Consider the following 72,089-nt stretch of genomic DNA (forward strand, 5'->3'; position numbering starts at 1 on the left):
CCTTAGGGTGGCTGACCACAGAATCCATGGACTTGCAGGTCCACTGACTCTGCCTCCAACTTTCCTCCTAACCCCTTCTCCTCTGCCATGGGTAGAGCCCCTCTGGCGCAGAGCTGAGCAGTGAGGCCTGGTCTACACTACACATTTAAATCGAATTTAGCAGCATTAAACAGATTTAACGCTGTACCCGTCCACACAACGAGGTCCTTTATATCGATATAAAGGGCTCTTTAAACCGGTTTCTGTACTCCTCCCCGACGAGAGGAGTAGCACTAAAATTGGTATTACCATATCGGATTAGGGTTAGTGTGTCCACAAATCGACGGTATTGGCCTCCGGGCGGTATCCCACAGTGCACCACTGTGACTGCTCTGGACAGCAATCTGAACTCGGATGCACTGGCCAGATAGACAGGAAAAGCCCCGTGAACTTTTGAATTTCATTTCCTGTTTGCCCAGCATGGAGAGCTCACCAGCACAGGTGACCACGCAGAGCTCATCAGCACAGGTAACAATGCAGTCTCCTGAGAATCGAAAAAGAGCTCCAGCATGGACCGCATAGGAGGTACTGGATCTGATTGCTATATGGGGAGAGGATTCTGTGCTAACAGAACTCCGTTCCAAAAGACGAAATGAAAAAATATTTGAAAAAATTTCCAAGGCTATGATGGAGAAAGGCCACACCAGGGACTCAGTGCAGTGCAGAGTGAAAGTTAAGGAGCTCAGACAAGCCTACCAGAAAACCAAAGAAGCAAACGGAAGGTCCGGGGCAGGGCTGAAAACATGCCACTTCTATGCTGAGCAGCATGCAATTCTAGAGGGGGTCTGCCAACACTACCCCACCCCTGTCCGTGGATTCCGAGGTGGGGTTGGTAATCTCAGCCAAGCCTGAGGATTCTGTGGACGGGGAGGATGAGGTGGAGGACGAGCTTGCAGAGAGCACAGAGCACTCAGTTAGCCCCAACAGCCAGGAGCTTTTTCTCACCCAGATGGAATTGCCCTCCCAAGCCAGTAGCCCAAACAATGAAGCCATGGAAGCGACCACTGGTGAGTGTACCTTTTTAAATATAAAACATGGTTTAAAAGCAAGCGTTTTTTAATGATTGATTTGCCCTGAGGACGCGGCCAATACAGTTATTGGAAAAGTTCGTTAACATGTCTGGGGATGGAACGGAAATCCTCCAGGGACATCTCCATGAAGTGCTCCTGGAGGTACTCCAAAAGCCTTTGCAGAAGGTTTCTGGGCAAGGCAGCCTTATTCCGTCCACCATGGTAGGACACTTTACCACACCATGCATGTAGCAAGTAATCGGGTATCATTGCATGACAAAGCCTAGCTGCGTATGGTCCCGGTGATTGCTGGCATTCAAGCAACATCCGTTCTTTATCTCGCTGTGTTATCCTCAGGAGAGTGATATCATTCATGGTAACCTGGTTGAAATTCAGGAATTCAAATAAGGGGACAGAGATTGCATTCTTACTGGGCTGTTTGCCTGTTGCTTAAAAGAAATCCTTCCTTGCACGTAGCCAAGCGGGGGGAGGGGAATAGCGCTGAGCTTTTTCGTGTTTGGCTAGCAGGGATCTTCCCTGCTACCAGCCATGCGCTGGGGGGGGTGGGAAGGGGGATGATTAGCAGTGATCTTCCATGATACCAGCCATGGAGTGGGGGAAGGGGTAAAGCGATCATCCCACAGAATTGGAGGTGGGGGTGCCTTCTGCTGCTGCATGATAACAGGAAAGAAGCATCACTGAATGGGATTTGCTTGGTATTTGGGAAAGGAGGGCACTGTGTATATGAAGGCTGCAGAAGCCAAAAGACAATGGCTTACCATGGCCACATGCAAGCTGAATTCTGCTGCCCGGGCCTGCATCTGTGAGATCTGTAACACCAGAGCTGCAGGCACTCAATATTAAGATGTAAAATGCGACCATGTAGTGAAATCACATGTGCTATGTAAGGTGAATAGTGTTGTTCACTATGAAAGAGTATAACCATTGTTCTGTAAAATGTATCTTTTTAAATACTTCTCTCCCTTTTTTCCCTCCCTCATGCAGCTGCACATTCTTCAAGTCTCCCTACTCCATCCCGAAGGCTATCTCAGATAATGTGAAGGAAAAAGAAGACACGAGACGAAATGTTCTCGGAAATCATGGATGTGACCCACAATGGAAGCGCTCATCTGAATGGGTGGAAGGACGTGGTATCAAGTTACAGGAAAGATTCCAGTGAACATGAGGACAGGAGGGACCAACGTGAGGATTGGAGGGATGCTCGAGATGAGAGGTGGCGGCAGGAAGATCAGAGGTAAGCAGGAATATCAGCAGCGGCGGAATGCAACACTGGGACTTCTGCGTAATCAGACTGATATCCTCCGACGTCTGGTGGAGCTTCAGGAAGAGCAGTGGGGTCACAGAGTGCCGCTGCAGCCCCTTTGTAATCACCCTCACCACTCACCATGTTCCATGTCTTCCTCACCCAGACGTGTAAGAACATGTGGGGGAAGGCTTCGTGCACCCGCCCGCTCCACCCCCGAGGACAGCCCAACCAAAAGGCTGTCATTACATTGAAATGTTTTTAGTAGCCTTTTCCTTCCCTCCTATCCTCCTCCCACACCACACCCGGGGTACCTTGTCATTTCTCTCCCTCTTTTTATAATGACTTTTTAATAAAGAATACATGACTTTTAAAACGATAGTGACTTTATTTCCTTAAGCAAGCTGTAATCGAAGGAGGAGGGTGGGTTGCTTACAGGGAATGAGTCAATCAAGGGGGGGGAGGTTCATCAAGGGGAAACAAACACAACAGTCACACCGTACCCTAGCCCATGATGAAACTCGTTTTCAAAGCTTCTCTGATGCGTACCACTTCCTGGTGTGCTCTTCTAATCACCCTGGTGTTTGGCTGCACGTAATCAGTGGCCAGGTGATTTGCCTCAGCCTCCCACCCCGCCATAAAGGTTTCCCCCTTACTCTCACAGAGATTGTGGAGCATACAGCAAGCAGCAATAACAATGGGGACATTGGTTTGGCTGAGGTCTGAGCGAGTCAGTAATGTGCACCAGCGTGCCTTTAAATGGGCAAATGCACATTCTACCACCATTCTGCACTTGCTTAGCCTGTAGTTGTACAGCTCCTGACCACTGTCCAGGCTGCCTGTGTATGGCTTCATGAGCCATGGCATCAAGGGGTAGGCTGGGTCACCCAGGATAACTACAGGCATTTCAACATCCTCAACTGTTATTTTCTGGTCGGGGAAGTAATTCCCTTGCTGCAGCCATTTAAACAGAGTAGTGTTCCTGAAGACGCGAGCGTCATGAACCCTTCCTGGCCATCCCACATGGATGTTGGTGAAACGTCCCTTGTGATCCACCAGTGCTTGCAGCACCATTGAAAAGTATCCTTTGTGGTTTACTTACTGGGTGCCCTGGTACTCCGGTGCCAAGATAGGGAGATGGGTTCCATCTATCGCCCCCCCACAGTTAGGGAATCCCATTGCAGCAAAGCCATCCACTATGACCTGCACGTTTCCCAGATTCACAACCTTTCGTAGCAGCAGCTTAATGATTGCTTTGGCTACTTGCATCACAGCAGCCCCCACAGTAGATTTTCCCACTCCAAATTGATTCCCGACTGACCGGTAGCTGTCTGGCGTTGCAAGCTTCCAGAGGGCTATTGCCACTCACTTCTCCCCTGTGAGGGCTGCTCTCATCTTGGTATTATGGCGTTTTACGGCAGGGGAAAGCAAGTCACAAAGTTCCATGAAAGTGTCCTTAAGCATGCGAAAGTTTCGCAGCCACTGCGAATCGTCCCACACCTGCAAAACTATGCGATCCCACCAGTCTGTGCTTGTTTCCCGGGCCCAAAATGTGCGTTCAATGGCTAGAACCTGCCCCATTACCAGCAGGATCTCCAAAGTGCAAGGGCCCGCGGTTTGAGAGAATTCCGTGTCCATGTCCCCATCACTCTCGTCGCTGCGCTGCCGTAGCCGCCGCCTCCTCCTCGCCTGTCTTTGCAGGTCCCTGTTCAGCATAGACTGCATGAGAATGCGCGAGGTGTTTACAACGTCCATGATTGCGGTCTTGATCTGAGCAGGGTCCATGCTTGCCATGCTATGGCGTCTGCATAGTTCACCCAGGAAAAAAGGGCATGAAATGGTTGTCTGCTGCATTCACGGAGGGAGGGGTGAGGCTGTACCCAGAACCACCCGTGACATCTCAGAACAGGCATCATAAAGTCCTAGCACAGCTGTTCTGAGATGTAATCTTCAGCTACAACATGTAAGTAAATCCTATATACAGTGCCTAAACAAAGTGACTGCAGAATCAGTCCCTTTCTTCCTTTCTCTTTGGTGTTTCAATCATTTGTATTTGCTATCCATGGATATGCAGCTTCTGCTGTTAACTGAGTAACCCAGAAAGTTTGCCTATGTTCTACTATTTGTATTCTATTCTATCATTTATGCTATTTACCTTGTCATGTCACCTATTAGTCAACAATATTTATTTATTCTCTTATCAACTCTTGCTCTGCCATGCCAGCTGTCACTAAATGCCCTGTCATATTGCTGGCATTATTGTGCTTTGCTCTGTCATATCAATAGTCACTAAAGCTGTCACTATCTGGTAAATAATAGGTTAAATAAGAATTTGTAGAAAGGCAAAAAAAAGTGCATATACCATGCTTATGATGTTACCATTCTTGCTTGGGCTCAGTTCTTTCCATGTGTGAGAAAGGCCTAAATTACATCCTGCTACAGTTTTGCTTCATTAATCTATACCATCTGTATGCCATGGATCACAGCACTGGGGGCTCCCTTACTAGAGAGGGCTGTATGTGTGTTTTGAGTGTGCAATAACTCTGTTATTCCTCTGCGGATTCAAAAAGAAAGTTTTTCAGGGCATAGTTGTCATCAGTTCCCCTGCTACTACACTGCAGCCTTGGGGAATGTTTCTTTTCCTCTCTCCTCCTGGATATACAAATTACAACCATGTGTAAAGTGTAATCCAGATCCAAATTGCAAATGTAATGTATCATAACAATAGATAACCATGGACTACTCAGACACTTATCATGCAGAAACGTGTTTTGTGAGGTGGCCTCTGTATTCTGACAGTTCATTTTGTTACAGAGCATGAGTTGTTTTTTATATATATAACAACTAGATAGAGAGAGAGAATGACTAGCTAGGTAAGTAGACAGTAATAGTGATGGATTTATGTGTTTATTTTTGTTGAAAATTACTTTTAATCAGCTATTGCCTAGATACACACAAGTCACAGATATACAAATATTTGTGGAACAACTTTAATATACATTATTTGTTACTAGAAACCCCCAGTTTAGTAGTCCTTTTTCCTATTTAATATCTGAGCCCAAATTCTAAGCTGTGTTCTGACGCATAGATAGATACATAGAACAATAGTGTTGCTGAAGCTCTTGTACTAAAAAACTAAACTGTGACCCTGTCACTTCTTACCAAATGGCCAAGCTTGTTTACTTCGCTGTTCTTTCTAAATGAAGAAAAACCAGAGGTTTCAGCTCTGCACCCTTAGCTTTAGCACCAGCCTTCGGAGGGTGGGGTGTGTGGAATCCAATTTTACTACAGAGTATAGAACAGGTTTATTAACCTGGTCAGTTTAATAATTCTTTCATCCTGCATTTTTGAAATGCATTATGGCTTTTGGAAACCAACTGGTAAATGGGAACTGTATCTATATTACCTAAACCCAATCAACAGCCCTTCGGTAAAAGGCAGCCAGTGAACATTGTTTCAGGAGCTCAGGTAATAATTACTTGAATTTCAGAGATCTCAGTCCTGTATTTAAGTACACAATGTCCAGAGACAGATAGTTATTTCCAAGCTCACTACAAAGTTTGACACTACCCAAGGAGATACTTTGAGCTAGATTTTGATCTGTCTATACAGATCATTTCAAATATAGATGTATTACAGTGTTCCTTGTACTTAAAATGGGATATACTGCTAGGACCTCTGATATCTCTGGAAATGGAATGAACTTTTTACATACACTCTTGTATCACGGTGTGTCTTTGAAAACATTACATGAATTAAGGGAGTGGGACTCAGGAGATCTGAGTTCTATGTTGGGTTCTGTCACCAGCCTTCTGGTTGATGTTGGGCAAGTCACTTTGCCTCTCTTTGCCTCAGTTGCCCCTTCTGTAAAATGGGGTTATGATACTGACCCTCTTTGTAATTTACAGTGATTCAAGTCATATAATGACAAGCATTACATAGCTGGAATCTGTCTGGTCAGCTGTGGGTTAATACAAATAGGATAGCTATCAGGATTACTAGAAAGCATTTAGTGTTTGGACTCTATTGAATGCTTGAGTTGCTGCATTGATCTTATTTGTAATGTCTGTATTCCATATTGTAATGTAATATGTGAGAAGCTGTATTGTGAGCCTCTGTGACTGTCTGAATGACCATACAGGAAAGGGAAATTAATTAGTGTGAAGAGCTGCTCGTCTGCAGAAATTATGTCCCTTCTGAAAGAGGAGACAGGCTAGCTTGGATCTTACATCCAGAAACTCTCTACCTCTGGATTAAGAAACTCTCACCAAAAAGAATAAAGACTCTTCTTCTGCTCTCCTCCCATGAATCATAGGACTAGAAGGGACCTCCAGAGGTCATTTAGTCCAGTCCCCTGCACTCAAGGCAGGACTAAGTATTACCTAGACCATCCCTGACAGATGTTTGTCTAACCTGCTCTTAAAAATCTCCAATGACGGAAACAATCTCCCTACGCAATTTATTCCAGTGCTTAATCACCCTGACAGTTAGGAAGTTTTTCCTAACGTCCAGTCTAAATCTCCCTTGCTGCAATTTAAGCCCATTGCTTCTTGTCCTATCCTCAGAGGTTAAGGAGAACAATTTTTCTCCCTTCTCCTTAACAACCTTTTATGTACTTGAAAACTTGTTATCGTGTCCCCTCTGTCTTCTCTTCTCAAGACTAAACAAACAATTTTTTCAGTCTTCCCTCATAGGTCATGTTTTCGAGATCTTTGATTATTTTTGTTGCTCTTCTTTGGGCTTTCTCCAATTTGTCCTAAAATGTGGCACCCAGAACTGGACACAATACTCCAGTGGAGGCCTAATCAGTGCAAATAGAGTGGAAGAATTACTACTCGTGTCTTGCTTACAACACTTCTGCTTACAACACTTCAGGCTTGTTACCTTAAAGAAGGGCATGGCTACACTTGTGAGTTAGAGCGCATTAAAGCAGCCCAGTGCGCTCTAACTCACGACGCGTCCACACTGGCAAGGCACATAGAGCGCTCTGACTCCACAGCTAGAGCACTCCTGGTACTCCACCTCAGCAAGTGGAATAATGTTTGATGAGCCCCCGCTGGAGCACCGAGATGTCAGTGTGGACGCCCTGGTTGTTAATGCGCTCTGATTGGCCTCCAGAAGTGTCCCACAATGGCTGTTCTAGCCACTCTGGTCATCACTTTTAACACCCTCAGGTGACCAACCATCAGACCTGCCCTTTAAATTCTCTGAGAATTTTGAAAATCCCCTTCCTGTTTGCTCAGCCAGGCGTGGAGTGCTCTCAGCAAATCCTTCCAGGTGACCATGCCTCCACATACCAGGTGATCCCTAGTATGGAGCAATGGCGAGGTGCTGGACCTCATCAGTGTTTGGGTGGAGGAAGCTGTCCAGTTTCAGCTGTGCTCCAGCCGTAAGAATACCTTCAGGCAGGTATCAAGGGACATGATGGAAAGGGGCCATGGCTGGGATGCTCTGCAGTGCCGGGTTAAAGTGAAGGAGCTGCAGAGCACCTACCACAAATCCCGTGAGGCAAACAGCTGCTCCTGTGCTGCCCCCGCAACCTGCCATTTCTACAAAGAGCTGGATGCGATACTTGGGGGTAACCCCACCTCCACTCTGAGTACCACCATGGACACTTCAGAGCCAAGTCCAACAAGGCAGGAGGAGGAGGAGGAGGAGGAGATGCACAGCGGGAGCGAGGGTTCTGAGGAGGAGGAAGACACTCCGGCATCTCTAGATGCATGCATCCAGGAGCTTTTCTCAAGCCAGGAAGAAGGTAGCCAGTCGTGGCAGCTGGTGCTTGGGGAAGGACAAACACCAGAGGAGCTTCCCTGTAAGCGGCTTTTATTTTGGGAAGGAAGTTATTCTGTGCAGGCTCTTGGGGCGAGGAGGGTTAGGGCTGTATGCCTAGATGCGGAATAGGGCATTGATGTAGATCTCTCACATGGTAATCGGCCTCAGTGATCTCTTCAAAGGTCTCATCCAGAACTTGGGCAATGCGCTTGCGCAGGTTTCTTGGGAGATCCACTGTGGTCCTTGTCCAGTCAGGGTAACATGTTTGCGCCACTGTGCCATGAGGGGCAGGGGGCCATTGCTTCACACAAGCAAGCTGCGTATGGGCCAAGGCGGAAGCCGCATTGTAGTACAAGACCCTCCCTTGCTTCCCAGGTCACCCTCAGCAGCGAGATATCTTCCAGGACGAACTCCTGTGGAAAATGTGGGGACAGTGTTCAGTATAGGGGCCCCCTGCAGCTGTTGGCTCTCCCCAAGGCACAGAAACCCAGAGGACAGTACAGCCATGAAAGAATCAGTCCCCCTTGACCCTGTGCTTAGTCACCATTTTGGGGCTCCCAGGGGTTATGTGTGCTCACTTTGGGACGGGCAAATTATGCTATTGTGTAGACTGTGCTTGCCCTTAAGTACAGCAGAAACATTGTTCGGTCTGGTGTGTACAATGCTGCCTCTGTTAAGTGTTGCATTTTGCCTTTACAGCTGCAACCTTGAGATCTCAGCCGTCCGTGTTATCACCGGCTGAAAGACTGCAAAGAATTAGGAAGAGGCCACATAGAAGCAAAGAGGACATGCTGCATGAAATCATGCAGCACTTCCTTAATGAAAATCAGAAAGTGTAGGAGTGGCAGAGGAGTGAAAGGAGGGTTCACCAGCAGAATGCAGATCACCAGCACCAAAGCACGGAGCGGCTGATAAGCATCATGGAGCACCAGGTGGACTCGATCCAGGCACTCATACCCATGCAAGCAGAGCACTACCACGCCTGTCCTCCCCTGCAGCCCTTATCCCAAAACTCTTTCCCTTGTGCCCCCATGTCACCTCCAACCCACTTTCCCCAACATCCGGGTTCTTATCACCACCAGCTGCCTCCAACACCTGTAGCTTCACCACCCAGCCCTGAAATCTATGACCCTTACTCACTGCACTCAACCCCCATCACCATGCAGTATAGCCATCCTGAAGTGCAGCACTCATTGCACAGCACTCCAAACAGCAAGGCTGAGTATGATAACAGGACATACGCAAATCTGTGATTGTACCATTCCCCACCCTATCCTTGCCCTGTTTCCCAAGCAGCTGTGTTTCTTTTCAATAAATGCATTTTCTTTTCAATAAATGCATTTTTTTGCTTTGAAAACATTCTCTATTATTGCGTAAAGTAAAAGATACCTTAGGCCAGGAAAGCAACAAGCACTGCAAGTCAGTGTATCATACATAGCAAACACAGATTACTACTCATATCGGAACCACTGCACTTCACTCCCGTGCAAGGCACCAGACATTACTGCTGATTTTCAGCCTCAAATTGCTCCCTCAAGGCATCACTAATCCTTTCAGCCCCAAGCTGGGCCCCTCTAATAGCCCTGTACTATGGCTGTTCAAATTCAGCCTCCAGGTGTTGAACCTCCGAGTTCCATGCCTGACTGAATCTTTCACCCTTCCCTTCACAAATGTTATGGAGGGTACAGCATGCAGATATAACCATGGGGATGCTGTTATTGGCCAGGTCCAGCTTCCCATACAGACAATGCCAGTGGCCCTTTAAATGGCCAAAAAAAACCACTCACAGTCATTCTGCACTGGCTCAGCCTGTTGTTGAACTACTCCTTGCTGCTGTCAAGACTCCCTGTGTAGGATTTCATGCACTATGGCATTAAAGGGTAGGCGGGGTCTCCAAGGATCACAATGGGCATTTCAACTTTCCCTACAGTGATTGTCTGGTCTGGGAAAAAAGTCCCGGCTTGCAGCTTCCTGAACAAGCCAGTGTTCCGATAGATGCATGCGTCATGCACCTTTCCGGGCTAGCCTGCGTTAATGTCAATGAAATGCCCACGGTGATCCACAAGTGCCTGGAGAACCATAGAGAAATAGCCCTTCCCATTAATGTACTCGGAGGCTAGGTGGGCTGGTGCCAGAATTGGAATATGAGTCCCATCTATCGCCCCTCTAAAGTTAGGGAAACCCATTTGTGCAAAGCCAGCCACAATGTCATGCACTTTACCCAGAGTCACAGTTCTTCTGAGCAGGATGCGATTAATGGCCCTGCAAACTTGCATCAACACACTTCCAGTGGTTGACTTCCCCACACCAAACTGGTTAGCGACCAATCAGTAGCTGTCTGGAGTTGCCAGCTTCCAGATTGCAATAGCTACCCACTTCTCCACCGTCAGGGTAGCTCTCAATCTCATGTCCTTGCACCACAGGGTGCAGGCGAGCACACCACACAGTCCCATGAAATTGGCTTTTCTCATGTGAAAGTTCTGCAGCCACTGCTCATCATCTCAGACTTGCATGACGATGTGATCCCACCACTCAGTGCTTGTTTCCCCGAGCCCAAAAGCGCCGTTCCACGGTGGTGAGCATGTCTGTGAATGCCACAAGCAAGCTCGTGTCGTATGCATTACTCAAGTCGATATCATTGTCTGAGTCATCACTGTCACTTTGGATCTTAAGGAATAACCCGACTGCCAAATGTGATGTGGTGGTGGGGCTCATCAGCATATTCCTCAGCAGTGCGGGCTCCATTCCTGCAGACTGAAAGGGAAGACAGAGCGTGCAGTACAAAAAATGTTGAAAGATGGCGCCAATCGTGGACTAAAGCAGAGGGATTGCTGGGATGCAAACCGATGCATCATGGGGTGTTGGGACAGGACCCAGAATACCCCAGACCTCACACCCCCTTCCCACAAGCCACAGCGCCAGAACAGGAAGAGTGCTCTGTGGGATAGCTACCCATAATGCACTGCTCCCAATGCCGCTGCAAGTGCTGCAAATGTGGCCATGCCAGTACTCTTGCAGCTGTCAGTGTGGACAGATTGCAGCGATTTCCCTACTGCGCTCTACGAAAGCTGGTTTAACTCAAAGCGCTCTACATCTGCAAGTGTAGCCATGCCTGAAAGCTATTAGGTTGGTTTGACACAATTTGTTCTTGAGAAATCTATGCTGACCGTTACTTATCACATTATTATCGTCTAGGTGTTTGGAAATTGATTGCTAAATCGTTTTCTCCATTATCTTTCCAGGTACTGAAGTTAAGCTGACTGGTCTGTAATTCTCCAGGTTGTCCTTATTTCCCTTTTTATAGATTGGCACTATATTTGCTCTTTTCCGGTCCTCTGGAATCTTGCCCGTCTTCCATGACTTTTTAAAGATAATTGCTAATGGTTCGGTTATCTCCTCAGTCAACTCCTTAAGTATTCCAGGATGTATTTCATCAGGTCCTGTGACTTGTAGACATCTCACTTGTTTTTAACTTGTTTTGTCCCCTATTTTAGCCTCTGATCCTACCTCATTTTCACAGGCATTCACTGTGTTAGACATACAGTTGTGACTCTAGCTATCTTAATATCATTTGTTCCTTGACCTTTCTATTTTTGTCCCTACAAACTTGTGTTATTTGTTTATAGTCATCCTTTGTAATTTGGCCTAGTTTTGACTTTCTGTAGGACTTTTTTTTTTGTTTCAGATCATTGAAGATCTCCTGGTTAAACCAGGATGAAGATGAGTGATACCAGTGGATTCCTCCCATTAGCTGAGTTTGCAGCTGAGAGCACATGGCAGGAAGGAGGTAAAAGCCCCAGATCCGAGGAACTAAGGATCTCTGTGCTGCTTGGACTTTGGTGGGGGCAAGAGATCCCCAGCTGCTAATATAGGCTTCTATAATCACCAAGCTTTATTACCTTTGAAACCTAAGGCTAACTCATTCGTGTCTGTTTGCTTGCTTTAACCTTGTAAATAACTCTAATTTCCTTTTCCTGTTTAATAAATCTTCAATTCGTTTAGTAAAGGATTGGCTTTGGTGAGAGACCTAAAGCACAATTGACCTGGAGTAAGTGACTGATCCTTTGGTATTAGGAGTAACCTGACTATTGCTGTGATTCTTGATGTAAGTGGCCATCCGTCACAGAGATGTCATCTGGGTGGCAAGACAGATTGGAATGCCCAAGGGGACTGTCTGTGACTCTGTGTTGAAGCTGTTAAAGTGTCTGACGAGTTCGCCCTTAGTGCAGTTCATTGGTGAAGTCTAAGGTTAGAACTCACTACCTCTTAGGGGTTTGTGCCCTGGTTTTTAAACAAAGTTAATGCAAGTAAACCTATATACACATGGGGATCTTTTGCCTATGCTTAGCAATCCTTGTCCCTCAGAGTCCAGACAGCATAAAGATACAGTTTCATCTCATTAGGGCTTTTAATTCCTTTTTTACCCGCTTCTGCTTCAAGTTGTGACTTCAGTTGTTGAGAGGAATTCAATTGCATGTCTGCTTTTCCATGGCGTGGGGAGGGGTCTCTTATCTTCTTTGTTTGATGTTTATGGTCCTTCTTTTGTTGGGCAGGAGATAACCTCCTGAGGCAAACTAGTGGTTTACACTTGCTAATGCTTTTCTCCTGTCTAGTGACTTACAGTTACAGAGCAAACATGTAAATATTACCATTAACATGGACGACAGTTCATTATAAGTGCAGTTAAGGCATGCAGCAACTTACAGGCATTCTATAAAGTCTAAACACTAAGCACATTTTTGTAACTCTAATACCTCTGTTAACAATACTAACACACAGGTAATCTGACTGGTTCCAGCTGAGAAGTAGGGCCCTTGGCATGAGCTGGTACCTGGCCTGCCAGCGTCATAGTATCTTTGGTACATGTTTACCATATTATCCTTTCCATGGCACCTGGAAAACATTCTGCTTACACCAGGGCTGAATTACACCAGGTGTAACTCCATTGAAGTCTGTGTAACTGTACTGGTTTAAATCATACATACTTTGGGCCAGATCTTCACTTCTGCTAAACCTCCTTGTGGTAGCTTCTCCTTTTTTCATGGAGCAGAGTTGATACTTTGGGCCAACTTCACCACTGGCATAAGTGAGAGTAACCCCACCAAAGTCAATGACATTACATCTGCTTATGCAAACTGTAATTTTGAGCCTAATTATGAAGACAAGATGATTTTCTGGTCTCTAAGGAGGAGCATATTTCCTCATGCCTTTTTTCTGGTTGTAAACTTCCCCCAGAACTGAATTTTGTCTCAAGCCAGATTAACTAAGGAAGGAAGATCTGTATTGAAATAAAAAGGGGAATTTCCATGAGGCAATGTATAGTCACCTGAGTTCCAGTTGGGCTAGGATATTGGAACTAATTTACCCACTACTGCAAAAAAAAAAACATAGCTTTTTTAACAATCAATACCTTTATGAATGGCATCTGAATGAGAGAACTGCTCAACCCCCAGCCCCACCCCACCCCCACCCCTACTCCTACTACCATTCTGATCTAAAGCTAAGTCAGAGGAATAAATGTCACAATGAGAAAACAGTTACAGAGGAGGTGCTTGTACTGGAATATTATTCAGAACACTTTGCTGACAGTAATAGCTCTGTTTTTGCCATATGAATATATGACTGCAATTCATTACAATGGGAATTTTGTACGTGTATGGTGAGGACAAGAGACTATGCACATTTTTTTAAAAAATACTCAGATTTGCATAGAAAGAGCTTGTGCACTTGAACTGCAATAAAAGTTCAAGTGTTATGTGCTTTTAGAGTTTATGATGTGTTTCCATTTGCGCATAATAGTAACTTGAATCAAGCTTTAGTCTCTATGAAAGGCATAATAGATTACTAGCTTCCCTTTATAGCTCTTTTTCTTTTGCTAGAAAAATAAGAATGACTCATGAGAACAGTCTGACAATGAGACATGCAGAACTGGAAAAAAAAAAAAGACTGAGTTCATGCTCTTGAATAGAGCTGAGCAAAAAAAATCACAATGAATAATTATTTGATTAACCTTTAATTCCACTAATGGAAAAGCCAAGAGCAGAAATACAGTTTCCTTGAATGTGTACATTATCTGGATGGTTTTGAATTTTTACTCTGTGGACCATAAATACAATATTCGAAATTCCATGCTTTATTGCCTTATTGTGGTTGGTCAGATCAATCATGTGGCTGTTCCCTGATTGGATGAGCTTGCAAGTATTTTCAGCATGAATACTTGTGTGAATGTAAAATTCAGTATCCATTAATATTTGTATGTGCAACTTTGAAATTCACATTGCTTCTGTGCAAAGTTTACTCTAATAAAGCCTGATCATTCAAATGATCATGGAAAACATCAAAAGAGAGCAGGCATGACCAAAACAAATTCATTTAGAAAGTTGAACAAATATTTGCAATAGTGTTGTGCATTATTTCCCAACTATACTTTTGCCCTTTTCCCAACCACTACAGGTTACTTTATTATCCAGAATAATTATGATCAGAGACTTCACTTGTCCCACGTATTTAAATTCAACTGCAAAGCTGCTGATGTTACTGCTTTGTAGAAGATGCAGAATATTGGCCTCAATACAAGAAAATGCTTATTTTCTATACTTGATACCTTTTAAAGCTAAGTTTCAGGCTATCGGTATATTTTTGGGAAGTGAATGATTATAGCAATCTGATTTTTGCAGAATTGTGCTAGATACTAGTAATGCATGAAACAGTTAAACTCTGTGCGCAGGTTAGTGAATGAGCGGAATATATATTGCCTGGAAAGAATCATTGTCATGGGTTTGTACCATTTGTATATGTTAGCTTAACACGCTACTGCAGCTACCCAGAGCTGTGAGCCACTGTGTTACCTCTCTGCTCCAGCAAGAGTGACTTTTGTTTGTGATTAGACTGTGTGACAATTCCCTGCCACCACTGGTCTGTCTTCCTCAAGGCTCACCCAGCCCAAACTGCGCTGAGCAGTTAACAATCTGTGAACTCCAGCATCAAACACACTGCCCCTGTCATTGGGTATTCAAAAGACATCAAGTTCACTGGTCTGTTTAAGAGTCAGTACATCACAGCTTATTTATTTAACTGGGGTACATATACTCTTCCCTTACACATCACTGAATTGGTTTATAGTAAAGTAAGTTTATTAACAAAAGAGCATGAGTTCAGTGATACCAGATATTAGAGAGAAAAGCAGAGAAAACACGTCTAAAAGTCTAAAATTTAGTCTAGCAAAATAGTCTTTGTTCAGGATGGTTTCTGTTCCCCAGTCTCCCTTCCAATTTTTACCAGTCAGCCTGGCCAGGACCCATCATAGACATCAGATCACTTGGTTTCTTTGTCTCCTAGGTGAAGGAAAAAGATGGAGTCTCTCTCTCTCTCTCGGGAGGTTTTTGCCTTACACAGGCTATGGCTACACTATGAAGCAGTTAGCGGCACGGCTGTTTGTTGGCAGGGGTGGACAAACTTTTTGGCCCGAGGGCCACATTGGGGAATAGAAATTGTATGATGGGCCATGACTGCTCACAAAATTGGGGTTGGGATGCGGGAAAGGGTGAGGGCTCTGGTTGGGGGTGCAGGCTCTGGGGTGGGGCTGGTGATGAGGAGTATGGGCTGTAGGAGGGTGCACTGGGCTGGGACCGAGGGGTTCAGAGGGCGGGAGCGGGATCAGGGCTGAGGCAGAGGTGCAGGTTCTGGATGAGGTTGCGGGCTCTGGGGTGGGGCTGGGGATGAGAGGTTTGGGCTGCAGGAGGGTGCTCTGGGCTGGGATTGAGGGGTTTGGAGAGTGGGGGGGATCAAGGCTGGAACATGGGGTTGGGGCATGGGGAGACGCTCAGGGGTGCAGGCTACGAGCGGTGCTTACCTCAAGTGGCTTCCGGAAGCAGTGACATGTCCCTTCTCCGGCTCCTACGCAGAGGCACGGCCAGGGAGCTCTGCATGCTGCCCCATCCACAGGCACTGCCCCTGCAGTTCACATTGGAGGTGCAGCCCCTGACCCTGCGCTCCAGCCAGAGTACCAGAGCAGGGCTGAGCCACGTGGTTGCACCCCTGACCCAGCGCCCCGGCTGAAGCGGTGCTGAGCCCCAGATGCTGCTCCCCGGCAGGAGTTTGTGGCGGGCTTAAAATGGCCTGTGGGCCGTAGTTTGCCAACCTCTGCCCTAACTCGTCACCCATGTCTCCTACCTGGCACAATGAAAGTATGTCTTGATTGGAAATACTGAAAAAAAGGATCTTTCCTAATGCAGAAAGGAAACTACGTTTAATGTTCAAAATAGATTACAACAATAATACTCTACTATCAGTATTAGCAAGGTCCTAAACCATAGTGTAGCCCCACCCACCGTTCCTCTTCACACACCCTAGTTTCTTCTGTTAAACTACTACTGTCCTTAAAATGTTCTGTAAATCTAAGTTAGAGATATCATTGCCAATAATGGATACATATAGACCAGCTGGGTGATATAAATCAAGGCATTATCTCACACCTACACTCATAATTAATTATATTTTCATTGATCTTCCTTCTGTTCCAGTCTATTTCCCTTAAATGCCTCCATATGTTGTATGGCACAAAACAACATCTTGATATATACAAGATTCTGCCTAGTTTGAGTTATGAAGTCTATGAAATTTAGCTCTCCCAAATCATGTCTTTATAGACTTCACATTGTCTAAAGGAGTGTTATCAGTAAGATAGTACCTCATGCCATTTGCACTTCAATGCAGTTTGAAGAGAGCATAGCTCTTTCTAACAGGTTTCTATCCTCACCATTAATGAGTGAATGAGTTTTCTCTGAGGCTGGAGTGCCTGTAAAGAGTAAAGCTTCCAAACAGTGAGGAGAGAAAATGTTCACCCTCTTCTTTTCTCATTGCTATCTACTCAGTATGATGCTGAATAATTTTTAAAGATTTCAGGGAAAGCGAACAGCCCAAATGCTGGAAATGTAAAAGGTACCGACCTGCCAAGTGTCCCGCTGTAGGTGTGATGCTCACTCACGGGATCCTATTCCCACACATTTCCTCTGTTTTATTGAAATCTCATACTCCAAACAAGAACTGAGCAAGATGTTCCCTCTTCTCAGGTGTCTGGGCCTGACGTTGAGTCACAATCACAAGTAATCTGTGTAGAAGAACCAGCTGGAAATGAAATGGTAGTCAGCAGTGGCTAAAGCAGTGTTGTGCAGCAGAATGGTGAGGGAAGGGAAATGCAGTGGGGGAAGGGAAAGGGCTTAGGGAGAAAGGAGACATGGGGGAAGCACAATGGAAGGACAGGGAATTGAAAGAGCACAGTAAAAGGGGAAGTTAGACAAGAGAAGAAGGTGAATTGGGTAAATGGGAGATAATAGAGGAGGCGAACCAATGCACAAAATTTCCTAGGAAGGGATGGATCTTCCCTTTGGCCCCATAATCAAATACTGATTTCACTCACTCCTCTCAAGCAGCTCTTTGTAACTGGGTTGCTCTGGAAGTGCTTTCCTGCACTAAGGGAGCTGAAGAAATCTACATTACAGACAGGTTTTCATTTTCCTGTTGGATGAATTTTTCAGATCTGAAAATGAAAACAATTATGTTTTAGTTCATGCTGCTGTGGAGTGGACACAACTATAAATCATCTTCCAGCCAATTTAAAAGCAGCCTGGTAGACTGATACTTCATCAAAAAGTGAGGGTGCCTCTCTTTGCTATTAATGATCCTGCATCACAACTTCTTGTTGCCTCGTCCAATCAGTCACATGAGACATACAAATCTAGATTCAATAAAGAATATAAATAATAATTTACAGACAGCCTCCATGGTACAAACAGTGAATTAGACAAGATTTACTTGTTGTTTCTTAGACACTACATCCAGACATAGCTGCATATAGTTAAATGGAACATATTTATTGGAAATGGGCCTGCTATCTACTGGCAAGGTTTGAATTTCCAAAAGCAACTGAAACATTCAGGCCCTGGAGTATTGAAATGCTGTTATTTTGTAGTATGTTTGAGGTACCTTATAATTCACAGGTAAAGCTAGAGGCAGTTCTGTTATAGTTTAGGTGGCAGAAATAGGTTTGAAGAGAACCAAATTGTCAGTCATAATTACTACAACAATGTTTTATTGTGTGTGCATGGATTACAAGTCTTGCAAAATTTGATGTTTTTCATAAACCCCTGGCTGCTGCAGATAAACTGATTACATGAGGATCCCTGCTTTCATTTTTCTTTTACAGGTAAATTTCTAGTTCTCATGATTGTAGAGAAAAGATTGAAAATATAACTCAAGTGCACCTTATAGGCTCAAAAACTTGAAGTCAAACTAAAAGAACCCAAAATGTATTATACTTAAAAGTCTTATGATATCTAAGTCAATCTTGTGGCTCATTATTTTGTAATGTTTGCAGTTGGCAATACTGCTACAAATCATTAGAATACTGATTTATGCCATGATCCTGTATAACTGAGTTAAATTGTATTGTTTGAGTGAATAAAGTAACCTGAGTTTGACCCACAGTGGCTAGTTGACTAATATACTGTTTGTCCACACATATCTGAAATATAAAAAAGATAATGAGTGCTTAAGCAAATGAATCGCTATGAATTTCACCATTGTAGCAACTGAAACTAAGAAGATGAATTATAGACATCCTGGTTTGCCTCAGGAAATTCTCCACTTAATGTTGTTATAAAATATTTTTAAGTTGTGATTTAAAATCTTCACTCTTCCATATTGACATACAAAATTATAAAATGAAGGACTCAATGACAGTGCTTTAAATATACAACTGGAATTGTGTTGTTAATTATAAGATTTCCCCAAAGGACTTAGAGAATAAAATGTCAGCGACATTTGGTGGATATCCAAGGGGCGAAGAGGGAAGGGAAGTCAACAGCACATCACATCAATTCTAACACCAATCTAAACGCAGTGCACTTTGTTCCTGTACTCTTATTCTGGTATGTGCCTCTTTCTAAAACAAGCTATGTCAGTGGCTCTGCGTCATAAACATCATTCTCTTTCCCAGAATTTATATTCAAGGACAAAAAGAGCAAACAGATCATGTTTGCCCATCTGTTCATTTTCTAATCAAAGACCTTTGAAGGTCTTTTTTTTCTTGTTGATTCCAGTTGAGAGAGAGAGAGAGCCTGCACTCTTTATGGGGTTTTTTTCATATGGGCTCTTTAAATGTTAAATTACTACTTATTTTCACTGGCTTTTTTCAATAAAATGTTCTACACATCAGCTTCACTAGGAAGCTGTCCCCCTACAACATAAATATGTTGTAAACATCAGAATATTTTCAAATGGTAGCAGAGGAGAAGAGCATATTAAAGATTTCAAATTGCCTGGAAGCAGTCTCTAAATTATTTATTTTAGTTTAGAAATATACATCAAGCCATTAAGTGAAGCACCAAGGCACCCTACACACCAAGAAAAAAAGAAATTACAGAATAGAACAGACCCTCCTGTTCACTACCATCACCACCAAGAACAAAAGCCTTATTCCTTAATATTAGTGAGCATCAGTCAAAGGCTTTTTCCAATTCTTCTCACTCTGAAGCTCATCAGATTTAGATTATGGGAGATCACTGGAAGGAACTGTTTTCCAAAGTTATGTGTCTTTTGCTGAGATACCTGGCTACCAGCTAAGGAGAGTATTTATAGTGAGAGAGATCTCCTTTGATAGAATAAAAGGGAAGAAGTAAGCTCTTACATGGCAGGGTGCTCAACTTCTTAGGGGCCATAGACATTTCATCCAATAACTTGATCTGCACTTAAGAGCAAACAGGTTGCAAAGCAGGTAGTGCTGATGTTATGTGACTGAGTGGGACATGCCAATATGAGACAAGCTATTCTGCACTATCTGAAAATTCTGAATCCTTTTCAAACATAGCCCCAAGCAGAGAGTATTTAGTATGCAACTAAAGTTTCAGAAGTGGCATGCAATTTTGGGTGTTTCAGGTTCTTTGTGCCTATCCTGATATATGTTGGACCTGATTTTCAGAGGTGCTGAGCACCTCTGGCTCCCAGAGACTTCAGCTGGAGTTTGAGGTGTTCTGAAAAATCAAGCTGCAGATGTGTCAAGTTGGGCACCCAAAAAACTTAGAGAATTGACCTTAGATTTCAGTGTTTGGAGAACAAAGACTTCAAACTTTACAAGTTTTGAAAACACCCTTTACTCATCTCAGGAAGCAATGTGCCTGATTTGCTGCCCTGTGTAGTCATGTACCATTGAGAAAATAGGTGTAAAAATGATACCATTCTGATTTAATAGCATTTTGCATCCACTTTGCATTGGCATAAATGACAATATAAGGCCCTATGTCATTTACCCTTTTAAAGCACCATTAAAATCTATGAGAAAATTCTCAGGCCAACTGTCTGCATCACCACCATTCAGACTGAACAAATCAATATTATATCTCCTCCGCAGACCGTCATTGTAATGATTTGAGGGACGGTGGAAAAAGACAATGAATGTTACTGTAAAGGACTAAGCTTGAAGGGAAATGTGTTAATAGCCTAAGAATATACTTTTTTTATGTCTTTATTTAGGTATGCCAAGAAATTGTAAATGGGCTCCCCCTGTTTGTAGAGAAATATAAATCCAGGTTTACAAAATTGCTCAGCACCTATTCAGGCACCTAAAGAAGGACCAATTTTTCTACAGTTCAGCGCATAGATAGGCATGTAAATTAAGGGGCCATGTGGTGGGGCATCTGCCCCACCCTGGCAGAAGAGGGGTTAAAGCAGCTCCAGGGAGGCTGTGCAGGAGGCAGCCAATTAGGAAAGGGCTTGTAGAGATAGCCAATCAGGAGAAGGGTTAGAGAGACAGCCAATCAGGGCCAGGTTCGGCCATATAAGAAGGACTGCTGAACAGAGAAGCTTCAGTCACTCCCTAGAGTTTGAGGAGGGAGGACTTGGTGCCTTGAAGGAGGGAGAAGAGATAGAGCCATGGTCAGAGCAGTGCTGGGTGGGTCGGGGAGCATGAATGAGCCCACCAGCTGGTCGCTGCCAGACTGGGGCCCTGATACCAAGGTGGAGAAGGTGCTAGGGAAAATGTGGGAAAATGGCCCAGGGAAACAGATAGTGGGAATTGGAGATGATGCAGTGTGTGACTGCCACACACACACACACCTTTAACCCCAGTTGCCACTGATATAAGTGGCTAGACCCTGGACTGCAGCCCATAACTGAGGCAAGTGGCTGGACAGAGGACTGCTGCCCCCCTCTTCTGCCCCTGTATGGGGTGGGGGAGAGAACTGAGTGGGGCACAGCCAGAGGGCTGTATCCGGAAGAGCAACATGGGTTTTAACAGAAGTGATGGCCATGAGATGCCACGAGATGAGGGAGCATCAGCAAACCAGAGCTAATTCCCAGGATGGCCAGCAGGAGGCACTGAAGTAGTGAGTCATCCCCTGTTACAAGCCAGATTTTCAAGAAAGATCACCACCCGGCAGACCTCATTGTTTTGGGATCTGCTAGGTGCTGAGAACTTTTGAAAAGCAGCCCTCAAATGTAGAAAAATACTCTTCGTGCTTCTTGTGGCTGAAGAAGCAAACTATCATTTACACAAGAAGTTACACACACACACAAGCTAGGCAAGTCTTTCTTATATTCCCTTTTCCTTCCATGTTAATTTAATTGTGATTCTTAGCATTTTTCTACTAAATTGAACAACATGGACTCTGACAACACCAGTAAAATGCTAGGAATGTGTAAACATTGGATAGAGTCATGAAGGAAGAATTTTATTTATATTTCAGGAGTAGTAGGTTCAAATGCTTCTGACGTGGTAATTTTATTATAATTTTGTAGTATTAACTCAATGTCTAGAATTCTTTATATATCTGTAATGTACTTTTCTACCCAGATTCTGCATGAAGCTAAACCATTTCTACCATAATTTTGTAGACCTAAAGTATTAACCTGTAAAGCAACAGTCACCATTTTCTTCTACTGTAAAATCTCTGGGAATGGATCAGCCTTCAAGTCCTGTCTCTCAGCAGCTATTCCCCACAGCAAATTCCCTTGCAACCATGTCAAGAGAGCTGCCATGGGTTTCAGAGGGAGAAGCTATTTTCATGCCAGTTTTGGCAAGTACTTGCACATTTTCATAGGCACAGCCGTATAGGATCAGTTTTCTCTCCGGTTGTCATTTCCAATTTCCAAACTACTGCCATCACAAAGTAGCAGTTGTCAAACCACTCTGTTAATCTGAGAGTATGTCTACACTATGGAATTATTCCGATTTTACATAAACTGGTTTTGTAAAACAGATTGTATAAAGTCGAGTGCTCGCAGCCACACAAAGCACATTAATTCGGCGATGTGCGTTCATGTACCAAGGCTACCGTCGATTTCTGGAGTGTTGCACTGTGGGTAGCTATCCCGTAGCTATCCCATCGTTCCTGCAGTCTCTCCCACCCCTTGGAATTCTGAGTTGAGGTCCCAGTGCCTGATGGGGCAAAAACCATTATCGCAGGTGGTTCTGGATACAGCCTCACCCCTCCCTCCGTGAACGCAGCAGACAACCGTTTTGCGCCTTTTTTCATGGATGAACTGTGCAAACGTCATAGCACGGCAAACATGGACCCTGCTCAGATCAAGACCGCAATCATGGACGTTGTAAACACCTCGTGCATTCTCATGCAGTCAATACTGAACCAGGACCTGCAAAGCCAGGCGAGGTGGCGGCGGCTATGGAAGAGCGACGACGAGAGTGATGAGGACATGGACACAGAATTCTCTCAAACAACGGGCCCCTGCACTTTAGAGATCCTGCTTGTAATGGGGCAGGTTCTAGCCATTGAACGCTGATTTTGGGCCCAGGAAACAAGAACAGACTGGTGGAACCGCATAGTTTTGCAGGTTTGGTATGATTCGCAGTGGCTGCGAAACTTTCGCATGCGTAAGGGCACTTTCATGGAACTTTGTGACTTGCTTTCCCCTGCCCTGAAACGCCATAATACCAAGATGAGAGCAGCCCTCACAGTTGAGAAGCAAGTGGCAATAGCCCTCTGGAAGCTTGCAACGCCAGACAGCTACCGGTCAGTCGGGAATCAATTTGGAGTGGGAAAATCTACTGTGGGGGCTGCTGTGATGCAAGTAGCCAAAGCAATCATTAAGCTGCTGCTATGAAAAGTTGTGATTCTGGGAAATGTGCAGGTCATAGTGGATGGCTTTGCTGCAATGGGATTCCCTAACTGTGGGGGGGTGATAGATGGAACCTATATCCCTATCTTGGCACCAGAGCACCAGGGCACCCAGTAAGTAAACCGCAAGGGGTACTTTTCAATGGTGCTGCAAGCACTGGTGGATCACAAGGGACGTTTCACCAACATCCATGTGGGATGGCCAGGAAGGGTTCATGACGCTCGCGTCTTCAGGAACACTACTCTGTTTAAATGGCTGCAGCAAGGGAATTACTTCCCCGACCAGAAAATAACAGTTGGGGATGTTGAAATGCCTGTAGTTATCCTGGGTGACCCAGCCTACCCCTTGATGCCATGGCTCATGAAGCCATACACAGGCAGCCTGGACAGTAGTCAGGATCTGTACAACTACAGGCTGAGCAAGTGCAGAATGGTGGTAGAATGTGCATTTGGCCATTTAAAGGCGCGCTGGCGCACATTACTGACTCGCTCAGACCTCAGCCAAACCAATGTCCCCATTGTTATTGCTGCTTGCTGTATGCTCCACAATCTCTGTGAGAGCAAGTGGGAGACCTTCATGGCGGGGTGGGAGGCTGAGGCAAATCACCTGGCCGCTGATTACGTGCAGCCAGACACCAGGGCGATTAGAAGAGCACACCACGAAGCGGTGCACATCAGAGAAGGTTTGAAAATGAATTTCATCACAGGCCAGGGTATGGTGTGACTGTTGTGTTTGTTTCCCCTTGATGAACCCCCCTCCTTGATTGACTCATTCCCTGTAAGCAACCCATCCTCCCCCTTCGATTACTGCTTGCTTAAGGAAATAAAAAGTCACTATCGTTTTAAAAGTCATGTATTCTTTTTTTAAAGTCATTATAAAAAGAGGGAGAGAACTGACAAGGTATCCCGGGTGTGGGTTGAGAGCAGGATAGGAGGGAAGAAAAAGGCCACTAAAAATATTTCAAAGTAATGACAGCCTTTTGGTTCGGCTGTCCAAGGGGGTGGAGTGAGCGGGTGGATGCATTCTTACACGTCTGGGTGAGGAAGATGTGGAACATGGTGAGTGGTGAGGGTGGTTACACAGGGGCTGCAGCGGCACTCTGTGACCCTGCTGCTGTTTCTGAAGCTCCACCAGACGTCAGAGGATGTCAGTTTGATCACACAGCAGCCCCAGCATTGCATCCCGCCACCGCAATCTTCCTACCTACACCTCTGATCTTCCTGCCGCCACCTCTCATCTTGAGCGTCCCTCCACGTCCTTCCACTCATTCAGATGAGCTCTTTCATTGCGGGTGACTTCCATGATTTCCGAGAACATTTCATCTCGCGTCATTTTTTTCCTCTGCCTTATCTGAGATAGCCTTTGGGATGGAGTAGGGAGGCTTGAAAAATTTGCAGCTGCACGAGGGAGGTAAAAAAAGGGAGAGAAGTATTTAAAAAGATACATTTTGCAGAACAATGGTTATACTCTTTCACAGTGAACAACACTATTCACCTTACATAGCACATGTGATTTCACTACAAGGTCACATTTTGCATCTTAATATTGAGTGCCTGCAGCTCTGGTGTTAGAGATCACAGACGCAGGTCCGAGCAGCAGAACTGAGCTTGCATGTGGCCATGGTAAGCCATTGTCTTTTGGCTTCTGCAGCCTTCATATACACAGTGCCCTCCTTTCCCAAATACCAAGCAAATCCCGTTCAGTGATGCTTCTTTCCTGTTAACATGCAGCAGCAGAAACCACCCCCCAATCCAATTCTGTGGGATGATCGCTTTACCCCTCCCCCCACTGCATGGCTGGTATCATGGAAGATCACTGCTAATCACCTTCCTTCCCACCCCCCCACCGCGTGGCTGGTAGCAGGGAAGATCCCTGATAGCCAAACACGAAAAAGCTCAGCACCATTCGCTCCCTCCCTTCCCCCTGCTTGGCTACCTGCAAGGAAGGATTTCTTTTAAGCAACAGGCAAACAGCCCAGTAGGAATGGCCATCTCTGTCCCTTTATTTAAATTTCTGAATTTCAACCAGGTTACCATGATCGATATCACTCTCCTGAGGATAACACAGCAAGATAAAGAACAGATGTTGTTTGAATGCCAGCAATCACAGGGATCATACGCAGCTAGGCTTTGTCATGCAATGATACCAGATTATTTGCTACATGTATGGCGTGGTCAAGTATCCTACCATGGTGGACGGAATAAGGCTGCCTTGCCCAGAAAAATTCTGCAAAGGCTTTTGGAGTACCTCCAGGAGCGCTTCATGGAGATGTCCCTGGAGGATTTCCACTCCATCCCCAGACATGTTAACAAACTTTTCCAATAACTGTACTGGCTGCGAATGCATCCCAAGTCCTCAGGGCAAATCAATCATTAAAAAACGCTTGCTTTTAAATCATGTTTTATATTTACAAAGGTACACTCACCAGAGGTCGCTTCCATGGCTTCATTGTCTGGGCTACTGGCTTGGGAGGGCTGGGAGAGTAATTCCGTGTGAGTGAGAAAAAGCTCCTGGCTGTTGGGGAGAATGGAGTGCTGTGTGCTGTCTGCAAGCTCTTCCTCCTCCTCCTCATCTTCCCCATCCACAGAATCCTCAACCATGGCTGAGATTACCACCCCCATCTCGGAATCCATGGACAGGGGTGTGGTAGTGGTGGCAGACCCCCTCTAGAATTGCATGCAGCTCAGCGTAGAAGTGGCATGTTTTCGGCCCTGCCCTGGACCTTCCATTTGCTTCTTTGGTTTTCTGGTAGGCTTGTCTGAGCTCCTTAACTTTCACTCTGCACTGCACTGAGTCCCTGGTGTGGCCTTTCTCCATCATAGCCTTGGAAATTTTTTCAAATGTTTTTTCATTTCATCTTTTGGAACTGAGTTCTATTAGCACAGAATCCTCTCCCCATATAGCGATCAGATCCAGTACCTCCCATGTGGTCCATGCTGGAGCTCTTTTTCGATTCTCAGGAGACTGCATTGTTACCTGTGCTGATGAGCTCTGCGTGATCCCCTGTGCTGGTGAGCTCTCCATGCTGGGCAAACAGGAATGATATTCAAAAGTTCGCGGGGCTTTTCCTGTCTATCTGGCCAGTGCATCCAAGTTCATATTGCTGTCCAGATCGGTCACAGTGGTGCACTGTGGGATACCCCCCGGAGGCCAATACCGTCGATTTGCGGCCACACTAACCCTAATCTGATATGGTAATACTGATTTCAGAGCTCCTCCTCTCGTCGGGGAGGCGTACAGAAACTGGTTTAAAGAGCCCTTCATATCGATATAAAGGTCCTCCTTGTGTGGAGAGGTGCAGCGTTAAATCGATTTAACTCTGCTAAAATCGGTATAAACGCATAGCATAGACCAGGCCTAACTTTGCTTAAACTTGTCTCTGTAGCAACAAGAGTGTTTCCACCGCATTCAGCTTAGGGAGCTGTTAACATTGAATTAAAATTGGAAATCTAGTAAACACTGTTCACTGTTGTAAAATGAAGTCAGTGTTCAGGACATTTTCTGCAGCTTGATATGTGTTAGCCCATGCATTTTGCTTGAACTCTGTATTATATTCCTTTTTTACCGCTGCTCTGCCTTCTCCCTATACTTCAGTGCCCTCTTTTTAAATAATTACATTTGCAAGTAGGCATTATAAGGGTTAACTGGGCTTAGGTCTTCCTGAGAGCAACAGGTGTAACACTTATGCACATATGTAACCTGTGAAGAGGAGAAACATCCATCAAATGTAGATTAAGGTGCCATCTACCTGTTTTATTGTTGCCAGTCTAGTGCATGCTCTTCTGTTCAACATAATTAAGGCTATGTTTTAGTCATGGGTATTTTTAGTAAAAGTCACAGACAGGTCATAGGCAGTAAACAAAAATTCACAGCCTGTGACCTGTCACTGGCTTTTACTAAAAATACCAGTGAATAAAACTTGGGGCTGGGGGGAGGGGGCTGCCCAGGGCCCCTGTGGGTGCTGCAGAGAGCAACCTGGCTGCCTGTCGGGGTGGGGGGCAGAGGAGGGTGGGTGGCGGCACACGGCCCAGGACCCCCACTGTTGCTGGGGTGGGTGCAGGCAGCATCACCCCCGCAGGAGAGCTCACTCCTGCCATCATGGAGTGGCTACACAGGAGACCTTACAGCAACACAGGTGCAGCAGTACAGCTGTGCTGCTGTAAGGTCTGTAGTGTAGACATAGCCTTAGAAATGTAGGATTGGGATCTAATCCAATCCCATGCACTAAGGCAGGAGTAAGTATTATCTAGACCATCCCTTACAGGTGTTTGTCTAACCTGTTCTTAACAATCTCTAGTGATGGAGATTCCACAACCAGTCTATGTGGTTATGTTAACTGACTATAATGGCTGATACACATTAAATCCTAAGGATAGCTTATTACAGGGGTGGCTACAGGCATTTTCTTTGGTTTAAGATCCAGGGTACCAGTGGATCTTGGGTAAATGACGGGTCTCCTTGGATGGGGAGCAACCTGAATATTGTGTGTGTGTGTGTGTGTGTGTGTGTGTGTGTGTGTGTGTGTGTGTGTGTGTGAGAGAGAGAGAGAGAGAGAGAGAGAGAGAGAGAGAGAGAGAAAGTGACCATTTATTGCTAAATCCAGCTTGCCTGAGTTACAAAACAGACTGGAGAGCCTAAGGGAGTGTCCATGGTAAGACGGTTACAGTGATCCAGGAGTTCATATTAACTACTGGACTGGTGAATTCTAATTATAGAATGTACTACCAGTTTGGGGTGTTGGCCCGATTTTTAGAGTAGCTGCCGTGTTAGTCTGTATCCGCAAAAAGAATAGGAGTACTTGTTAGTCTCTCAGGTGCCAGAAGTACTCCTGTTCTTTTTGCCCTGTTTGTGCCAGTCTGCCCTGAAGTAGGCATTCATGATTGTGAGACACTCCATGCAGTGAGACAGACATCATATAATTTAATATAGTGTAACGTATGTGTTTGTTTCACATGTTTTCACTACTTTAAATTCATTATTCAAATATATATTAGTGGTGTGTGTACATGTATCAGATTTGGACTTATGACAGTAAAATAATTTATAATTTAATTTCTTTGCTCCAGTTGAAACAAACTGGTACTGCTAATGGTAAACAACACTGTTGGCTAGTTACACTGCCTCTTACAAAAACCTGTATTAGCATCAGTACAAATAGTTTCATTAATGAAATAAAGTATAACAACAGTTTTGTTCTACTACTGTTTATTTCTTAATTAAAGGATCATTCATTGTTGTGTGCTACACAGAACAAAAAGTACTAGGTGAATGACCAAGGGAAGAGATGCATCCAGTTTACATTATAATTTAGCATTAACTTGAATTGCAATGAAAGGATCTTCAGCCTGGTTACTAATCTGGAAATTGGCAATACCATTAGACTCAACATAGACTTTTGTTCCAGTACAGGAGTTGCCCTCCTTTTGCCCAGAAATAACATCACAGTAAGTGCCAGCAGGAAGGCCAGTTTGCAAATTCACGTTCAAGCTCCTATGTATAAAAACAGATTGAAAATGAATAAGTGGTAATTCAGACTCTCTAATACAGATATTTCTCTGTAATTAAAAACTTGAAATGTCATAGAATCATTGAATATCAGGGTTGGAAGGGACCTCAGGAGATCATCTAGTCCAACCCCCTGCTCAAAGCAGGACCAATTCCCAACTAAATCATCCCAGCCAGGGCTTTGTCAAGCCTGACCTTAAAAACCTCTGAGGAAGGAATTTCCACTGCCTTCCTAGATACCCCATTCCATGCTAGCCTGTGGCCCATAGGATGGCACTACAAAGCCAGATAGGTTTTAGTCTTCTGTCTGGTCTTTTACTCTTTGGCCAGTGGGATTGGGAGTGCTGGTCTGGGAAGCATACTTAGTCTACTGTGACTTCTTTAGCCAAAGTAAGAGCAACCGTGATGAATTCAAAGGCTTCAGGGAAGTCTTCACAGGCACCTCGCAAGGTTGCGGCACCATGAAGAAGACAGGGAGTTCCCTGTCAGTCATATTTCTGGAATACTACTCTCATAACAGGCATAACCTCCACAGAAACTTCATCTAAGGCCTGATCTACACTTAAAATTTAGACTGACTTTCCTACATTGCTCCAGGATGTGAAAAATCCACACCCCTGACCACCGTAGTTAAGCCAACCTAAACCTTGGCATACACATGGCTAGAAAACGGAAGTATTTTTCCATTGACATAATCCACCTTTCAAACAATGGTAGTTAACTACTGTGGTGGCAAAAACCCTTCTGTCACTATAGGAAGTGTCTACCGTAGCACAGTTACAGCACACTAGCTGTATGCCCATAGTGTAGACATGACCAAGAGAGAGAATACAAACGTCACAAAAGATTCTTACTGTATTTACCAACTTTCTTAGCATGTTCAGCTTTCAGTTCAGACTCAGTGTTTTGACTCTTCTTTATCACTTCTGCACATATATTGTTTTTTCCCTGTCCCTAGGACTCACCCGAAATGGCCTTTTCTGATAGCCCCACTGAGGCACCTTGGCAGACTGCTGGCTTCATAAGGACTCTTTTCTGGCAATGTCATACTCTTTATGGCTTCCACTAAGTTTCAGATTCCCCAAGTCTCTTTCTGCACCTCTGACATGAGAGGAGCCTAGAAGAGCACAACACCAAACCTAACAAACTGCCACCCCTTATGAGACTCTAGTCGAGTCTTTGGGAATATCCAGAGAGATTGAAGGCATTGCTGGGGACAAAATGCCTTTTGTATTGGAGAGGGAGACATTTAACTGAAGTGATTCAAACCGTAACATAGACGAAGCCAAGAACAATTCAGTGAATAGCACTCAAAACCTGAGAATACCATCCCGATAAATCATCCAATCTAGTCATCAACTTTTCTCCTCCTCCCTTCTGCAGATCTGACCCAATCCCAGCTTCATGGCCTTTCTGAGAGCATCCCAACCTGACTGACATATTACTCTGTTAAATCTCCAGTTCTTTAGAGCCATCCACCTGCTAGCCCATGGCTAGTTACCTCTCAGACCTGCATAGTCATGCATTCCTAACTGACCAACCTTCACTGCTGGGTACAAATCCAGTAATCTGGAATTAGTAGCAGACTGGTGTGTTGCTTAGAAAGCTAATGATGAGTTTTGAAAAGTGTTTTTGGGAGAAGGCAGATGGTAGGTTTGGATTTGCAACAGGTAAAGTTGTCACATAACCTTTCTATAGCTAAAATGTTTCTGAAGCTATTCACCCCACTTACTTACCAGTCATCATTATTAAAGACAATGAATCCTCTATTACCACGTCCAAAAGCCACTTGATTGCTGCCATTGTCCCACCAGTTTGAGAAAGGCTGGCCATCAACCACATTACGGAAAATAACCATGTTCCTGAAAATACAACAAATAGGCTTGACTTTAATTAAAATATCCCCACTTCAGTTAAAGATATATTGCAAACTGCATCATCTTTAGTTAATTTCTTTCTACAGTTTCCTACCTTATTTGACGCCACCTATGTTCACAGACCCAACCGTTGCCACAAGTGCTATCTGCATTGATTGTAACAGCTTTGGTTGAGCCATCACCATTGCTTGGTGGTCCTATCCAGTCATTAACATCCTTGTTGATAAACATAAAATTATAGAAGTTAAATGTTCTATCTTGGAGAAAGGCCATACATAGGAAACAAGATAACATTCATTCTTGTTCAGAGAGTCAACACAAGGCTTATTCATCATTCAACTACCACTCCTACCCTAAGGATATTAATGGGCATTAAGTAGTGCCTAAGCCCAGCGCTGTCTCGCTACACGGGGTAAAGTTCATCTTAAGAGTCGTGAATTTATTTTCCACTGTTAGAAACCTACCATTCCATTCTGGAAATTTCTTGTCCAGCTGTAACTTGACATTACACGTGTGAATCCATAAGGATGAGCGAGCATGAAACCAACTGCCATTTTATATAGTCTGTAAGCCAAAGAGCAATGAGACACATTAAGATACGCTGTCTTCGTTAGGACAAAAATAATAAGACCCTCACACAGCCAACAGCATTTCCTACCTGGCATCCCAGAAGGTTAGAATAGAAGCTCCTCCAGCACCATGTCCCCTTTGGTTGTCATGATTATCCACAAAGATAAGGGCTCTGTCAGAGGGCATAAAACCCCAGCCTTCTCCCCAATTCCTAAACAAACAAACAAACAAACAAACAAGTCAAACACATTGACACTAATATTTCAACTATTGCAGGAATCTAACAATTAATCCAAATGCTATATACTTTAAATAGGCCATCTTTTCTCCATCCCATCTGCGGATGACTGTCCCCAATTTCGCACCATATTTGAATTCAGTCACTCGGCCATTTTCAAAGTAGTCACTGGCTTTAATTGGCTCTCCACCCAAGTCAATTACCTGGCAAAAGTAAGGAAAAGCTGTTAGCACATTCCTAGCTATTTAAAAAGCAATACAATAAACACTAATTCTGGGTCTGTATTATAAGAGAAATAATTTGGTTTACTTGCTCAAACACATTTATTGCTACTACCTAAAGCACCTTAAATTCAATGTAATGAAGAATATTACAATGTCTTATTTTGTATATAGCAAGCATTGTTAGCTGTTGTGGGTGTTAAAAGAATTGCCCAGGTGCCAGAATGCTTAGTTTGAGAATTTGAGAGACATTTGAGAAGAACCACACCAAACCTTTTCCTACTGGGAGAAATTAGTGTCAGCTTTTTCAACTGTGAAAAGTATTCTGTTTAAAAAAAAAACAACCACCCTATCATTAGCTTAGGGATTACACAAAATAATTCTATGCTCTTTCTGTTGGCTCTGCAGTAGAAGTTAGCTAACAAAATAAAATTTCCTAGACCTGTACATATTAAAAAACCCTGGAGAACTGTTCGCTTAAGATTTCCAAGGGGTCTTGGAAAGCTCCAGTGTCATCATAAAAGACTAAAAGTGAGATTCCTAAGTGGCAAAAGTTAGACACCATAGGGAATATTTTTGCTTGATTTGGCACTTACGTGCACTTTGTGTCATCATTTGCACCTGTGTAGATCAAATGCATAAGTATCTGCATGCAAAAAACAGATATTTATACACCTACTTGATTTCAAAACAAAAGCATCTGTTTGTGTATGCAAACTGATGATCATGTAAAATTAGAGAATTTAAAATTTAGCCCTTAACTTTCTTTCATATAGGGCATGATTTTGCAGAGTACTCTTTATTAAGTTAAGCCTATGCTTAAGTACTCTGCTAGATCAAGTCCAGAGTGTTCAGAACCTTGCACTTTGCAGGATCCAGCCCATACTGTATTTGTATGGTTATATAAAAGAACCCATCTCTGTACCGAGTGAAATTAAGAAAACGAGATTACCTCCTGGAAAATAAAAGGCCTCGTTCCTTGGGAAAACCATTGAGTGTTTAGGTTTTTCAGTTTGTCTAAAAATGCCTTCATATCCCCAGGCCACATGTGCTTGGAAGCATCAATTCTGAAGCCTGCCACCCCAATATCAATGAGATTGTTCATGTATTCAGCAACTTTTGAGCGCACATAGTCCTTCTCCAGGGCAAGATCAAGAAGACCAACCAGGCGGCAGTCACGGACCTGTTTTAAAAATTAGTTGAGATGTCACCGAGTCATACACCAAACTATAAATCTTTGATTAAAATATATTCATTTTAACATATTTTTAATCTCATATGATAAACCAGTTCAATTCACATGCTAAACCTGTTTTAAATAGAATTCCTTCAAAGTCAATACAGAAGAATGTACTCTGGAATTTATTGTATTTAGGTGGTGTGATTCTCAGGTCAGGCCAGGAAGTGAAGATTGTCTGCAAATCTAGCTGCCTTGTGAATTTAGGAAGGGAGACTGCACGATGGAATTTGGCAAACACAAGGAGCTAAAATCCCTAAACTTGGGAAAGGAGACATTAACCATTTAATGATTACAAGAGCTCAGATTTCAGTTTTCTTGCTCATCACACTACTGAATTACCCGCATCACTTGATGCAGAACTGTGGGTTTTCTAAGGATGTCTCCCATTAATAGTTACTGATCAGGCTGAAAGTTCCTTAGGTGCATAACTAACAGGTGAATAAATAGGCGCATAATTCTAAGCATTGGAGAAGTCAATGGTCATACTCTCATGATTAAATTTAGGCACATACTTAAGTACCTTCTTGTATTAAGTGCATACTGATCAGCTCAGCCAAGGATCTTGTTATTTTTTTGCCTTATTAAAATGGTCGTCCAACAGCAAAGAGTAGTCGAGAAGATGGGGAGGGGAGGAGTAAAAACAGATACCTACATATAAATTACCTGATTCGCATCATTGTAATTTTCAATCTCTCCACTTCCAGTTTTACATTTACCATCGTTAAAGTCCCAGGCTGAGTATGGCACAGCAGGAAAATCTCTGGTCCCTGCATTGAAATAGCTTCCACAAGTAGCACCATTTCCAGAGCCGCCACCAGATCCACACATGTGGTTGACTACAGCATCCACATAAATATGAACCTAGAGAGCAATGTTTGCATTTCAGTTTGTTTTTACAAAGGAGAGCGAAGTGACATTGTGAGTTTCTCAGACTGGATCACCTTTTATTCCTCCCACTTACATTCCTTCACCTTTTCTAACTTCTTTGCAGCCTTCTCCCTTCATCTGAAATAGGACAGGCAACTATTCTGATCTGAAATCAGTTATTTCTCCCCACACTATTTCAACAGGAGGAAATCCACAGATACTTACTCCAACATTGTTGCACCTGGTCACCATGTCTTTAAATTCATTTTCATTTCCAGATCGTGTGCACAGTTTGTAGCTGATTGGCTGGTACCTTTCCCACCAGGGTCTCCAGGGATTAGTAACTATAATATTTTCATTTGGAGGTGATATCTGTGAATGAAATTATGTCATTTGATAAACTAGTCATTATTTTGATGTTTGTAGAAGCGCAGAGAGGGTGCTCAGTCCTGTACAACACATATAAGGAGCACAAACAGATATCACTTACACTAGTTTTATTCCTGATTTACACTGTAATCCAACCCACTCTCTCTGACAATGAGCTGATCCTGGGAGGACTCAGATTGAAATCAGTGAGAGTTAAAGGAGCTCACCATCTCACAAAGGTAACTAGGACTGATTCCCTAAAGAAAGACAAAACCACCCTGGGAGACTGAAATAATTTAGAAGTTTCTTTTTAAATTGGGATGACAGGAGTTGGTGTTTGTGCACATCACTGGAGAATAAATATGTCTGAAATGGTACTAAATAAGAAATACATTGTTACATTCTAATTCCGCCAAGTACAAAGTAAGTGACACATAGTAGAAAGCATGTGGGGTTTTGGTGCTGTCTCAGTGAGGACAAAGTAAAATCACCCCTTCACAATGACTGGTCTAGGCACATACCTGTCAATATTTCCTACTTCCATCACCTGTCTCTACTGATGGTACCTCTGGTGCCTGTTCTCTGTGAACTGGATCTTTTACTCTGGTAAATAAATAATGCCAAAAGATGAAGAAATTTTACTGTCTATTTACTAACATTAGAGGCTACATACCTGAACTCCTCCAAATCCATTGGGTGCTAAGTACCGTTCACATTCAAGAGCAATGTCAGCCCAACGCCATTCAAAGAGGTGGACAATAGATGTCGTCCCAGACTTTGTATTTGGATCGTATTGTGCCCAGCAAAAGCCAACGGCTACTAGCAGAAGAAGAGCCTTCATGGTGCCTTAAGTGAGGGATTGTGCTCTTCTCTCTGGCTCTTTATAGTCCTGCAAGAGGGTACAGTTACATGTGACATATTTCACATGACTACCTAGTATTTGGTTAGCTTGCCATTTGTCATTTTATCTGACTGTGTCTGAAGTGCTCAACAGGTGAAGATAAAATAAATACTTGTGCTAACAAACTTTAACTGTAGAGAAAACAAATTAGGGGTGTGTGTGTGTGTGTGTTTTTAAGGATGACAACACAATTTTGCAGAGGTCTCTGGCATGTGAGAGTGCACCTGGGAACACAAACTCATTGACAAAAAACAGATAAGAAAATATCATTGGCTTCAGTAATTAGGAGTAGATGCTAAACTGGGAGGTTCACTCTCACAGATCTAAAAGGCATCAATGGCTTAGAACCAGAAATACTTAATATTAAACATCCATCTGCACTGAACTTCTAGAGAGCTCCATCATTTCTTAAAAGTCCAGAATTTCTCTCTCAGGGCTAAATTGTTGCCACATAGGATAGATAGCCCTTGGGTGGAATGGCATGGAACTACACTGCCCCAGAGGACACATGAGTGGCATTGTGCTTTGGCTATTTTAAAATGTAATTTTCCCTGTAGCCTAAAAATATTTTAAGAGTAACCATAAGAAATTGTATTTTTCTGTAGTTTTGTGGGTTGCAAAAAAATGCTTATTGGGTCTTTTATTGTAGCACTGGCTTAGCTGACATGAGCAATCCCAAATTGAGACAAGACATGCATGAGTAATTACTGAACAAACCCAAACATGTAACTCCTGAAACAATTAACTATTGTGACTGTGATTACAGTAAATAAGAAGATAGACACTAACTAGTGTTTATAGTAAACAATGTAGTCAGAAACATCTTGAAGTGATAAGCATGCCTTATGAAAGCTGCAAAGCAATTAATCTTTACATGCAAGTTGGTATCTAAGATAGGTGGTGTGTGGTGTGACAAGAGTTAGAATGATGGTATCCCCCTGTACCTAAACCCCTTGCATCTAGGCCTGGCTTAGCATACGCAAAGAGCAGTTATATGCCTAATAAAGTAAACTGAATGTCAAACTGTCTTCTGGATCCCAGAGAACTGGATGAAGTGTTCTCCCAGAACTTGACAAGGTGTTCTGGAAAAAATATGTGGGAAAAGCTCAGAAGGCATCCCAACATATATAACAGTTTGGCGATCAAAAGGACTATAATCACAGAAGTTAAATTCACCATTAGTGCTTTCTTGTTGATTTGGTGGGAACAATTGAGTAGAATCAGAAAGAAAGAGGTTAATGTAACTTTTGGTTAATATTTTACTACCTGGACTGATAGAGGCCTGAGAGATAGTAGGGAATTATAAATGCATAGCTTTTTAAGGCTAAAAGGATCAGCTAGTCTGAGCTTCTGCATAATGCAGGCCACAAATTTCATAAAAAAATCCTACATCAAGCCCAAAAACCTGTGGTTGAACTAAAGCTTATCTTTTAGAAAGAGAGCAAATCTTAGCCAAAATGTGGAAGGGACTCCAAACAATAGGGAAATAGCAGAACAGACCAGCTGAAATGATACAGCAGATATAAGGAGGGCGTGAGTCAGATTTTTTAAGAGAGACACTGTCTGTCTTCATTGCAAAAAAACCCAAACAAACAAGCAAACAACCTGAAACAGGTTTTTACCAATAGCTATCTTTTACAAGCTATTCTATCTTGATGGAAAAAGATCTGTTCTTGCAGCGAAGACAAAGGCAATATGAATTTCAAAGAGATGCATCATATCGTAGTCTCCCACTAAAACAAAGCGTAATCAAATTCCACAGTCTTAGTAAAAACACAGAAAAGTAAATATTAAGAAAATGTATTAAACTTAAAAAGAGACTCTGGAAGATGGAAAGCTTAACAATGTGACTGAATGACAGCCAGATGTTGAGAAACTGTGAGACCGATTGTCTCACCAGGAATTGATTGGTCACAGGCAACTAACACACAAGCTTGATTACATCACAAGAACAGTAAGTTGTCAGCGAGCAGGCCCCACTTTCCAGCAGTAAGCCTCCAACTTTCAACAGCCAGTACATGTTATGATGATGGCTATAGATTAAAATATGTATGCCTAGCTGGTCAAACTCATCTAACTTTTAAATCCAATCTCAAACTAAAAAAAACCCTAGAGATCTTCTAAAACACTGAGATGGCCAGCGCTATAATCTGACCCCCAACGTACTTGCACAGGGAACAGCAATTTGATACTAGAGGGGGTCTTCAGTCTAGCAAACAAAAGGTATAACAAGATCCAAAGGCTAAAAGTTGCCAACAATCAGACTAGAAATCAAGTGCAAGCTTTTAGCAGTGTGAGTAATTATTAACCATTGGATCAACGTACCAGCTGTGGTGGAGTTACCATTACTGCAAATTTTAAAATCCAGATTGGATGTTTTACTAAAAGACATGCACCGGTTCAACCACAGCTATTGGCCTTGAAACTGGAATCACTTCAGGGGAGGCCTATCGCTTATGTTATGCAGGCGATAAAACTTGATGTCACAAGTCCATTCTAGCCTTAAAAAACTATGAATCTTTTGACCTACAATTTCTAACATGGCTGCCACTAAATTAAACTAAAGTAGGCAGCTAAACCCACATGGAGGAATGCAAATTAGATGATGCAAAAGGAATTTAGATGCCTAACATGCATCCAAGTAGGACCATTCTGACCCTGATGTAATAAAACAGCCTTCTGGTGATATGCAAAAACAGTTATAAAGACTGGTTTTCTTTGTGCCTATCTCCCATCTGCCTTTCAAAGCAGACTAAGGGTATGGCTACACTTACAGTTGTACAGCGCTGGGAGTTACAGCTGTCTTCATACAGCTGTGTAGGCAAAGCGCTGCAGTGTGGCCACACTGACAGCTACCAGCGCTGCCGTGTGGCCACATTTGCAGCGCTGTTGGGAGTGGTGCATTTTGGGCAGCTATCCCAGCGTTCAAGTGGCTGCAACGTGCTTTTCAAAACAGGGGGGGTGAGGTGGAGTGTGACAGGGAGCGTGGGGGAGACAGAGAGAGTGGATTTTTGGAGCTGACACTGTTCTCAGCTCCCTGCCTTGCAATTCTAAGGACTGGAAGATACACAGCACCTACCTTGAATCATTTTAAAAAGTTTCGACCCCTTCCCCCACCCCTCTCTTAGGCCATGTCTACATCTAAAATTTTGCAGCGCTGGTTGTTACAGCTGTATTAGTACAGCTGTATAGGGCCAGCGCTGCAGAGTGGCCACACTTACAGCAACCAGCGCTGCAAGTGGTGTTAGATGTGGCCACACTGCAGCGCTGTTGGGCGGCTTCAAGGGGGGTTCCGGGACAAGAGAGCAAACCGGGAAAGGAAACCAGCTTCGCCGCGGTTTGCTCTCTCGGTCCCGGAGCCACCCAGCAAACCGCAGGGAAGGAGACCTGCTTGCTCGGGGTTCCGGGACCGAGAGAGCAAACCGGGAACGCCGCGGTTTGCTCTCTCGGTCCCGGAGCCAGCCAGCAAACCGCAGGGAAGGAGACCTGCTTGCTCGGGGTTCCGGGACCGAGAGAGCAAACCGGGAAAGGAAACCAGCTTCGCCGCGGTTTGCTCTCTCGGTCCCGGAACCCCGAGCAAGCAGGTCTCCTTCCCTGCGGTTTGCTGGGTGGCTCCGGGACCGAGAGAGCAAACCGCGGCGTTCCCGGTTTGCTCTCTCGGTCCCGGAACCCCGAGCAAGCAGGTCTCCTTCCCTGCGGTTTGCTGGGTGGCTCCGGGACCGAGAGAGCAAACCGGGAAAGGAAACCAGCTTGATTACCAGAGGCTTCCTCCTTCCACGGAGGTCAAGAAAAGCGCTGGTAACTGTCTACATTGGATTACCAGCGCTGGATCACCAGCGCTGGATCCTCTACACCGGAGACAAAACGGGAGTACGGCCAGCGCTGCAAACAGGGAGTTGCAGCGCTGGTGGTGCCCTGCAGATGTGTACACCTTCAAAGTTGCAGCGCTGTAACTCCCTCACCAGCGCTGCAACTTTCTGATGTAGACAAGCCCTTATTCACTAACTGCAAATTATGCACTCCTAAATAGCTTCAGACCATATAAGCAGCTGCTCAACACGGACTCCCCTCTCTCCTCAAGCAAACAGCTGTGAACATTCCAAAGCAATTCATCTGCCTCTGCTTGCTCGCTGGAGCAAAGAGCAGCTGTGTTTGTTTTTTAGATAAGTAGCTCTGGGGAGCTCGTGTTGTACCAATTATATTAGACCAGTAAAAACCTGCAGGATCTTATTAAAGGGGATAAGGCAAAGATGCCACATTTATTATGATAACAATTTATGACTAATAACTAATATCTTAATTCTTATACACACACATTATACCTAATACCTATACACACACACACACATTCACATTATACCTAATACCTATACACACACACACATTCACACACACACACATTCATCAGGTGTTCTGCAGCTGCTGCATAGTTACCAGTCCTGAAGATACCTTAAGTTCATGGCTTGATTTTGCAGCTTGGGTTCATAGCTTGTGGCAGCTAACTGGCCAGGAAAGCTGGGCACAAGGCTGAGCTGGATCTCTGTTGGGCAGGCACCGATGTTCTTCCATGTTGGCAGCAGAATGTTACCCAGAGTTTCTCATCTCACCCTTCTTTTTTATAGGCTTTTAGTTTGGATTCAAAGTCTATAGGTCTTGCTGTGTCATTCTGCCTCTGGGTTTAGATTGATCACCCATCAATTGCAGGCGTGACTTTCAGCTTTGGACCTGGCTTTGATCTTTCTTCTGTTGTTCTGTTGTCCTTTTCTTTTTAGGGTGGATGCTTCTTACTTTGTTTAGGGCTGTTGTCTAGGTCTTCAGCCATTGGTATTTGAACTTTATGTCATCAGGAGAGGCTGGGGCTGGAGGTTGATTCCATCATTCATACATACCTCATTCACACATCTAAACTAAACTAATAAGATTACAGCAGGGTTTGCAAAAATGAAGGTTGGAAGAAGCTTTTACAAAATGGAGTGAGTATTTTAAAACGGGGTTTGAATTACAATATGGAACAGAAGTTACAGTATAGGCAAGTGTAGGGAATGGTGAACAGACGTTATGTTAATAAAGTGAACAATTGAAAACAATTTCATTTATCAGTTCTATACTCGGAGGTCAGCCATTCTTCAAGGTTGTTGTGGACAGGAATTCTGGGATACCTCCTAATACTCTTGAGGCCAATAACAGCGCTTTTGGTGGCCGCGCTTGATGAGCAGCGCTGCACCATCAGCGCTGCAATCGTTACACCCCAACCAGACCAGGTGTACAGCCAGCGCTGCAGCCAGGGAGTTGCAGCGCTGGATGTACCTTGCAGGTGTGGATGGTTACTAAGTTGCAGCGCTGTAAACCCACCACCAGTGCTGCAGCTCTCCAGTGTAGCCAAGCCCTAAGGCATTTGAACATCCAACTATCAAGCCAAGTTCCTTAGGCATTGTGGGGGGAAAAAAATCTAAGCTTCACTTACTGTTTAACGCAGTAAACACCTAGTGTAGAAGTATGCACACAACTACACACATACTGCCACACAACATTTATTTTCTTGGAAATTTTAAATCACAGGCACTGGAAATTCTGTAGGTTCTTCAACTATCATAGAGATGGGTGCAGTGCAAAATCTTATCTTTGAAAAAAACAGTTTCTTTGTAAATAGACTGCTGTGCAGATTTTAGTGAATTTCTTAGCACCAGTGTTCATCATAGACTGTATGAGATAGCGCTTTATTTTTACTATTCAAAATATTGTCAATGCAGAGAGCAGCACAAACTGCTTTTAGTATTTAAAAATAACTTGGTATAGTTATGGAGATCATGTGGGGGGGGTCAAGCCTCCTCCCTGATGCTTACTAGTTGGAGGGTCTTCGCTCCCACCCTTACCACAATGGTAGCGCCCTAGGTTATTTGTTGTGCTGCCTGGTATCACCAACCAACGTGAAACCTCTCTGAGCCTAGGACACAAGCGGATGCTGTCCCTTGGACTAATACGCCTGTTCTTACCAAGGCTTCTGACCCAGCACATAAGAAATAGAATTCAGTAATGCAGCCCCAAACAAAATTCAATGCCACACATGGAAAGAACAATATAACAAAGGAGGACTTTATTGGCAACAGGAAACAGAGACTCCAGAGACAGAAAGTGTTGTGTGTATAGTGCTGCAACCATTGGCTGGCTTAAAGACAACAATAGGGCCCTCATAAAGTATTTTCACCCCCCATGTAGGCTGGGTTGGCTCCTGGCCCTATGGTCTCACGTGGCTCCCAGGATACTGGTATCCACAGGTTTCTAACTGCCTGACCTAGGCAGTAGACCCAAAATTGAAAATAAATCTAGTCCCTTTGTCTCTGAGTCAGGCTATTCTCTACCTGAGGGGCTTAGTGGTCGGTCATGTCTCACTGTGGGCTCAGCAAACTGCCTGTAACAATTGATCAGTAATTCCATCACAAACCTCTCTAGTGGCTTTTCAGTCTGTTCTGTTCCTGCCTCAGACTTAAGCAGGCTGGGAAAAGGTGTCTGGAAGGCCTGGAGCATTGTTGTAGGTCAGTGGGTGGATGGAGCAATGAGCCCCAAACTGTGGGACATACCCCCCCCAGGGGGCACAGCACAACATTGGGAGGGGGCACAGAGGGGCCCAAGCAAGCTCCCATGGGGGAGGGAGTATCTCTCAACCCCACTCCACACTAGGTTTGCCAACTTTCTAATTGCAGAAAACCAAACACACTTACCCCCACAACCCTGCCCCTTCTCCGAGGCCCCACCCTCACTCACTCCACACACACCCCCTCCACCCCACTCACTTATTATCACTGCAAGGAGCAAAAAGCCACCAGGAGAAGGCCAGGAGCTGCAACAGTTTGAATGTGGGAGATGGAACATCTGAGTCAAATACCCTTCACCTCCCCATGGAGAGATTTTAGACATTATAGTAAAATTAATTGCCCCCAAAAGAGTCCCATTCACAATGAGCGAGACCAAAGAGATTATTTCAGGAGCTGAATTTTCTTGCTTTCACGCAACTGCCTTGGTAGGGGCTCTAATAGTGCTGCAGCCACTGACTGCCTCCTACCCTTCCTGACAATGAACTGTATACCATGAAAAAAAGTTGTGCTGTTCCATCTTTAATGACTCGTTAAATTGCATATATTGTCTGTTAAAGCATAAATTTAAACAAATTAATGTGATGGGGGTCTTAATGTTAACATTTCCTGACACTTATGTTTGCATATTTAACCTTAAATATTGCACTGATGTTATTTAATGAATTCATTATAGCTCTTGAATGTTAAGAAGGTAAGGTTGCATAAAATGTAATTCATGCTGCAGAAACTGAGCCCCTCCCTATTTTGCCATCCTGCTAATCAATAGATTGCCTAGTGTTCTTCAAGTTTTTTGACCTGTACTGTGTCCCAGATTTGTCCCAAAGCAGACTGAGGGTATGTCTACATCTACAATTTTGCAGCGCTGGTTGTTACAGCTGTATGAGTACAGCTGTATAGGGCCAGCGCTGCAGAGTGGCCACACTTACAGCAACCAGCGCTGCAAGTGGTGTTAGATGTGGCCACACTGCAGCGCTGTTGGGCGGCTTCAAGGGGGGGTTCGGGGAACGCGAAAGCAAACCGGGGAAGGAGACCAGCTTCGCCGCGGTTTGCTCTCACGTTCCCCGAACCCCCCTGCAAACCGCAGGGAAGGAGACCTGCTTGCTCGGGGATTCGGGGAACGCGAGAGCAAACCGCAGGGAAGGAGACCTGCTTGCACGGGGGTTCGGGGAACGCGAGAGCAAACCGCAGGGAAGGAGACCTGCTTGCTCGGGGGTTCGGGGAACACGAGAGCAAACCGGGGAAGGAGACCTGCTTGATTACCAGAGGCTTCCTCAGGTATGCTGGGATACCTGCTTATTCCACGGAGGTCAAGAAAAGCGCTGGTAAGTGTCTACACTGATTACCAGCGCTGGATCACCAGCGCTGGATCCTCTACACCCGAGACAAAACGGGAGTACGGCCAGCGCTGCAAACAGGGAGTTGCAGCGCTGGTGATGCCCTGCAGATGTGTACACCTCCTAAGTTGCAGCGCTGTAACCCCCTCACCAGCGCTGCAACTTTGTGATGTAAACTAGCCCTGAGAGGAAATATGTTAAGTCACCCACAGCACGACCACCTGGCCGTTCGGTGCCCAAAGTTCCACCTTACACATCAGATCAACAAGTATTGTCTTGTATAATCAGACAAAGGATTATACACCATAATACATGTTATTTGTATATGAGTGTGTGTGTCACAAATAAACTTCCTCAATGTGGAATGGATGCACACTAGGCTTTGTAAACTGAACTGAGATTTCCCAAGCACTTCCACCAAAACAGTTTTAGGTAAAATATAAAACTGGTTTATTAACTACAGAAAGATAGAGTTTACGTGATTATACTAGGTATACAGATCAGAGATTACATTAAGAAAATAAAAAGTAAACATATTTTAAATCCTAACTTTTACTCTAAGCAAGAGCTGAAGCAAACAATATCTCACCCTGACAGATGGTACAAGCAGGTTACAGCTCCCCAATACTTAGGCTGGGACTACCTTCCAGTCAGGGACCACCCTTACCCAGACATTACTCCAGGTGTTGAGCTCAAGGCGGAGGCGGAGGGGGAGGGAGGGAGAGGCCAAGTGGTGATGTTACTGTCTTTCTTTTCTTCTAGCTTGCTGCAAAGATCATTGCTATGATTTGGGTTAGTCTGCCCCCATGGCATATGTGCCTCCTCAGAGAAGTCTCTAAGTTATGTGTTGATGAGCCATTAATGCCGAGTAGCCATCAATAGCCACATCTCTGGTTGTGGGTGTTCCTAACATCACAACATATTTCTGTAACACATGTAGTAATACTTCATAACTTCATATACAATGATAGTACATAAAATTCAACAGTTTATTATTGTTCAACAGATCAAGACCGATACCTCACAAGGCATACTTTGTACAAAACATACAGTTATATGACAGTAGTGAATATGGGGATTTCAGAGTGCCACTTTGAGGTACAGAAGGTCACCAGTTTGATGTGAAACAAGATCTTTTTCAATATGTTTGCATTGCGAGCAAACAAAAAAAATCATTTTTTTCAGACGGCTGTAATAGATGCTGTTACAAGCTCCGCCTATACTGTGTGTGTTTGTCTGCCTGCCTGAGTTTTGGAATTACAACAATAAAATCATCTCAATTCATGGTTTAATTTGTCTTTTACTGTCTTCTTGTGAAATAAAATGAAGTTGTCTTTAAAATGAACCATATATGTAGGCCTGTTAAACCATCTTAAAAAATTGTATCAGTGCTACTTATTCTGTAATACTATTACAGCACTGATATAGTATTTCATTAATGAGTCTAAAAAAAACATGACTTTTGTGCCAGCACAGTTTATTCCTTGTTAGAGATATTATACAGAGAATCATTCATTCTTGCATGGATTACAATGTAGCATCCACATGAATTGCAATGAAAGGATCTTCAGCCTGGTTACTAATCTGGAAGTTAGCAGTGCCATCACCTACAACTTGCACCTGTATTCCTGTACAGTGGTCACCTTCCTTTTGCCCAGAAATAACATCACAGTAAATTCCAGCAGGAAGGCCAGTTTGCAAATTCACATTCAAGCTCCTATGTATAAAAACATTGAAAAGGAATAAGTGGTACGTCAGACTCTCCAGTGCGGGTATTTCTCTTTTATTATAAAGCATCATATGTTTGGCCAGCCAGGTGGCTTTGGGGATAGTGTTCTGCACTACAATATCCGATACTTGGGGTTTACTCTTGGGTCTGGTCTTTCAGTCTCTGATACAACAGAGCCAGTGTGTGTTAGGTAGGGAGCAACATCAGCCTACAGTGAATACTAAGGCCATTGTATATACTGTCTATATGGCCTCAATGGGCCCATGCAGCCCTGCTAGACATAAAGGTTCCAGTCTGAAATGCCATCAAGCCTTGCCTGTGTAGGCATGAGTAAGGAGAGGTTATCCATCTACTCCCATTCACAAAGGCTTCATATATTTAAAATTCAATAATATAGGCCAGTGAACATAAATTATTCAGACTCATTTTTCCTGGACTCATTTGACCTGGACATTTAAAGAATTAGCTTTAATTATCTTTAGAACGATCCCACTTCTGAAAGGGCAAAAATTAATTAAAATTGAAGCCCCATTTCATGTGGGATAGACATGAGTATAAATGTTAATCCGCTGAAGTATCTTTCAGACAGACAGTCTCTCTTTCATGCTCTCATGCATACAGTTCTATTTGACAGCTCCTCCTGCTTTTGCATGAAGGAGACATCTACAGTGTAATTTACACCCACGAAAGCTTATGCTTCAATATGTCTGTTAGTCTATAAGGTGCCATAGGACTCTTTGCTGTTTTTACAGATCCAGACTAACACAGCTACCCCTCTGATACTTTACACATGAAAGACTCAATTCTACTCTACTTGCTCTATTTACTAGTATAAATTATGCATCTGTGTGAATATAATTTCCACTGAAAGTCAATGGGGACTGTGAATACAAATCAGAAGACAGAATTAGACCCCAAATAACTAGAGAAAAAAACAAGATGACAAATGTGTATGTTATTATCTGTAGGGATAGTAAATTCAGGTATTCTTGTCAGTTTTCAAAAGTTTAGAGTCTTCCTTATTATTAGTCTCCTATTGTTCTTTTTCTTCTCCCAAGTCCCTTCCTCTCTGCACACCCAAATTACCTTTTCTGACAGTCCCATTGAGTCATCTCAGAAGTTTTGGCACTCTCCATTGTAATCAGGACGGCTCTTTTCCTCCAATATCATATTGTTTGGGTCTATCTCAGCATGACAGATTCCCTACATCTCTTTCTGCACTTCTGACTCTAAAGAAGTCTAGAAAAGCACAACAATAACCCTAACATGAAGTGCCAATCCTAATGAGACTCTGCCAGTGGCTTTGTGGAATATTCAGAAAGGAAGTGGGCCTGATTAGACACAAAGCCCTTTGTATAAGGCAGGACGACACTTAAATGAAGTGAGTGATTCAAACCTCAACACACACAGAAGATTGAGAACAATTCATATGTAATGCAATTCTGAGAACTTCTTGACTGCTGTGCTCCTCTAAAACATCCAACCAACCATCAACTCTTCTCACCATAAAATAAAGCTGAAAACTCCCAGCTGTCAGCCCTTTCTCAAACCTATCAGTCACTTCTCCATCCATTCCTCACAGCCATGTCTGCTAGCCTACTTAGGGCCAGGCCCAACACCAATAGCAGCCAACGTACCTCTCAGATCTGCGTGGTCATGCATTCCCCACTGACCAACCTCTTACTGCAGGTTTCAAGTCCAATGACCAGGAACCAGCAGTAGGGTATTGTGTTGCTTAAGGAGCTATTGCTGGCTTTTGAAGAATGCTTTTGGGAGTGGGAAGATGGTAGGTTTGGAGTTGCATCAGGTAAGAGCCTTGACCTGTCCCACCAACCAGTTGCCACAGATTCTATAGCAGGTAATAGGGTCTACAGCTTGACCAGGGAGTAACATTTTTTCTGAAGCTATTCACTCCTCCCACTTACCAGTCATCATTATTAAAGATGATGAATCCTCTATTACCACGCCCAAAAGCCACTTGATTGCTGTCATTGTCCCACCAGTTTGAGAAAGGCTGGCCATCAGCAACATTACGGAAAATAACCATGTTCCTGAAAATACAACCAATGGGCTTGACTTTAATTAAAATATCCCCACATCAGGTGAAGAATATATTGGAAATTGCTGTTTGCAGTGTCCTACTTTATTTGACGCCATCTATGTTCACAGACCCAGTCGTTGCCACAAGTGGAGTCTGGATTAATTGTAACAGGTTTGGTTGATCCATCCTCAGAGCTTGGTGGTCCCACCCAATCATTAATGTCCTTGTTATTAAACACAAAGTTATACAGATTAAACGTTCTATCTGGGGAGACAGCTCAATGCAGCATACAAGATGACACAGAGATAATTAACAGCCTAATGGCCTACAGACTTGTTCTCATTGATCATAAACCTACCTTTCCATTCTCAAAATATCTTGGCCAACGGTAACTTGACATAACACGTGTAAATCCATAAGGATGAGCAAGCATAAAGCCAAGTGCCATTTTATATAGTCTGTAAACCAAAGAATAATGAGACACATGAAGATACGCTGTCTTTTTTTGGGGGGGGTGGGACTGGGGGAAGAGAGGACAGGAAGGAAGAAAGAAGAAGAAGAAAGGGAACTCTGCTGGCTGTATGAAGCTACCTGGAGTCCCAGAAGGTTAGAATAGAAGCTCCCCCAGCACCATGTCCCCTTTGGGTGTCGTGATTATCCACAAAGACAAGGGCTCTGTCAGAGGGCATGAAACCCCAGCCTTCTCCCCAGTTCCTAAACAAACAAACAAGGAGTCAAACACATTGAAATTAGTAGTTCAAATATTGCAGGAATCTAATGATTAATTCAGATTATAGATATATTACTTTAAATAGGCCATCTTTTCTCCATTCCATTTGCGGATCACTGTACCCAGTTTGGCACCATATTTGAATTCAGTCACTCGGCCATTTCCGAAATAGTCGCTGCTTTTAATTGACTCTCCACCCAAGTCAATTACCTAGTGGAAGAAAGAAAAAACACTATTATAGTCCAATCACCTGGTTAAAAAGAAATTCATAGTCCTAAATGCTGCTTTTAGGGAAGAAGAAATCAATTGAATGCATTAAAACAGTAACAAGTTGGGTTACTTACTAAATCCCATTTATTGCTTCCTAAAGCATTCCAAATTCAGGTGCAATTGAAAAATATTAGAATCTCGTCTCCTCTTCTCCACTCCTAAATATGTCATGACCATGAATAGATTAGTAATGGAATACATGATCCAATTCCAGAACGATCAGTTTGACAATAAAAAGAATCAAATGAGAAGTTTGACTTTAAAGGGACATTGCTGGGAGGTTTAGATCCAAAATACTAATTTACATTTAAAATTTAAAATTGGTAGAGATTGTCTTCTGATTTAAAAACATTAATTTACTGATAAAAGTCATGTAACAATATTGCTGAGACTTGGGGGGGAATCTTACAAAGTTATTTATTTATATTTTCTCTATTGGTACTGCAGAAGCTATCTTACAAAATAAAATTCTGAGATCTCTATATATTTTTAATGATTATATGAATAATGATGAATAGGTGATGGAGGAAAATGCATGGAAGAATTAACATACACATTTGAAAGTTTTTCACTGAATAAGCCAAGTAGGCTTGGAAACGTAAAACTAGTACCAAAATAGGAGACCGGGAGCTGGAATATTAAGTATTAAAGGTTAGAATCCATAGGAACTAAAACTTTTGGGGCCTGATTCTCCATTATTTTTTCATTTTGTGTGATCATTTAGACATCTACAATGTGTATACACATGTAAAATCATGAATAAAATCCTGGCCCCTAGAAGTCAATGGGAATGTTGACATTGAAATCAATAAGCCAGGATTTCACCTCAGCTATTTAGACAGTTACTTGATTGCAAACAAAAGGCTCCATTTGGGCCCATACAAATTAGGAAGTGAAACATTTTGACCTTAGTTCTTTGCATTAATTTGTAGATAATTCAGTCTTGCAAGCTGCTGAGCACTTGGGTCCTGATGCAACAAAGCACTAACATACATGCAGGGTCAAGTCCATACAGTATTTGCATAAAGGACCCCATTTCTATGTAGAGCGAAACTAAGAAAATGAGATTACCTCCTGGTAAATGAAAGGTCTTGAGCCTGTGGAAAACCATGGTGTAGTTAGATTTTTCAGTTTGTCTAAAAATGCCATCATGTCCCCAGGCCACATATGCTTGGAAGCATCAATTCTGAAGCCTGCCACCCCAATGTCAATAAGTTCGTTCATGTATTCAGCAACTTTCGAGCGCACATAGTCCTTCTCCAGGGCAAGATCAAGAAGACTGACGAGGCGACAGTCACGGACCTGTTTAAAAAATTAGTTGGGATCCTGATTTAAGACAATTTTCATCCCATGTGCTAAATGAAATATCCTGAACACAGTTCTTGCAAAGCCATTGTCGAAAAAACACAGAATAATATAGAATTACACAGGGCCACCTCCAGAAATTTTCTCCATGCTATGCACTGCCAGTCCCTGTGCAGCCATGCCCAGGGGAGCTGCTGACACCAGCTCCTCACCCATGCCATGCTCAGCCTCCATATTCCAGCCTCTCCCGCCAGGTGTTGTGTCACGCCCCATCCCTGAGAGGGGACATGGGCTGTTGAAAGTGGATTGAGGAAGGGCAAGCCCCTGTGGAAGTGTGCTGGTGCACAAACTAGCCCCATGACAATGGCAAGGAGGATCAGTGCTGGCCATCCCACTGCCCTGCGTACCCATTCAGGGTTGGTCCCACAGCCCCTCCATCATGAGGCCAAATCTGAGTGGCACTGTGACCCCTGTGCACCAGGTTGCAACACCTCTCAATTTTGGCCCCACTGCTCCCCTCCCCTACTATGACAGGGGGACTGGCAGGGACAAACATGAGTGCTCAGTGGGCCAGCCAGCGCGCCTCTTTTTTGTCACTGCCAATGGTACACAATTTGCATAACATACGTATAGCTGCAGGTGACATTGGGATTATGTATACTAGACTTTGCTGCTATAGGACTTGATTCTCTACTACTTTGCATCATGTGTAGTTGTTTATATCTGTACAAAGACTGATTGCATTTTACGCCCACTCTGCATAGGTGTAAGTGACTTAGGAAAATGCCAGCTGAGAATCAGTCCATTAATTCTATACTCATAGGGAGGTTTGGAAGGATTAGCTTTTTATCAGTAACTGTCAGTACACATTGATTTCAACACACACACACACACACACACACAAACACACACAACCCAATGAAAAAATATTTCCCCCATTAAAAATTGAAATGTACAGGTAGCGCAGAAAGAAAAATGCTGCTTGAGAACTTATTGGTGTTTGATTTTTGTTTTAATGATTATAAAGCTTGACATTTTTGAATCTGAGTGTGGATTATCATTAAAAATTGTGTGACCTTTCCCATCAATTCCCACATCTATGAAAATTTAAAATTAATACAAATATAAAAAAAAGCTTAAAACAATTTTTGCAACTGTGATGATTTAAATCTATAAAAATGTAAAAAGGCTTAAAAATAAACAATATTATCCATCAAAATTATATAAAAAAAATCAAATTCTGCCAAACCTGCTCATGTGATTTCAATACAGCTAGGAGAAGTAATAAGTAATTTGGCTTAATATATCATTTTTACTTCAACTCTAATATACAGATAAAAATATTTCTCTTGAACATCAACTACATGCTACTTTTCTCTTACCATGGGAGTACATGAGAGATTTTATTATAGCTGGATTCATAATACAAAATTTTGCCACAGATTTTATTTCATAATTTTAAACAAATCCATTCTGACTGTGTTCATGCCCGTTTTTGTGTTTGCTTCCTGTAAAATTTGCTGATGTGAATTTTCAATGAAATAGAAGATTTTAAAGGAGTATTTTAAAATATTCACAGAAAAAGAATGGTTTCCTGTAGCAATCCTAGTGTACTTCTGAGAGACCATGTGTAATCAAGTGCTTGATCTCTGTATTACAGTGAAGAGGTGAATAATAATGACACTTTAGCATCTTTTATCCTGAATGATGCCCAATCGCTTAATGAATTTTACAATCTCTCTCTCTCTCTCTCTCTCTCTCTCTCTCTCTCTCTCTCTCTCTCTCTCTCTCTTTCTCCCTCCTTTTCCTCCTCCCCCAGCCATCAAGACAAGGACAAAGGGAAACAGAGTAAGAGAGATATACACAGGAATCCTTTCATGTCATATTGAAATGGGGTAAAAGATGCTGTTTAGCAATGCACAGCACCACTACCTAACTGTTCAGGGTAGAGGGGTGAAGAATATTGCTTCCAAATGAAGCTGCCATGGGAATTTAAGCAATGGAATGCATAATGGAATTTGGTGAATACAGCTGATGACCTAAGACCCCTCACTGGGAAAAGGAGCCATTAAATACCAACTAATCACAAGAGGTCAAGTCAGTTGTGTGGCTAAGCCATAAAAGAGCACAAGGAAGAATGCTAACTACTCACACTTCTCTGTACTACCCTGGGATTTGCATGCATGTTTACTGATCAGGCTCAGTCCTGATTAGCTTTTAAGAGATAGCCTTTGAAGAGCAGCAGGGCCTTGATTTAGCAAGATACTTAAGCACATTCCTAACTTATAAGAAAAAAGAACAGGAGTACTTGTGGAAGTACTCCTGTTCTTTTTGCGGATACAGGGCTTGGCTACACTACAGAGTTGCAGCGCTGGCGAGGGGGTTACAGCGCTGCAACTTAGGTGGTGTACACACTTGCACAGCATGGCCAGCGCTGCAACTCCCTGGTTGCAGCGCTGGCTGTACACCCGGTCGAGCCTCGGGTGTAGAGGATCCAGCGCTGGTGATCCACCAGCGTTTTTATTGACCTCCGTGGCATAAGCAGGTATCCCAGCATACCTTAGAAGCCTCTCTGGTAATCATGCAAACTCCACTGCCCTGGGCTCACCTGACCCCTCCTTTAAATGCCCCGGGAATTTTAAAAATCCCCTTCCTGTTTGCTCAGCCAGGTGTGGAGTGCAATTAATCAATCAATCACTCAGCGACCATGCCTCCACGCACCAAACGAGCCCCAGCATGGACTAATGCAGAGCTGCAGGACCTCATTAGTGTTTGGGGAGAGGAAGCTGTGCAAGCACAGCTGCGCTCCAGAAGGAGAAATTATGATACCTATGGGCAGATATCGCAGTCCTTGATGAGAAGGGGCCATGAACGGGACGCGTTGCAGTGCAGGGTCAAAATTAAAGAGCTGAGGAGTGCTTACTGCAAAGCTCGTGAGGGAAATCGCCGCTCAGGAGCTGCCCCCACGACCTGCCGTTTTTACCAGGAGCTGGATGCCATACTTGGGTGTGACCCCACTGCCAATCCTAGGAGCACGATGGAGAGTTCAGAGCAGGGAGAAGTGGGGTAGGTTGTAGAGGACGGCGACAGTGAGGCTACTGGTGTGGAGGGAGACACCCCGGAGTCCCAGTACACATGCAGCCAGGAGCTCTTCTCAGGCCAGGAGGAGGCTAGCCAGTCGCAGCAGCTGGAAGTTGATGGTGAGGAAGAAACTGAGGATGGTGCTCAGGGTAAGTAGATTTTTATGTTTTGGGAGAGGAGGGTTGGGTTATGGCTGCCTGCATGCATGCCTAAACATGGAATAGCCCATTAATTTGCTCTATCACGTCTCTGTAATCTGCCTCGGTAATCTCTTGAAAAGTTGCAGCAAGAGCGTTTGCAATTTGCTTTCTCAAGTTGATCAGGAGAGCCACTGTGGTCCCTGTCCCGCTCAGGCTAACTCGTCCGATCCACTGTGCAGCGAGGGGTGGGGGGACCATGGCTGCACACAGGCAAGCTGCATAGGGGCCAGGGCGGTATCCACATTGCTGTAGAAGACCCTCCCTCTCTTCCCAGGTAACACGCAGCAGTGATATGTCTGGCAGTAGGAAGCCCTGTTGAGAGTTTAGGGATACTTGAGTGCAGGGCGCCAGGTTCGCATTTCCCCAGCCCATGGCGCTCTGTTGTTAACCCCCCCCCCAGCACGTAGCCAGCCACGCGGTGTGCTCCAGTGTTCCCCAACCCCCCTCCCAGCACGTAGGCATCCACGCGGTGTGCTCCGGTGTTATGCACTCCCCTCCAAGCAGGCATCCAGCACCGCGGTGTGCTCCTGTGTTCCCCACCCCCCCTCCAAGCAGACATCCAGCACCGCGGTGTGCTCCTGTGTTCCCCACCCCCCCTCCAAGGAGGCATCCAGCACCGCGGTGTGCTCCTGTGTTCCCCACCCCTCCTCCAAGCAGGCATCCATCACCGCGGTGCGCTCCAGTGTTCCCAACCCCCCCTCCCAGCACATAAGCATCCACGCGGTGTGCTCCGGTGTTATGCACCCCCCTCCAAGCAGGCATCCAGCACCGCGGTGTGCTCCTGTGTTCCCCACCCCCCCTCCCAGCAGGCATCCAGCACCACAGTGCTCCCCCCCCACCAGCAGGATGGCGTGAACGCGGACCAAAGAACAACCCCCCGCCCAAGCAGCTCACCACCTTCCTGTTCACTACTGTCCCCTCTTCAGGACACCAGCTACCTCCTGTACCCATTGCTGATAAACCCCAGTGATCCATTGGTCAATTCCCACTCCCAGGGGGAAATCGGGGCAAAACTACTCACCCCATTGTTCGCCATGACTTAGCTTCCCTGCCCTCTCTGTGTTATGTGAGGTATGTGAGAAGGATGCTACCAAAAGTCTAAAAAGTCCTTCAATGTGTGATAATAAACAATGTAGCCTCTGTGTATTACATGGTTCTATCTCTCTTTTTTCTAGTGACCTTGACTACTGCAGCCGGATCACCGGCCTCACGTAGGTTGCAGAACTTGAGACGGAATCCTAGAAAATCAAAAGAGGAATTGATCAAATCTGTTATGAGCCACTACAACAGAGAAAGTAGGAAGACACAGGAATGGAGAGAGAAGATGTATGAATGGAGACAGAGTGTACATGATTGGAGGCAAACAGAAAGCAGGAGAAAGGAATTGTCTGCCAAAAAAACCACAAAGCAGATGATAAGCCTCCTGGCTCACCAAACTGAGTCTTTCGAGTCTCTTGTAGCCATGCAGACAAATATGTACCTTTGTAACTCACAGCCCTCCCAAAGTCCTCTTCCTTGTTCCCCAGTATTTCCACAAAACAACTTTCTCCAGCAGCCAGTTCCTTATTATCCCCAGCTGCCTCCAACACCTGTACGATCACCTACCAGCCCTGATAACTATAATTCTTACCGTGTTCACTCCACCCCCATTATCCTGCAGCATAGTAATCCTGAAGTGCAGCAGACATTGAATAGTGATCAAAATAGGACATATTCAAACCTGTGAATGTACAGTCCACCACCCCAACCCCCTTGCCTGTTATGTACTATATGTTGAATAAAGGTTTTTTTTTCTTTTTCACTACGTTATATTATTGCTGGAAGTGGTAAATATTGTACACCAAGGTAAAGCAAAGCACATCAAATGCATCAAACATTACTGTTGGCTCTCAACATCAAATTGCTCTCTTAAAGCATCCCTAATCCTTGAAGCCCTTTCCTGGGCCTCCCTATTAGCCCTGCTCTCTGGCTGAGCAAACTCATCCTCTAGGCATCGAACCTCGGAGGTCCATTCCTCACTGAATCTTTCACCCTTCCCTTCACAAATATTATGGAGGGTACAGCACGCGGATATAACAGCGGTGATGCTGCTTTCCCCCAAATCTAGCTTCCCATAAAGACAGCGCCAGCGGGCTTTCAAACGGCCAAAAGCACACTCCACAGTCATTCTGCACCAGCTCAGCCTGTAGTTGAACCGGTCCTTGCTCCTGTCAAGCTTCCCTGTATATGGTTTTATGAGCCAGGGTATTAAGGGGTAAGCGGGGTCTCCAAGGATCACAGTGGGCATTTCGACGTCCCCTACTATGATCTTGCGGTCTGGGAAAAAAGTCCCGGCCCTCAGCCTCCTGTACAGGGAACTGTTCCGAAAGATGCATGCATCATGCACCTTTCCAGGCCATCCTGAGTAAATGTCAGTGAAACGCCCATGGTGATCCACAAGCGCTTGCAGAACCACGGAGAAATACCCCTTGCGATTAACGTACTCTGATGCCAGGTGGGGTGGTGACAGAATAGGAATATGTGTCCCATCTATTGCCCCTCCACAGTTAGGGAAACCCATTTCTGCAAAGCCATCCACAATGTCCTGCACGTTCCCAAGAGTCACGGTTCTTCTTAGCAGGGTGCGATTAATGGCTGTGCAAACTTGCATCAGCACCATTCCAACGGTAGACTTTCCCACTCCAAACTGGTTCGCCACCGATCTGAAGCAGTCTGGAGTTGCCAGCTTCCAGATTGCAATAGCCACCCGCTTCTCCACTGGCAGGGCAGCTCTCAATCTCGTGTCCCTGCGCCACAGGGTAGGGGCGAGCTCAGCACACAGTGCCATGAAAGTGGCTTTTCTCATCCGAAAGTTCTGCAGCCACTGCTCGTCATCCCAAGATTGCAGGACGATGTGATCCCACCACTGAGTGCTGGTTTCCCGAGCCCAAACGCGCCGGTCCATGGAGCTGAGCACGTCTGTTACTGCCATAAGCAATTTACTGTTCACCGTGAGGTGATTCAATATCATCGTCTGACTCCTCACTGTCACTGTCACTCTCACTTTGCAGCTGAAGGAATAGCTCCACTGCCATGCGTGATGTGCTGGCAACATTCATCAATAAGGTCGTCAGCTGCTCAGGCTCCATTTATAACAAAAATTGCAGAAAAAGCGCGGTATAATCACAATGCCGCCAAACTGCTCGGAATGTGTAGCAAAGCACCACGGGGCGTTGGAACAGGAAGCGGAAAGACACTCACACTTCCTTCCCCTGCCCACAAGCCACAGCGCCGAAATGGGACGAGGTGCTCTGTGGGATAGCTGCCCACAATGCACCACTCCCATTGCTGCAAGTGCTGTAAATGTGGCCACACTGCAGCGCTGGTTGCTGTAAGTGTGGCCACTCTGCAGCGCTGGCCCTATACAGCTGTACTAACACAGCTGTAACTACCAGCGCTGCAAAACTGTAAGTATAGCCATACCCACACCCATAACACAGCTGCTACTCTGAAACCTAACTTACAAGAGTTATCCCACTGATTTGATAGGACTATTCACATGCTTAAAGTATCTTGCTGAAATGTAGCCTGTTGGTTATGTAATTCTCACTACCTCTACTAACTAATTAATGGAAAGACTATTATGTATGAAATATTGCTAAAGCTGGGCAAAAATTTTCTATCAAACATTTTTTCAAGGAAAATAATGATTTTGTGTCAGTTTTGCCAAATTGTTTTTGGGGGGGAGAGGAGCTGAGACATTCCTAAATTTCATTTTGACTTTTTTTTTTAAAAGTATTAATATTTTGGTTTGAAACTATTTTTACTTCAAAAAACCCGTTTAATTTATTTTAAGCTTTTTTAAACGTAAAAAATTAAAATGGAAACTTTTTTATATTATTATTTTTAAATTGCAAGTGAACTGAGAAATCAGTTATTCATCCATCTCTGAGTTTTTCCTGTTCTGAGGTTTTTATGTGACAGCAAAGCCCTGTAAAGAAGAGGGTGGGTGTAAGAATAAACAAGGAAAATATATTTTACAATTCTAAATTTACCTGAGTCACATCATGGTAATTTTCAATTTCTCCGCTTCCAGTTTTACATTTACCATCGTTAAAGTCCCAGGCTGAGTATGGCACAGCAGGAAAATCTCTGGTCTCTGCATTGAAATAGCTTCCACAAGTAGAACTATTACCAAAGCCAGCACCAGAGCCACACATGTGGTTGACTACAGCATCCACATAAATATGAACCTAGAGAACAATGTTTGCATTTCAGTTTAATAAAGCCGGTACCTGAATGCCATTGACTAAATAGCACTTATTGTCTCATTTACATTCCCCATCCTTTTGACGCCTCACTTTTTTCTTCTAGAGTTTTTTCATGTGAGCAAAGCGATAGAATATTATTTTTTTCTAAATATCCAGCAGTGAGCTTACCATTCAGTGATTGCACCTCATTTGAAAGACCAGACTGTTTGGGAGAACATTAGATCATCTCTCTTTTTAACTCTGATCTCCCCATATCTTCCCTCCTGAGTTATCTGGTGCCTCACTCTGATTTTGACTGCTAATGACCACATACCATCAGTCAGCTTCAAGACCATGTGAAGTAAAGAAGTTACATTTAAGCATCCATCTTAAGGTCTATCTTCAAAGAATAATGACTCCAATTTTGCTAATTGAGAGTTTTTCAATTATACTAAATTTTAAAAATAGGCATCTTTTGAAAAGCAACTATTTTTCCTGATTGCAAACTTAAAAAAAACCCAAACAAACCAAAAAACCAAACAATTTTTGCTGGGTTTCTCTTTAATAGTACTTTCTTGGGTTGCGCTATTGCTGCATGATTAAGCTTTTGATTGACCTAGTCTTCCACTGCGAAGGCTTGAAAAAAAGTCTTCAGTTTAGAATTGGCACCTTATCTCCTTGGCATTACTGAAGAATATATATATATATTTTTAACTGGGAACAGGACAGAGGGCAACCTGAAATCTCTTACATCTCCCCACACTGTTTATATAGGAGGAATTTCAAGTCCCTTACTCCAACATTGTTGCATCTGGTCACCATGTCTTTAAATTCATCATAATATCCAGATCGTGTACATAGATTGTAGCTGATTGGCTGGTATCTTTCCCACCATGGTCTCCACGGGTTAGTAATGACAATATTTTCATTTGGAGGAGATATCTGTGAACAAAGTGATGTCATTTGAAAATAAACTTGTAATTACTTATGTACTTGTTCAGTGTTGTAAAAGACATATAAAGACAGAGGATCTGAGGCCATGATCCTCTGTGGCAAGGAGTTGGCTCTACCAGAGCCCAATCCAGGGAGATGCTCATCACTGTCATCTCCCTTTGAAATCAATAGGAGATGAAGCGGCTCAGCATCTCAGAGGCAGTCCTTACAGACAGGAACTCACTGGGTGATCAGGCTCCTGAGCTTGCTTATATTTAAGTGTTTGAATGAAACTGGCAGATGAAATAGACATAGGTGAGTGTTTGTGCAGCAATTTGAGAAATGGTATGTATCAAATTGTAGCTGTCACACTAAAAGGCCAAGCTGTATCTTAGACCCCTTTTAGCTCCTCGAGTATACCTCTCTGGTAACAAGTTTTGTTACCATCATCCCTCTCTGGGTGGAACCACACAGTCCTACAACTCCTAGAATGGGCCTCTGGGCTGCAGGTCCCCTGGTGATAATATGACAAGCCCAACTGCATTTGGCATCTGGTCTGCCAGCCTTTTTTTTAATCTAGAAGCCTGTGACTACTGGCTGATTAAAGGCTCTAAAAACAGCCTCATCGAAATAAAGTATTGTTTATTCCTCCCAAAATACACAGTACTCCGAGAAGTCAGTTAAAAAGTGAGGGGCCTACATACATGCCCATGTCTTACCTAAACTTTATTCTTTCTTTGCAAGTTTTGAATAAGTTCCATCCAGCCCAGCCCACATAAACCAGGACTGGGAGAGAGACAGCCAGCCCTTGCAACATACTTTCAGTATGTCTGTCAGACTTATCTCCAGCATCCTCCTTGTTCCTAGGCAGAGGGGTCTTTGCCATCATGTTCCTTTGATCCCAGGATCAAAAAAAATAAACGCACTAGCCCAGCTGGAGTCAGAGAGGTGAGTATTTCCCAATTAAAGCTCACTCCAATGCTCCCCTAAGGAGCCTTGGTATCTCTCTGTGGGTACCTTTATTTCTTTCATTTAATTCTGCATAGTCAAAATATCAGGCAGGTGAACTGAGGTACATACAGTAGTCATAAAAAAATTACAGGTATCTCCCTCATTTTCCACAGTAGTAAATAAAGATTCAGGTGTTACTTTTCACCTAGAGGAGTAAATATTTCAATCACACCCTTTGGAGTAATTAAATAAATGCACCCCATCATGATGGACTGGTCTATTTTTACTGCTTCAGCATCTAGTACTTCCATTACCAATTTCTATTTAGTTTGAACTTGGTGCCTGTCCCATATGACCTGGATTTTTACTTTGGTAAGCAAAATGTGCCGCTTATTAGGCAATTTCAATGTCTATTAACATTAGAAGCTACATACCTGAACTCCACCAAATCCATTGGGTGCTAAGTACCGTTCACATTCAAGAGCAATGTCAGCCCAACGCCATTCAAACAGGTGGACAATAGACGTCGTCCCAGACTTTGTATTTGGGTTGTATTGCGCTGAACAAAGTCCAATGGCTGCTAGCAGAAGAAAGGCCTTCATGGTTCTTTCTGTAATAGCTTGTGCTCTTCTCATGGATTTTTATACTTATGCAAGAGGGTAAAGTACATGGTACAAATTACACATTTTAAAAGGCCAACTATTTTTAGAATGTATTTTGCTTATCTTGCTGTTGCTTTGAGAGTTTTGGAATTGCTTATCCGATGAAGCTATGCCACAACCTCTCATGACAACTTTAATAATGTAACACGTTAAGACTTAGTCCTGGATTACACAAAAGTGTTGTATTGGTATTAACTATATTGGTTGAGGAAGTGAGCTTTTTACAGCTATAGTTATACCAGTACAATCCGTAAGGTGGACACAGATATAATGTACAAAGGTGTGTAATATAGTAGGTCTTATTCCCCATCCTGTATAGGAATATTATACTGGTGGAAGGCACTTTCATACTGCTATAACTGTATCTGCACTACATAAGTATAGTCAAATTTGTACTACTTTTGTGTTTAGAGAAAGCCTTAGTGTTTTGTTTTATGGCTTAATGCTGTCAACAAATTCGGTATTTCAAAGGACAGTGATGTGTGTGAGAACAAATACTTATTGTCAAAACCAGACTTGAACACAGCATCAAATAATGCAACTAAATCCTAATTGCCGAAGGTCTCTCAGAGCTGTAATTTTCTATTGGGTTGGAACCAGAAATACTAAAATTTGACATCTATCTGTGCTGCAGCTTGATAGTGCAAAATGATGTATTAAATGAACTGAAAACCTGTTTCTCAGGGTAGACTATGCCATTCATGCACAGTCCTTGGCTGGGAGTGGTGTGGAGCTGTGTTGTCTTGCCTCTCTTAGCTCCCTAGTACAAAAGGAGAGCTGGCAGAAAGTGCTTCAGCCATTTAACAGGCTCAGCATAGTCCCCACCACTGTGTGGCCTAACCAGCTGTCCTGGCTGGCACATAGTGAGGCCAGAACCATGGCTACCTACTCTCCTACACCTTTGGAGTGCTACACTGTGCTGGGTGCAGTAACAGTATTTTACTTAGCACTGAATGTAGCCCAGCGCCACACTTTGTAAAGCTTCTTATTATTCTGTGCAGCCAAGCCAGGGCCAACCAGCTTTTAGTCCTCAGTTTCCAGACCTTGTTTAAAATAATGAGTCCCCTAAACATGTTCCCTGAAATGTGGGTTTGTCAAAATTCTGGGATCTCTTGAAATGGCTCTGTGAAAACAACCTGTGCTCTCTTCTCCAAACACAGCTAGAATGTAGAACCCAACAGATTGGAGGTTGCCTGAACCCCAGCTTTTAGCCTCTTATTTTGTAGCAGTGACAGTAGGACAGTTGAATTAGGTTAACTTGTACACATTTCATACAGATGGTAAATACTTTTTATAACCAGGAAGTTGAAAAGCTTTTCTTGGATTCAAAATCTAAAAATTAGGAGAAAAGCTGCTGAAGGAAGTCAACGTATACTATCAGGACTGAGTATTGAGCTAGAGGAAGGAACTAAGGGCAATGTGTGGAGATATACCTATCTTATAGAATTGAAAGGGACCCTGAAAGGTCATTGAGTCTAGCCCCCTGCCTTCACTAGCAGGACCAAGTACTGATTTTCCCCAGGATCCCTAAGGGTATGGCTACACTTGAAATTTCAAAGTGCTGCCGCGGCAGCCCTGCGGGAGCGCTGCCGCAGCAGCACTTTGAAGTGTGAGTGTAGTCGGAGTGCCAGCGCTGGGAGAGAGCTCTCCCAGCGCTGCACGTAAACCACATTCCCTTACGGGTGTAGCTTACAGCCCTGGGAGCCGTGCTCCCAGCACGGCAGAACTGATTACACTGAGGCTTTACAGCGCTGTATCTTGCAGCGCTCAGGGGGGTGTTTTTTTCCACACTCTGAGTGCGAAACTTGCAGCGGTGTAAAGTGCCAGTGTAGCCATGGCCTAAGTTGCTTCCTTAAGGATTGAACTTACAACCCTGGGTTTAGCAGGCCAATGCTCAAACCACTGAGCTATCCCTCTGTCTACACCGGCAAGTTTATGCAACACAAGTTATACCACTTTTATTAAAACGTTGTTGTGTGTCCATACTGCTCCTTGTGATGCTGGAGCACATCCACGTTAGCAGCTCTTGCAACGGCAAAGACAGCAGAACATTGTGGTAGCTACCCCACTGTGCAACTGGTCACAGGGTGCTTTGGGATGGGTTTGCAATGCCTCATGGGGCAGGCATAGTGTCACATGATGCAGCTTTCTCAATCCCATCTTCCATGGGCATCCTACTACATTGCTGGCTGCTTTTCAACTGAAGTGGAGGGAGGTAGGAGAGTTTTTGACAGGAAAAGAGAGAGAGAGAGAGAGAGAGAGAGAGAGAGAGCAAGTGTGTGTGTCTTTGTGTGTGGGTGGAGGGGGGGGGGGCAAGAGTGTGTCAGCATGCTGTCTTGTAAATTCAGACAGTGGCAGGAAGCAACCAGTCCTGAGGCGGGGGTGGGGGAAACCCCTGACATCAGCCCCTGTCTCCATCCCTGCTTTCTCTCTCACACACACACACTTCTGTGTTCAACAGCACAAGCATTCCACATTAATGGCTTGCTTTGTGTCCTGGAGCAGATCAGCACAGCACACAAGGGCTGTCAGAAAGGGTGCTCTGAAAGGGGAGGGGTGCATGTCTCCAGGGTAGCCGAGTGCAAAACAATGAGCAGAGCAGTCATTTGAGGCATTATGAGACAATTCCGGAGGCCAGTTACAGCACGGAAAGCAATCAAGTGTTTACACTGGCAATAGAGCGCTGGAGCTTCTGTGCAAATAGCCTTATGACTCTACTCAAGGTGGTTTTTTTGCAGCGCTGCAGCTGAGGAGTTTCTGCACACAAAGTGGCTTGGCAGTGTGTACACGTCTGCAGTTTGAACGCAAAAAGCTGCTTTACCGCACAGAAACTTGCCAGTGTAGACAAGCCAAAAGGACCAAGATAAAAATAAACATTGGTATGACTTTTGGTCAGCTTTGATGATGTTTGAAAGGGAGGTCCAGGGTGGAGGTGGTCTACAATGAAGGTTGAAAAACAAAACAGGCTCTTTTACACTCAGTTCAGTGCAGCATATGTTTTTTGGAAAGACTTAAGTCTTCAGGGTTTCTATACCCCCAGTCACACAGCCTTCATTTGTAAACAATGTTGGGTTGGAAAATGCTGCTGAAAACCTCATCATGTTACAGACACCCAACAAACTAGTGGAATGGTAAAGGGTCTATCCAAAATGTCTTTTTTTTTTTTTGACTTCTACATAGCAACCCTCCTTTTGCTTGAAATAAATATACAAGTAAGGCAGTATTACCTCACCCTTTCTGTGTAGTTGTACTCTTTGGAACTTGTTCAGCTGCAAAGTGTGCCAGTTTATATAGCGCAGCTTCTGCTGCCAGATCCTCTTGCCACCAGCTGTTATTGTAATTCACAATCATAACTGGGTGGTTAGCTATTTTGAATGAATCATTTGACAAATTTAGCATGAAAATCAGTTTGTAAGAAGAAAAATAGCTATCTGTAACTATTGAGTAGGTTATGAACAAATTTCAGCCTGGGAATTGTTTATGAACTGTAGTTTGTAGATTCATCATCGTGTGCCAGGTCTGCTTGATCACATAGTATTGTTTCTGTTCCCTGATTGGAGGAGAATGTATGTAACAAAGAGAGAGAATCTGTGATCAAGTCACTGAACCTTTGATCTTCTCTGGAGAGGAAAGATGCAGCTTACGTGGTTGGCAGAATTATGGCATTTGTAATATTTTTCTTTCCTGGACACGTGAATCACACCTTGTTTTATACATCACTGCTAGAAAAACCAGGCAATTCTACACCATGCAATCTGATTTTAAAGTTAAGTTCGTCATTACATTCACACCACAACTGTAAGTTGCACATGTACATGCAATCCTAGCAATCAAGAGTGAGGTTGAAGCATTGACTGGCTATTTAATGTTTGTGTGTGCTGGCTGTGACTATAATTGGTTATATTGTTCTGACTCCAAGAGAACAGTTACATGTCCGTGTCCACAGTAAAGTGAGTAATCATGTAGGTAAAATGTATGATAAGACCACACAAAATAGCAAGCTGAATATGAACTTTGCCCTTACTTTCACTCAGTTCACTTAATGTTTGAAAGGAGGGTCCATTGCAGAGGTTTTCTAGTTCTTTGAGATGAGGTGGAAGATTAGCTTGCAGTAAAGCCAGATCAATTAATGATGGTGATTGTGAAATCCTTCAGTGCACCCTGACTGTATGTCTACACACTGCAACTAGACACTGGAAGCTGGCCTACGCAAGCTGACTCAGGCTCACAGGGCTTTGGAAAAAGGACTGTTTAATTGTAGCATAGATGTTCGTGCTTGGGCTGCAGCCCGAGCTCTAGAACTCTCTCACCTCACAGGGTCCTAGAATCTGAGGCCATGTCTACATCTAAAATTTTGCAGCGCTGGTTGTTACAGCTGTATTAGTACAGCTGTATAGGGCCAGCGCTGCAGAGTGGCCACACTTACAGCAACCAGCGCTGCAAGTGGTGTTAGATGTGGCCACACTGCAGCGCTGTTGGGCGGCTTCAAGGGGGGTTCCGGGACCGAGAGAGCAAACCGGGAAAGGAAACCAGCTTCGCCGCGGTTTGCTCTCTCGGTCCCGGAGCCAGCCAGCAAACCGCAGGGAAGGAGACCTGCTTGCTCGGGGTTCCGGGACCGAGAGAGCAAACCGGGAACGCCGCGGTTTGCTCTCTCGGTCCCGGAGCCAGCCAGCAAACCGCGGGGAAGGAGACCTGCTTGCTCGGGGTTCCGGGACCGAGAGAGCAAACCGCGGCGAAGCTGGTTTCCTTTCCCGGTTTGCTCTCTCGGTCCCGGAACCCCGAGCAAGCAGGTCTCCTTCCCCGCGGTTTGCTGGCTGGCTCCGGGACCGAGAGAGCAAACCGCGGCGTTCCCGGTTTGCTCTCTCGGTCCCGGAACCCCGAGCAAGCAGGTCTCCTTCCCCGCGGTTTGCTGGCTGGCTCCGGGACCGAGAGAGCAAACCGCGGCGTTCCCGGTTTGCTCTCTCGGTCCCGGAACCCCGAGCAAGCAGGTCTCCTTCCCTGCGGTTTGCTGGCTGGCTCCGGGACCGAGAGAGCAAACCGGGAAAGGAAACCAGCTTGATTACCAGAGGCTTCCTCCTTCCACGGAGGTCAAGAAAAGCGCTGGTGAGTGTCTACATTGCATTACCAGCGCTGGATCACCAGCGCTGGATCCTCTACACCCGAGACAAAACGGGAGTACGGCCAGCGCTGCAAACAGGGAGTTGCAGCGCTGGTGATGCCCTGCAGATGTGGACACTCTCAAAGTTGCAGCGCTGTAACTCCCTCACCAGCGCTGCAACTTTCTGATGTAGACAAGCCCTGAGCCTCAGTGTGCTTTCAGTATTTAAAGAGCAGAATACCACACAGAGGAGCACATACATCCTGCTGCCACAGCATGGAGGAGCAGGCTTGGGGCTGATCCTCTGAACAATATCATTGACTTCCTGAAATCTTTAGAAAGAGCTAGTCAATTTCCCCCAGGTGACCAATTAGGAGAACAAGCCTCCTATTCAGTCCCCTGAAAACACCAACAGAGTTAGTGAAAATCCAGACAGCCTTAAAATAAATAAATACATACATACATAAATGTGAGGAAACAGATGCTGAACTAGGTTAGCAGCCCATGGTACCTCACTCACACCCAAGATATCACCTGATTATTCAAATATGATCAAACACTCAGCTGAGATTTTCTTATTATCTGATATGCACAAATTCAAAGTTGTGGTTTCTACAGTAATTACTTTGAAACAGTGTGTATGCAAACAATAATAAAAAAAATAGAAGGCAGCAAAATACTATATAGTCTAAGGGCTTGTCTACACTTACCGGGAGATCGACAAGTGCTGATCAATGCATTGGCAGCTGATTTAGCGGGTCTAGTGAAGACCTGCTAAATTGACCGCAGATCGCTCTCCCATCGACTCCTGTACTCCACCAGATCGAGAAGCTAGGGGAAGTTGATGGGAGAGTGTCTCCTGTCAACATCGCATAGTGTGGACCCCACGGTAAGTAGGTCTAAGATACAACAATTTGAATTACGCTATTCACATAACTCATATTGTGTATCATAGATTGAATTTCCTCTGTAGTGTAGACAAGGCCTAAGAGAGTTACAGATGCTCTGGAACATAACATTGGCATCCCAAACTTCCTTCTTAACTTAGTTTTTGCATTTAATTGTAGAATGCTGTTGTAATTGAGTATGTACATTTCCAAGCTTTCAATAGTGCTTGCTAGGCACACTCTCCCTTCAATTCAGAGCAAATTTAAGAATGCAATTGTCATCTGTCTGGGATTAAAACAAGTGACTCTAATATTTACTAGAATACCACTTTGAGTAACAAAGGAAAAATTGTTACCTACCTTTTGTAACTGTTGTTCTTCGAGATGTGTTACTCATGTCCATTCCATTCTAGGTATGTGCGTGCCTGCGTGCACAGTTGTTGGAGACTTTTGCCTTAGTGGTATCCATAGAGTCAGCTGTGCTGCCCTGTTGAGTGCTGCGCTCATTCGTCAGTATATTAGGCGCCGCCGACCCTATGCCTTTTCAGTTGCTTCTTCCTGGCAACTCCAACAGAGGGGTAGGAGGGTAGGGAATGGACATGGGCAACACATCTCACAGAACAGTTACAAAAGATAGATAACTGTTTTTCTTCGAGTGCTTGCTCATGTTGATTCCATTCTGGGTGACTCACAAGCAGTATCTGAGGTGGGCTCAGAATTCAGTTTGGTGACTTGTAGTACTGCTTTACTGAAGCCAGCATCATCCAGGGCCTGCTGGGTAAGTGCATAGTGGGATGTGAATGTATGGCCAGATGACCAGGTGGCTGCCTGTCCTGATGTCCTGGATAGGCACTTGGGCCAGAAAGGCTGCCAAAGAGGCCTGAGCCCTGTTTGAGTGGACAGTTACAATCACTGGGGTTGCACCTTCATCTGATCATAGCAGTAGGTGAATGCTGGTGGTGATCCAAGAAGAATTCTTTGTGCAGATGCTGGGTGACCTTTCATCCTATCAGCTTCGTCGACTTGCAGAATGGCTTGGTCCTTTCAATGCAGAAGGCTAGTGCCCACCTGATGTCTAGGGAATACAGCCTATGCTCCTCCTCTGACATATGCAGCTTTGGAAAAGATAGGTAAGAAAGTGTCCTGGCTTGTGTGAAACTGAGAGGCCACCTTGGGCAGGAAGGCTTGGTGTGGCCTCAGCTGGACCTTGTCTTTGTAAAAGACCGTATAGGGTGGTTCCAAGGTGAGTGGGCTAATCTCGGAGACATGGTGGACAGATGTTATTGCAATCAGGACATGACCTTCTAGGACAGGTGAAGGAGAGAGCAGGAAGCCACAGGCTTGAAGTGGGGACCCAGGAGCTGCAACAGTACCAGATTTAGGTCCCATGGAGGAACGGGGTCCTTGATGTGTGGGTAAAGGTGATTGAGGAACCTGACCATCATATCCTGGGCAAAAACTGACCTACCCTCAAGTGGTGGATGGAAGGCCAATATAGCTGCCAAATGGACCTTGATAGATGAAGGGACAGGCCTTGGAACCTTGAGATGCAGAAGGTAGTCCAGGATTAACTGCAGTGATGTTTTCTCAGGCCAAATGCCTTTATCTGACCTCCAGCAGTCGAACTGTTTTCATTTGGCAAGGTAGGCTGCATTGGTGGAGGGCTTTCTACTGCCGAACAGGACCTGTTGGACTTTGGCTGAGCACTGCTGCTCCTATGCATTCAACCATGCAGCAGCCAAACTGTCAGTTGCAGTGCCTCCAGGTTCAGATGCAGAAGACTGCCGTGGTTTTAATGGAACTGGGGGGGAGGGGAAGGCGTAAAACAGAGCCCCCGACTATGGGAGCAGAAAAGCGTCTGACAGGGAGCCCCTGTCGAGCCCTGTAGGAAGGCTTGGCAGGTCAGGAGAACCACTCTGAGTTGATATGGAGGGAGCGATCATAACTGGACCAACGACCTTGCGTGCTGAGATTGCCCACGTGGGTTCCCCCATCCCAGCTCCAACACATTGCCCAGGTGGGCTCCCTCACCCCATTGGAGACAAGTGTCACCGAGGGGGAAGGAGTCACAAAGGGGACTTCTGTCACCACTGATGTAGGATCCTGCCACCAGGTGAGTGACGACAGTATGCACTTCAGAATCTGGACCACCCAGTCCATCCCGTGTCTGTTGGAGATGTAGCCTGATGCCAGGCACTCCTGCAGGGGCCTGAGGCAGAGCCACACATGCCGGACTGTGTAAGTGCAGGCCACCATGTTTCTCAACAAGTACCCAGGAGAGGGGTGCATATCCTGCAGTCCAAGCCCTGGAGTTGCCGCAGTGGGAAGAGCCCAGTTGCTGCTGCAGGGACAGAGAGCTGCGGGGAGTCCTTTCTCCCTGCCATAGCCCCTGAGCACCCTCCTGCACCCCAAACTCCTCATCCTTGGCCCCACCCCAGAGCTCTCACCCCCAGCCGGAGTCCTTACACACTCCTGCACCCCAACTCTCTGTCCCAGCCCAGAGCCCCTCATCCCCAGCCCCACCCCAAAGCCCACACCCCCAGCTGGAGCCCTCACACTCCTTCCCTCAGTCCCAGCCCTGAGCACACTCCAAACCTCTCAGTCCCACCCCCACCACATGAATTTTGTTATGTGCACTGATATGAAAGTAATGTGTCACACATCACCTCCATTTTGTTGCACATAACAAAATTCATAGAATCATAGAATATCAGGGTTGGAAGGGACCTCAGGAGGTCATCTAGTCCAACCCCCTGCTCAAAGCAGGATCAATCCCCAACTAGATCGTCCCAAACAGGGCTTTTTCAAGCCTGACCTTAAAAAACCTCTAAGGAAGGAGATTCCACCATCTCCCTAGGTAACCCATTCCAGTGCTTGACCACCCTCCTAGTGAAAAAGTTTTTTCTAATATCCAACCTAAACCTCCTCCACTGCATCTTGAGACCATTACTCCTTGTTCTGTCATCAGGTACTACTGACAATAGTCTAGATCCAGCCTTTTTGGAACTCCCTTTCAGGTAGTTGAAAGCAGACATCAAATCCCATCTCATTCTTCTCTCCTGCATACTAAATAATTCCAGTTCCCTCAGCCTCTCCTCAGAAGTCATGTGCGCCAGCCCCCTAATCATTTTTGTTGCCCTCTGCTGGACTTTTTCCAATTTTTCCACATCCTTCTTATAGTGTGGGGCCCCAGACTGGACACACTACTCCAGATGAGGCCTCACCAGTGCCTCACCAAAGGGGAATGATCACGTCCCCCACTCTGCTGACAATGCTCCTACTTATACAGCCCAAAATGCCGTTAACCTTCTTGGCAACAAGTGCACACTGGTGATTCATATCCGGCTTCTCGTCCACTGTAACACCTACGTCCTTTTCTGCATAACTTCTGCCTAGCCACTCGGTCCCTAGTCTGTAGCAGTGCAGGACTCTGCATTTGTCCTTGTTGAACCTCATCAGATTTCTTTTGGCCCAATCCTCTAATTTGTCTAGGTCCCTCTGTTTCCTATCCCAACCCTCCAGAGTATCTACCACTCCTCCCAATTTAGTGTCATCTGCAAACTTGCTGAGGCTACAATCCATGTCATCCTCCAGATCATTAATGAAGATATTGAACAAAATTGGCCCCAGGACCAAACCTTGGGGCATTTTGCTGGATACCGGCTGCCAACTAGACATGGAACTATTGATCGCTACCCGTTGAGCCCAATGATCTAGCCAGCTTTCTATTCACCTTATAGTCCATTCCTCCAGCCCATACTTCTTTAACTGTCTGGCAAGAATACTGTGGGAGACCTTTTTGCTCAAGTCAAGGAATAACACGTTCACTGCTTTCCCCTCATCCACAGAGCCAGTTATCTTATCATAGAAGGCAATTAGGTTCGTCAGGCATGACTTGCCCTTGGTGAATCCATGCTAACTTTTCCTGATCACTTTCCTCTCCTCGAAGTGCTTCAAAATTGATTCCTTAAGGACCTGCTCCATGATTTTTCCAGGGACTGAGGTGAGGATGACTGGCCTGTAGTTGCTCAGATCCTCCTTCTTCCCTTTTTTAAAGATGCGCACTACTCTAGCCTTTTTCCAGTCATCTGGGACCTCGCCCAATCACCATGAGTTTTCAAAGATAATGGCCAATGGCTCTGCAATCACATCCGCCAACTCCTTTAGCACCCTCAGATGCAGTGCATCCAGCCCCATGGATTTGTGCTTGTCCAGCTTTTCTAAATAGTCTTGAACCACATCTTTCTCCATAGAGGACTGGTCACCTCCTCCCCATGCTGTGCTGCCCAGTGCAGTTAGTCTGGGAACATACCTTGTTCGTGAAGACAGAGGCAAAAAAAGCATTGAGTATATTAGCTTTTTCTACATCTTCTGTCACTAGGTTGCCTCCCTCATTCAGTAAGGGGCCCACACTTTCCTTGACCACCTTCTTGTTGCTAATATACCAGTAGAAACCCTTCTTGTTACTCTTAGCATCCCTTGCTAGCTGCAACTCCAAGTGTGATTTGGCCTTCCTGATTTCACTCCTGCATGCCTGAGCAATATTTTTATACTCGTCCCTGGTCATTTGTCCAATCTTCCACTTCTTATAAGCTTCTTTTTTGTGTGTAAGATCAGCAAGCTGGCCGCCTGCCATATTTACTATTCTTTCCACACATTGGGATGGTTTGTTCCTGAAACCTCAATAAGGATTCTTTAAAATACAGCCAGCTCTTCTGGACTCTTTTCCCCCTCATGTTATTGACATAGGGGATTCTGCCCATCAGTTCCCCGAGGGAGTCAAAGTCTCCATTTCTGAAGTCCAGGGTCCATATTCTGCTGCTCACCTTTCTTCCCTGTGTCAGGATCCTGAACTCAATCATCTCATGGTCCCTGCTTCCCAGGTTCCCATCCACTTTTTCTTCCCCTACTAATTCTTCCCAGTTTGTGAGCAGCAGGTTGAGAAGAGCTCTGCCCCTAGTTGGTTCCTCCAGCACTTGCACCAAGAAATTGTCCCCTACACTTTCCAAAAACTTCCTGGATTGTCTGTGCATTGCTGTATTGCTTTCCTAGCAGATATTGGGATGATTGAAGTCCTCCATGAGAACCAGGGTCTGCGATCTAGTAACTTCTGTTAGTTGCCTGAAGAAAGCCTCATCTACCTCACCCCCCTGGTCTGGTGGTCTACAGCAGATTCCCACCACGACATCACCTTGTTGCTCACACTTCTAAACTTAATCCAGAGACTCTCAAGTTTTTCTGTAGTTTCATACTGGAGCTCTGAGGAGTCGGACTGCTCTCTTACATACAATGCAACTCCCCCAACTTCTCTGCCCTGCCTGTCCTTCCTGAACAGTTGATATCCATCTATGACAGTATTCCCATCATGTCAGTTATGCCACCAAGTCTCTGTTATTCCAATCACATCATAATTCATTGACTGTGCCAGGACTTCCAGCTCTCCATGCTTGTTTCCCAGGCTTCTTGCATTTGTGTATAGGCACTTAAGATAACTCACTGATGGTCCCACTTTCTCAGTATGAGTCAGGATTCCCCCCTTCTTCTGCTCTTGCTTCCTCCTGGTATCCAACTTCTTCTCTTACCTCAAGCCCTCCTCACTAGGTTAGCCAGCCTGCTTGCAAAGATGCTCTTCCCTCACTTTGTTAGTGGAGCCCGTCTCTGCCTAGCAATCCTTCTTCTTGGAACACCATCCCATGGTCAAAGAAGTCAAAGCCTTCTCTCCAACACTACCTCTGTAGCCATTTGTTGACTTTCACGATTTGACAGTCTCTACCCGAGCCTTTTCCTTCCACAGGGAGGATGGATGAGAACACCACTTGTGCCTCAAACTCCTTTATCCTTCTTCCCAGTGACTCATAGTCTGCAGCGATCTGCTCAAAGTCATTCTTGACAGTATCATTGGTGCCCATGTGAAGAAGCAGGAAGGGCTTGATGAGCCTGGCAGTCTCTCCGTCACATTGTGAATCCTAGCTCCTGGTAAGCAGCACACTTCTCGGTTTTCCCGGTCAGGAAGGCAGATAGATGACTCAGTCCCCCTTAGGAGGGAGTCCCCCGCCACCACCACCTGCCTCCTTCTCTTGGGAGTGGTGGTCATGGAACCCCCATCCCTAGGACAGTGCATCTCATGCCTTCCAATCGGTGCAGTCTCCTGCTCACTTCCTTCAGATGTATCATCTCATCCACCCTCTGCATTAGTACATGTGGAGAGAAAATGACAATGGTTGCTCACCTGTATCTGCATTGCTGGTACATGGATACTCCCCTTTCTTCTTCTGGAGGTCACATGCTGACAATTGTCTTCACTGTCCTTCTGTCCCCACTGCACAGTCTGTTCTGATTCTTCAGAATGTTGTGCCTGCAGAAGCGTATCCTGGCATCTGTCCAAGAAATCTTCATTTTCTCTAATGCAACACAGGGTTGCTACTTGTTTCTCCAGTCCTTGAACATTCTCTTCCAATATAGAGACCAGCTTGCACTTTATACAGACAAAGTCACTTCTGTCCTGAGGAAGAAAGACAAACATGGCACATCCTCTGCAGGTCACAACAGCTGATCGCTCACCATCCATATCACCTTCCTTCTAAGAGCTTCCTCAGCTATTGCAGTAACTACTCAGAGAAGCCTGCAACATGAAAGCCTCAATGGGCTCTCCCAGGTGAGCTCCCAGTCAAACTCCCTCTGTTAGCCGTTCTGCTGTTCGCCGCTCAGCTGGTTCACAGCTTGCTGTCTTTTTATAACAGTCAGGCCCACCTGGAACAAAGCACTCCCAATTCAATTTTCAAACAATCAAGCACACAGTCAAACTGACAAACTGTCCCCACAACAGACGCTCAGATACTCACCACCAACACAGCCCCACCCAAGGCAGCACTTAGAGTAGTTGCTCTCGGACAGATCCCAGTCAAACTTCCTCTGTTAGCCTCTCTGCTGTTCGCTGCTCAGCTGGTTCATTCCACACCAGGGTGGAAAAAATTAGAGGGCACACTGCCCCACAGGTTCCAATATGGCCACTGAGTGGGCCACTGTCCCTGCTGCCACATGGTC

General features: G+C 44.5%; 2 protein-coding genes across 2 annotated transcripts; both read right to left on the reverse strand.

Moving 5' to 3' along the window:
- Positions 1 to 28,514: 28,514 nt before the first annotated feature.
- On the reverse strand, positions 28,515 to 34,957 carry LOC115656143 (pancreatic alpha-amylase). The gene is made up of 10 exons (XM_030572468.1): positions 34,775 to 34,957; positions 33,958 to 34,104; positions 33,529 to 33,726; positions 32,578 to 32,808; positions 31,474 to 31,607; positions 31,255 to 31,377; positions 31,061 to 31,160; positions 30,691 to 30,812; positions 30,456 to 30,581; positions 28,515 to 28,704 (listed from the first exon to the last, which is right to left on the reverse strand). The coding sequence occupies exons 1-10, from the start codon at positions 34,940 to 34,942 to the stop codon at positions 28,515 to 28,517; spliced, it is 1,539 nt and encodes a 512-aa protein (XP_030428328.1). The 5' UTR covers positions 34,943 to 34,957.
- Positions 34,958 to 44,215: 9,258 nt separating this feature from the next.
- Positions 44,216 to 59,033, reverse strand: LOC115656041 (pancreatic alpha-amylase-like). The gene is made up of 10 exons (XM_030572266.1): positions 58,833 to 59,033; positions 57,310 to 57,456; positions 56,320 to 56,517; positions 48,771 to 49,001; positions 47,506 to 47,639; positions 47,291 to 47,413; positions 47,058 to 47,157; positions 46,801 to 46,922; positions 46,584 to 46,709; positions 44,216 to 44,646 (listed from the first exon to the last, which is right to left on the reverse strand). Exons 1-10 carry the CDS (start codon positions 59,031 to 59,033, stop codon positions 44,457 to 44,459), a joined length of 1,572 nt encoding a protein of 523 aa, XP_030428126.1. The 3' UTR covers positions 44,216 to 44,456.
- Positions 59,034 to 72,089: the final 13,056 nt, after the last annotated feature.

This window comes from Gopherus evgoodei, chromosome 8, assembly GCF_007399415.2.
Source record: "Gopherus evgoodei ecotype Sinaloan lineage chromosome 8, rGopEvg1_v1.p, whole genome shotgun sequence".
In the NCBI taxonomy this organism is placed as follows: domain Eukaryota; kingdom Metazoa; phylum Chordata; order Testudines; family Testudinidae; genus Gopherus; species Gopherus evgoodei.

What these genes read in the sequence shown, in the direction of transcription:
- LOC115656143 (XM_030572468.1), bottom strand. Translation starts at nt 34,942, where the DNA reads ATGAAGGCTCTTCTTCTGCTAGTAGCCGTTGGCTTTTGCTGGGCACAA. An exon ending in ATGGATTTGGAGGAGTTCAG is followed by an intron (nt 34,105 to 34,774) that starts GTATGTAGCCTC and finishes TTTCATTCACAG; the next exon opens with ATATCACCTCCAAATGAAAA. An exon ending in CTAACCTTCTGGGATGCCAG is followed by an intron (nt 31,161 to 31,254) that starts GTAGGAAATGCT and finishes TTTGGCTTACAG; the next exon opens with ACTATATAAAATGGCAGTTG.
- LOC115656041 (XM_030572266.1), bottom strand. Translation starts at nt 59,033, where the DNA reads ATGAGAAGAGCACAAGCTATTACAGAAAGAACCATGAAGGCCTTTCTT. An exon ending in ATTACCATGATGTGACTCAG is followed by an intron (nt 49,002 to 56,319) that starts GTAAATTTAGAA and finishes TTTTTTAAACAG; the next exon opens with GTCCGTGACTGTCGCCTCGT. An exon ending in GAAAAGATGGCCTATTTAAA is followed by an intron (nt 47,414 to 47,505) that starts GTAATATATCTA and finishes TTGTTTGTTTAG; the next exon opens with GAACTGGGGAGAAGGCTGGG.